Raw genomic sequence first — 72,089 nt, 5'->3', positions numbered from 1 at the left:
TTATTTCTGTATCCCTCTGGCTCTTCTAAAAATAGTGCTCTGTGTACTAATTTAAAAATTCCCTTCAATGCACACTTCTAACAACAACTATGAGATAAAAATAATCTGAAATTCCAACTGTTGCCTGATAAAATTCAAGGGAAACAGGAGATGATCATTCCAGTGTAAGAAGGTCTCAACTTGCCCACCGGATTATAAAGCCATCAAGGACTTTTGCTGTAGTGTTTACCTGATCGTGTAGACAGGGTGAGGAAAGTAGGCTGAACTTGAAGGCCACATACCTGAGGATTCAATACCTTTGGTGTGTCTTTCCACTTTTATAGGAGCAAAATACCACTTGCTGACTGTCCACGAGGGCCTCAGCCTCAAAAGTTAGGTAAACACACAAAATTGCTAATGAAATTGCATTGGGGGTTCACCTTTCTAGCTGCGATTTTACTTATGAGTCATTGAGAACGACCCTTGCTTATCTATGTTAATAGGTCTTCCAAATACTTTGCGTTTGAAAACTTGCTTCATTCTTTTTAGAGTTTATTGCAATTTCTAATGATTTTTTCTTTTTTGGGGTGTGTACGTCTGCATGTGTGCAACTGTGTGTGTTGCACATTGCAAGTGTGTGCATATGCATACGGTGACAAAAGGGCCACCTTAGGTGTTGTTCCTCAGTTACTGTCAACCTTGACTCTTTGAGACAGGGTCTCTCATTGGTTTGGAACTTGCCAAGTGGGCCAGACTGCCTTGCCTGCAAACTACAGTGGTCTGCCGGTCTCTCTGCCTCCACACTCCTGGGATTGCAAACGCTCCCAGCCTGCTCAGTTTTCTCATATTGGTTCTGGGAATTAGATTAAGGTCCACATCCTTGTGACTGAGATATCCTGAATTTTGAGATTTCTTAATTATTATTATTATTATTATGCTTATTCTGCTCAATGTTAAACAGACTCTTTCATCCGAAGGCTCACGTAGCCTTGCTTGCAATTTTAAATTGCTCCCATGAGTTTCTTCCTGTGTGTGTGATTTTAGAAAGATTCATTTGTTGTTGGTTTTTAAACGTGTATGAGTGTTTTCCTTGCACATCTCTATGTGCACCACCCACAGAGGCCAGGAGAGGGCACTGACTCTCCTGGAACCAAACTTACCAACTGTTGTGAGCCTTCATATAGAGCAGTGACCTGAACTCGATACTCCCCAAGAGCATCGACAGCCTTAGCCAGTGCCCTTTCTCCCATTCTTAAACACATAGTTAGCTATCTGCGCCATGAATCAATCCTCTATGTTTCTCCTGCACTTCTTTAATTTTCAGAGCTATTTAAGAGATCACTTTAACTATCTTTTCCAAACTTTTCAAAAATCAGCTACATTTCTTCACTTTCCAAGAACTCATTTGTCTGGACATTTAATTTATGCAAGAGAAGTGTGTTGGGCAGTGTAGTCTTTGGGTGGCTTGGCATTTCTGTTTCTGCACATGAGAGTTTTGGTCCATTCAGGATGCTACATGAGACCTTTAACCAGGTAGTTTACAAACAACAGAATTAATTGCTCACAATTATGGAGGCTAGGAAGTCCAAGCTCAAGATGCTTGTTGGTTTGGTATTTAGTGAGAGCCCTTTCCTTATAGAGTAACTTTTTTCCCCTGCAGCTTCAAGTAGCAAAAGAGAAACTCAACCTTCCCCTCCAGTAGGGGGAGCCCTCTTAGCATAATGACCTCCCCAGGTCCCTACCTCTTCAATAACACCCACATAAAAAAGTTGGGTATGGTGACATGTACCTCTAATTGTAGCCCTAAGCTGGGCAGAGATGGGAACATTCTTTTTTTTTTTTTTTTTTTTTTTTTTTTTTACAAGACAGTGTTTCTCTGTATTGTTTTGGAGGCTGTCGGTCCAGCCTGGCCTCAAACTCACAGAGATCCGCCTGCCTCTGCCTCCCGAGTGCTGGGATTAAAGGCGTGCGCCACCACTGCCCGGCTTGGGAACATTCTTTAAGCTCTCTTGAAAAATCGGTGAGCTCCACTTTCAGTAAGAGACCCTGCTTCAAAAACTAGAGTAGAGAGTGAGTGAAGATACCTAGTATCAGTCTTTGGCCTCCACATGCACAATATGGTACATACACAAATGCATGTGCACACACATAGAAATGTACACACACACACACACATGCACACATGCACGCACACGTACATAGAACAAAATAATAAAAGTACAAGCTATGTACTTCATACTTTCTTAGCATAGGTCTGGATTTAGTTTCTTACAAGTACATGTTACTTCCAATGGGAACTTTTGAAAAAGGTAATTCAAGCAAATGTATTCAGTCCTGTACCTGGAATAAAAAATGCTTTGAATTCATTCTGAATAGTATAGCTAGTACCTACGTACCTAACTTCTCTTAGTCTATGACCAAGAAAATGAAAAACAGGCCAAATGAAGACTTTAAAGAAAGGGGAATTCTTTTTTTAAATTTTTAAAAATTTAAATTAAAAGCAATCTTATTTTATATACCAATCCCAGCTCCCTCTCCCTCCTGCCCTCCCCCCCCCGCCATCTCCCCATCCCAGCGCCCCCATCCACTTCTTAGAGAGGATGAGGCCTCCAATGGAGGAATCACCAAAGTCTGTCACATCATTTGGGGCAGGAACCTTGCATCTAGGCTGAGAAACTATCTCTGTATAGGGAATGGACTCCAAAAAGACAGTTCTTGCACTAGGGATAAATGCTGGTGGCCCCATAGACTGCCGAAACCCCCCAACTGACACCCATGTTCAGGGGGCCTGGTTCGGTCCTATGCTGGTTCCCCAGCTGTCAGACTGGGTCCCTGAACTCCCACTTGCTCAGGTCAGCTGTTTCTGTGGGTTTCCCCAGCGTGGTCTTGACTACTTTGCTCATCACTCCTCCCTCTCTACAACCAGATTCCACGAGTTCAGCTCAGTGCTTAGATGTGAATCTCTGCTTCTGTTTCCATCAGCTACTGGATGAAGGCTTTATGGTGGTATTTAAGGTAGTCATCAATCTCATTATAGGGGAAGGTTTAAGGTAGCCTCTCCACTGAGATTCTTAGTTGGGATCATCCTTGAGGATTCCTGGGAATTTCCCTAGTGCCAGATTTCTGGTTAAGCCCACAATGACTCCCTCTGTCAAGTTATCTCTTTTCTTGCTCTCCTTCTCTGTCCTTGCCCGACTCAACCTTTCTGGTCTCTCATGTTCTCCTGCCTCCTCCTCTTCTCCTCTGCTGTTTCTCCTCCTTCCCTCCCCCCTTCCCTTACACTCCCAATTTACTCAGGAGATCTTGTAGAAAGGGACATTCTTAGGACACTTCTTTTCAAAGTAAGTGTAATTCTAGCCCCCCCCATGTCAATGGGAGTAGGGGCACGTTCCATAAAGGTCTTTTGCTTGTATTTCCCTACCCATATTGTGGGATAGTGATGCTGTCTCCCTCCAGTGGTGGTGAGGACTCAAGGAACACCTAGTGCCTGGCACAAAGTGACTCCCCAACAGCTGTTCACTCTGCATCTTCCCCATGGGAATACGCAGCGATTTTGTTGAAGACATCCAGGGTCGTCCAAAATGAAGCATGTCTGCCTCTTCTGATGCTCTTTCATGCCACCCCCCGAATCGGAAGAGCGTTATAACTGTTGATGGACAGCTGCTTAAACAGGGCCGTGGCTAGAAGGGGCTGAGAAGGTTGTTCAACGCAGACCCCCTTTCCCCCCTGTGAACCCTGTGGCCCAAGGGCTAAGAGAGCACACTGTATAGGATGACAGAGCTCTGATCTGTATCAAGCTCTCCCAGTTCTCCGTGGAAAGGGGCAAGAGCTGTCCAGGGCTTGCCAGGTATTGATCGTGTGCTCCCATTTAATCCCCTCAACAGAAATGGAAGAGAAAGCTCAGATAGGTTGATAGAAGCTTTGAATGTGGGCTGGGTCCTAGAGCCAGTGAAACTCCACAGTCATCTACACGAACATTCCTTAATGGAGTTTCTACTCCAGAGACCACCGGCTGACTGTCCACAAATCCTATTGACATATTTTCTTTCTTGCACTGGAACAAACAGTTATTTCTTGAGCTGTGTATCAGACTTACAGTCAACAGGGCATGAAATAGAAAACCCCGGGATCTGGGACAGTCACTCTCCAGGTCAAATGGGTCAAATGGAGGGCAGCATCCTCCCCCTAGATTAAAGGTTCCTCTTCCCAGGTTACAAGTCCTTGGAGTTGAATCTGTGAAGTCCAACTGACTAGGATGCAAATCCCCAGTGTTCTAGGAACACTGAACCCCACTGCTGGTAGGAGTGGAGGGTGAGTACTGCCTATGACTTTCTTCAAACTCTCTCCATGGGCTCCTTCTACTGTCCAACAAGAATCTCTACCTTTAGGTGATCATATCTGGCTGGCTTAGCTCAGTTTGCCATGCAGCACAGGAGATGTGTGCTTTCTGGTATAAATCTCCAGGTGTTTTATGAACCAATAATTTCCAGGGTATACATGGACTCTTGCAGCTGGGTAATTACCACTGACCTTCTTCCTGGACCCTTCTCCATAAAGAGTCACCTCTCCAGGCATCTCTGGCATCTCCTTTTTTTCCAAGGCTGGACTTGGAACTACCAGGCTCCTAATTATCCACCCTGCTCAGGGAATCTCTGTGTGGGGTTTTCAGGTCAGCCTTTGATGGAGGGGTAGTGGGGTGAGTCACTGGCTTTGATTAAAGAGCTGTGATGAATCAAGATAAAATGGACATCTCATTTCTTTCACAGTAAACTAATCTCCTGGACCAAACTTAAAGGCGAATTGTCTTTTTTTTCTTTGTGGGAAATGGGTCAATTTGACCAAAATTTACTATAATTTCTGCCTCAAATCACTGTTGTTTAATCAAATAAGGACTCACGTGATGCTTCAGTGGCGATTTTTTCCCCCAACCAAATCTGAGCAATTGCTCTGGAATCCAAAACGACATTAAGTCCATTTACTTACGCCCTCAGCTGGTGAACCCCACCCAAGAGGACCTGACCACTCTCTGCAAGCATCATTTACTGCTCTGCACACCTCACACCCGAGACAGGAGAAAGTGATCCTTGGTACTTAAAAAGAAAGGGGAAAACCTGCTAGCTGCACACTCTTTGCTTCTCAAACTACCACAAAACGTGTGATTTTTTTCTTTAATTAAACTCACACCTCTCTAGGGGAAAAAAAAGAAAAGGAAAGCCAGGAAAGAGGAAATGCTTCGAGTGATAATTGTCTTTTCTTTGATTGTCAAAGTGAAATAAATAATAGGAAAACAGAAACCCACCTAGTCGATAAACTAGACTATTGTTAATTACCCTTGGAACACATACAAGTATTGATCTGAAAATCTTCGATTGGAGTGATTGACAGCTGTGAATCCCTGTGGTTCAGTCCCAGTGGACAAGGGACAAGGCTTGCAGGAAGCCTGGGGCTGACTTGCAAGGCTCCTGAAGAAGTAGCAGGCTTCCATCAGTAGGTGGGAGTAAAGCACTATGGATGGAAACAGCTGATCCTGAATTCGTTCCCTAACTAGGGACCATGTGCAGAGGTTGTGACTTTCAAATCCACTTCCCAACTGGCACAGGGACTCTCAGAAAAACCCAGAGGATGGTTTTCATCATGCTTTACATCCTGTTTTGTATTTCTTTCATTTGGTTAGGGAGGGATAACGCTATGTTTAGATTTATTCTTCACAAACTCCTCTATTGCTCCTCTTGTCTCGTTTTCTTTCTTTTGCTTGTCACGATTCCTTTTATAGCTCTCATATCTGTGTTTGGAATAGGGTAAAGTATAGTTCTCCCCCCCCATCTCTCGATCTCTGTGTGTGTGTGTGGTTTCAACTTGCAATTGTTCTTTTGTGAGGTGTAATGATGACAAGAAAGAAATTCTCAGACTTTTTTGAAAGCTTGTCTGTTTTGTTTCAAAGGCACTCAGTGTAGCTGATTGTATTGATTTGGTTGTTAAAATGCATCCTAGCACAGATACTGCACAGTAGAAACAATATAGAATACGAAGGATATATCTAATGCATGATACATAATGAAATCAGGTGTGAGGCTTGCTCATGCCCTCAGCTCGTGGAGGATTTGTCAGCATCAGACTGTTGAGATTCGCCATTCATCCACTCATTTCATTTACGTTTATTTTCTTATCTCCATTTCCCACTTCCATCCCTCACCCCCCCGCCCTGCATCTTTACAGGCATCTTTACAGGGATGGTGTTTACATTTCATTACACTGCTGGGTTTTGCAGCAGGCTCTTTTGCAGAATACACATCTTTGTGGGCTTTCTCATTTGACTGTTGACTTTGTTCCGTTCTTTATCCTTTTCCCACTGACTACTGAGCTTTAGAGTTGGGTTCATGTTAGTGTGCATATACCTTCAAGCCTCTTAACGCTGGTTATTGCAGAGAATTCTACCTGGCATATGATGCTATACAGTGCCCCCTAGAGGTAAACTGCTAAACTGCCCAGGGTTCTCCAGATACCCAGTGATGTCTGCCTTAGGTTCGTCTCTGTAGAACTGGTTTAAGGATCGGGGGGGGCATAAGTACTTTTAAAAATCTGACTGCTTTACCAAATGGCTACACTCCTGTTCCCACCAACAGTTCCCCATCCTATATCTCCATGTCACCGCATCAGTACTGTCTAGAGAACAAAATTTTCCCATCGTATTGAGATTTTCTTTCACACCCATCAGATTCCAACAACATCCCTTATGTTTTACAAGTTGAAATGTTTTGTGTTCTATGATTTCTAAGTGCTCTATAAAGTTTTAAAGCTACGGTGAAATTTTCTTAAACGATCTTTCCTCGCTGTTCATTACTTGTGTAGAAAACCTTATTATTTCTTTGTAAGTGGTTTCCTGTTTAGGAAGTGCCTGAGTGATGTTGTTGATTGTAAATGTTCATCTCTTGACCCTGCTGGTTTTATTGGTAAGGAATATGCTCCCTGCAAACAGTGACCATCTGCTTCTTTATCTCGACACTTCTTATTTGTGTATCGTTTCTTAAAACATGGGACATTTTAAACATATTAGAAATAACAGTAATTTTTTCTTCTGCATCCAGTCAAAGAAGATGTTTAATTTTCTCATTAATTACAATGTTTACTATAAGATTTTGGTACACAAGTTTTATCAACTTAAGGAAGATGCTTTCCTTCCCTCTTCTAATGTGTGGAGGAGCTAATGTGTCTACTGAGATGATTGTGTGAGTTTTCTCTTATAACCGATTAGTATGGTATACTGAGTCGATACATTAGCCATATATGGGTTCATTTTTACATTTCTAGAAGAAACATCATTTTGGTGATGGAAAAGTGAAAATTTCCAGAAGAAGTGCCTAGAATTAACTTTTCTTACGTATATTTTGTAAATTACACATGTACATATATTTTCATTTATGTTCTAAAAGAGTCAATATCTTTCTATCTTAAGCCCTACACTAGATACTGGGGCCATATTTTCCACTTTATCAGTAGTGTGTCTTCTCAATGCAAACGCTGAGCAACAGTGGTTTCACTTGCAGGCAAGCAACTGCGTGTCAAGGCCAGTACATGAGATTCAGGGAAGCAACAGGACCTCTGTTAACTTGGTCTCTGTTGTAGGCAGTCAGCTCTCAGGCTGACACCTGGGTGTTGCTGGATAAACATGTGGTCAGAGCTGCACAAACTACTGTACATACGAACTGGGCTTCCGTCAAATTGGACAACTGATAACATGCAGCTCTGTTTGACTCATTAAGGAGATCTGAAAAATGCTGATATCACTTGGTAATGGCTCAGATACCTTGTCCATATTAGCATAATTGTAAACCAATTAGAACATTTTTTTATTTGGCAAAATAAATATTTCAAAACTCTGCCTGGCCATTATTGAAATAATGACAGCATACTTCTTTTTATGACATTTTTCCCCCAGAGAAAATATCTAAATTTAGTACAGTTACATACTTGCAGGAAGAGAGGACACACTCTGAAGAAGAATCCAACCTGGAACTCAAGTAAGGAGTTTCAGACTCAAATTATACAAGAATTAGGAACACAGAGAGAATACTGGATTGCTTCTATCGTCAAGGTGGTTTTTAACCTGCAAATAAGTCTGGGAAGAAATAACAACTTTGGATACCTGAGACGAAGTAATTGGATTTTCCGATTTCTCCTCTCACCTAATTGGATGTGCAAATGATCTGTCTGCACAATGAACTTGTGCCCATGGCTCTTCTTTCCTGCATTTGCATGGTGGAAATGTGTTCATGTGCATGAATTTGCACCAAATCACGTGGGATTTTCTTTCCTGCAGGGAGATCTCAGGAGCCCTCCGAACACACACATACACAAACGGCCCCTTAATTGGACTGGTTCTTGTAACATTCTCATGTCCTTTTCTGGTACTTTATTTGACCCAGTATGAAAGCAGGGGACAGAGGTAAGGTGGTGCCTATTAAACAGATGGTATCCCAGGAGCATTAAGTATGTATTGGCGTAGGTGTGCGGCCAGCAGAGGCAGAGTTATTGTGTGCAACTATAATAGTTGCCTGTGTGTGTTTCTAAAACCTAGGCCTTTTTAGATGTTGATATCATCTCAGCGACTCCCCCAGTGAGACTGTTAAGGGTGGGCTGGACTCTGATCCTGTGGGGAAATCTGTCTGTGGCCCAGAATCCTTTTCAGAGATTTGCATCTCAATGAATATCACTCCAGATTTCCCTATGAGCTGAGCTAAACTACTGGCTAAATCTGAGTTAATGGTCTGTGCTCACTCTTCTCTTTCTCGCATTAAATGACAGCAGCGATGGGAAGGTCCAACATAGCCAGCAAGGTTCTGGGAGTCCAGAGGGCTTTTCCAGGGAGAGAGATCAGATCTCTATAGGAGGCTTAGAAGAGGGTACAGTCCTGGCTGAGAGAAGAGGGGATAAGGAGGCTGCAGGCCAAGGGGGAAGGCAAGGTAAGAATGTTAAGTATGTGAGTGCAGGAGGCATGCTGGGAAAGAGCAGCATAGCAGGGGGAAGGACGGGAGACAGAGGAGCAAGGGAAATCTGCAGCAGGCAGACCATGACTTTATTTAGCATGCAGCCTCATTGCCACTGCTTCAAGCTCTACTTCTGGGTGACTGTTTGCCCCTGATCTCTGTTGATCAGCGGATCTACCTAGTTGGCTGCTTTCCTCATAGCAAGTTAGTGGATGGTCAGCCCCTCCAGAAATGAATTCATCTAGACCCAGGGTGTGTTTTTGGACAATAGGGTAGATTCTTTCCTCCCTTTATCCCATATTCTTCGGAACTTTATCACGATAGGAGTTTTCTAGGAAACTAATAAAGAAATAAATGCCCCTGTGACCCTAGGTGTAATGGTTTGCTGAAGATGGAGGCCTCTGAGAGTCTCATGCTGGTAGTTTTCATGTGTATTCCTGACAGGACATTCAATGGTAAAAGTGTCACACCACTAGCTGGTCTAGGCTTGTGTCTTAGGGAAAAAGGTAGCAGGTTTTTCATTTGGAATTTATATTAGTTTATTTTTCCTACTCAGTGACTAAGAATATGTATGCTTTAGACTCATGATGGTTAAGACTATTTGTGAGCTTTGGCTTGCCTGGCACTTTGTGGAACATGGAATGTGTAATATATAATATAGGGAACCTGGGTTTATAAAAGCCATGGAGTTCTTGGGACAGAGGGAATGCATAAAAGGAATGTGCATCTGCTGAACTCTTCCTGTATCCTCAGTGCTGTAAAGAGACTTCCTGTCCACAGACTCATTTGATGTTTACTGTGATCAGGTGCAGACTGTCATTTCTTCCCTTGTGTCTGTCTATGGAAATTGACAGCTAAGGTGCTTGCTTCAATGATAAAGGGGAAATAGTCTTTCCTTCTTATGTGCACCGTGTCACAGTAAACTGGGTGACAGTGAAGTGCATTTCTGCCCTCAGTTATCCCATATGAATTTCGAACTATACAGAGTAAAGCCACATGCTCATTGAGGGCAGGAAGTTGTCTTATGTACCTTTGACTATCTAAATCCTAACTTGGAGCCTGTCATACCATGGTTGAAAACGTTTGATGGATATCTGAGAGGAAGCATGGGGGAGGGAGAGGGGAAGACTTGAAAAGAGAGGAGCAGGAGTAGAATGGAGGAGAAGAGTAGGAAAGGGAGAGAGTAAAAGATGAAAGTGAGCATGATTGACCTCAAACAGCAGGCTAGGGGATGACTAGTGTCAAGGAGCATGAGGCTGGGTGAAGTCCTTGCTGGCTGGTGAGACGACAGCCAGGTTCTTTCCTGCATTCATAAGTCAAGGAGAGGATAACCACATTTCTGCCCCTAGGTTAGGTAACATGGATCACACTTACCCTCCTCCTGGAAACAACTAAAACCAAGCAAACAACAAACAAATGAAACCCAGCCAGATTAAAGTATATGGATTTCAGAATTAAATAAAAGGCTTTCCTTTTATTTTCTAGTTTTGGAGCAAGAACACAGGGCTTTGGATTTGCTAGGCAAGCATCCCACTACTGAGCTCTATATCCTTAGTGAGAGTATAATGTTTTCAAGACATCAGATGTCATGAAGGGAAGGACACTGGACTTGAAGGGAGGAGAACAAACTAGATGAATCACGTAATTACTTCAGCCAATTTCCCACAGGATTTCCAGGGATGTGGAGAGAGAGAGAGAGAGAGAGAGACAGAGAGAGAGAGAAAGAGAGAGAGAGACAGAGAGAGAGAGAGACAGAGAGACAGAGAGACAGAGTGAGAGACACAGACAGAGACAGAGACACGGAGAGACAGAGAGAATGCACACATGTTTTGTGGACCTGTAGTATGTAACCCTCTAGCCTTCAGTTGTGGTTTAATCAGCATTTTTATATGAGCAAAGGTGTTGGCCTCAGAGCAATCCCAATACTCCCATAGGGCCAAGGAAAGTTTGTGTTACTCCCAGCTAGAGAGGAAGGCTTCAAAATTCAAAGGTCATAATGCATGCTATTCAATATCATTTTGTATTAATGGTAGGACTAGGACAGTGTTTAAGAATATTAATTTAAAGGCCTAAACATGGGCTAGCAAGATGAATGTATTGGCTGCTTTTCTGAAATACCTAGGTTCAACTCTCAGAACCCATAAAGTAGCTCACAACAGCTTATAACTTCAGTCCAGAGGGATCTGATACTCTCTTCTGGCTTCCAAAGACACAAGGCATGCAAATTATGCACACATATACATGCAGAGAAATATATATATATACATATATATATAAAATAAATGAGATACCCCCCAAATATAAGTACCATTCAACACAGCAAAGTTTGTAATGTTTGGAATACTTTAAAAATAGCAGCAATGAAAATAAAATGAAAAATATGATTCATTAATAAGAGTCAGATATTATCCAAACTGAATGAAGAAATACCACAAGTACTAGACAAAGTTATTTAAAAATTATTATCATTATATAGATATGCAATAATCTGGAAGAAAGAATAGTTGTGGTAAATTAGGAAATAAATACATAAAAAATAGAACATGTGAGATAAAAAATACACTGGGTATAATATCCACAAAGTAAATACCAGAGAAGACTCTGGAAATTAAAGATACAACTAGAGTAACTGAAGATACAGTTGTAGTAATCATAAAGATACAGTGTGGTAGCATTAACCATGAAGGTACAGCTATAACCATGAAGATACAGTAACAGTAACCATGAAGATACAGCTATAGTAACAACCATGAGGATGCAGCTGTAGTAACTTTGAAGCTAGAGCTATAATAACAACCATGAGGGTACAGCTATAATAGCTGTGAAGATACAGCTGCAGTAACAACCATGAGGGTACTGCTATAATAACTGTGAAGATATAGATGTAGTAACAACCATGAGGGCACAGCTATAATAACTGTGAAGATACAGCTGCAGTAACAACCATGAGGGTATTGCTATAATAACTGTGAAGATATAGATATAGTAACAACCATGAGGGTACTGCTATAATAACTGTGAAGATATAGATGTAGTAGCCATGATACAGCTACAGCGACCATGAAGATACAGTTACAGTAAGTTTCCCAAATGAACACACAGAGAAAAATTAAGATTAATTAAATCAGGACAACTTCAATGGGCACAAAACTCATCTGATTAGAGAGAAGAAACAAAGGAAGACAAAGATGCTGCAAAAAATGCCGTCAACTCTTCTCAAATTATACAAAACCATAGGTATCAAACTGTGAGAAGCTATAGGTAAAGATGAAAATCTAAAAGCAACTGTGGAAAAAATTTCATGTTAGGTATAGAGAAATGAAAATGAAAATGAGTAGATTTCCCTTAGCTATACTGCAAATCAGAATCTAGTGGAAGACATTTTTGTTTATTTTTTGGGGATTGTATTTTAATTACAAATTTTTCTTCCTTCCCTTTCCTTCCTCCAAACCCTCATATACACCTCTCCCTTCTCTCCTTTAAATTCATGGCTTCTTCTTTTTCCAGTGATTTTTATTGCATGTGTATGTATATTTGTGTATACATATATATTCCTAAATATAATCTGTTAGTCCATATAATGTTACTTGTATGTATGTTTTCAGGGCTGACTGGCACTAGACAGACAATTGGTGTGCTCTTCCCTGGGGAGGACCACCTCTCCTGCTCCCAGCTTTACTGAGTTGCCTATAGTTCTTTGTGTAGGGCTAAGGCCTGTGGATTTCCCCCATCTAGTTTGGCATGTTTGCTGATGTCCTTCTTGTTTAGTTCACATTTTGGTCAGTTATTTTGGTGGCTTTTTAGGTAAAGCTTCTGATGTCACAAGGAGATACAATCTCAGAAAATTCTAATTTTCTGTCTCTTATACAGTGTTTTCATCCCTCTTTCTGCAGTATTCCTTGAGCCTCAGGTAAGGGAGTGCTGTATAGATGTATCCATTGGGACTGGGCTTCACAACTCTGCATTTTGATTGGTTGTGATTTTCTGTATTAGTCTCTATCTATTTAAAGGAGAAGTTTCCTTGATAAGCAGTAAAGACTACTACACTTATCTCTGTGTATAGGAGCAAATGTTTTTATATTTTGTTATTAGGGATTATGCTAGTTAAGTAAATTAGTGACTTTAGATTCTGTTCAAATAACCATGATTCCATCACCACTGAGTAGTTAGCTAGGATTCTCATAGCAGGTGTGGTATCTCTCTTACTGAGTAGGTCTTAAGTCCAATTACAGAGCAGTTGGTTACTACCAAGGTTTAGGTTGTTCTAGACTCAAGATGGTCCAAACCATGTTCAATCTGACAAGGCCTTGATGTAGAACATGAAAATCACCTATGAACCCAAGTGCCCAGGCAGTAGTTACACAGGCCACCACATGGAGAAGGGATAGGGACTGACTAACATGGTCCATTACAAGCGATAATAGAATTAGAACAGACCTTGACAAGGCATACCTCAGCTCCAATCACCCAGCCTTGAACTGGTACTGGCTTGACATCTGAGGGGCCTCAGTTTCACTCAAGTCCACAGTCAAGCAGATGGCAGTCTTGGAAATAAGATCTCCTTGCCTTTGAGAAACAGGGAGGACAATATCTCTGCCTGCTTGTAGATGTTCATTTTCATGAGCTTCGAGGCAATACTGGGGCAAACAGGTGCTGAGCAGAACTTCCCAAACTCTTTTTCTTTTATTAAAAAGCTTTCATACAATGTATTTTGATCATATGTCTTTCCCCTACTCCAGCTCCTCCCAGAGCCCCTCTACTTCCCTATTCACTCAACTTTACATTCCCTCTAAACAAAACAAACAAAACAAAACCCCAAACTCTACAAGACCCAGAATGAAAATCAAACCAACCAAACCAAAAAAAATCAGTAAAACAAATAACAACAACAAACCCAACCCAACCGAACTCGAAGGCCAGCCCCTGAGAAAAACTCCATGGAGTTAGTTTTGTTTTGTCCAACTACTACTGGGAGTGGGGCCTGCCCTGGAGTGTGGTTGCTATACTCAGTAAGACACCATTGGAGAAACTCATTTTCCCTTTTGCTGCAGCTATCAATTGCAAATAGTTTCTTGGTTAGTGTTGATATCCCTATGGTCACTTGCCTCTCTCAGCTCTGGGACCTCCTCTGGCTTAAATTTGTGTGTGCTGTCATAGTCTATGTGAGTTCATGTGTGTGTCAGTCCTATTGTGTCTGGAAGACAATTTTCTTAGAGCCAGTCATCACCTCTGGCACGTGGATAGCTTTGAACTCTTCTGCAAGAAATAAGCCACACATGTGATGATTTTAATAAAATGATAATAAAAAACCTTGCCCCAATCAAAACAACTCTGAGATACCATCTCACTCCTGTCAGAATGACTAAAATCAAAAACACCAATGACAGTTTATGCTGGAGAGGATGGGGAGAAAGGGGAACACTCCTTCACTGCTGGTGGGAGTGCCAACTCGTACAGCCACTTTGGAAATCAGTATGGAGATTCCTCAGGAAAATGGGAATCAGTCTACCACAAGACCCAGCAACTCCACTCTTAGGCATATACCCAAAAGATGCACATTCATACGACAAGGGCGTCTGTTCCATTATGTTCATAGCAGTATTATTTGTAATAGCAAGAACCTGGAAGCAACCTAGATGCCCCTCAACTTAAGAGTGGATAGAGAAAATGTGGTAATTTACAAAATGGAGTACTATTCAGCGGAAAAAACCAATGGAATCTTGAAATTTGCAGGCAAATGGAAGGCACTAGAAGAAACCATCCTGAGTGAGGTAACCCAGTCACAAAAGAGAAACATGGTATATACTCACTCATTTATGGATTTTAGACACGATTCAGGGGAGTGCCAGCATACAGTCCCACTGCCAGAACCTTCATCCAGAGACTGTCAGAAGCAGAGGCAGACACCCACAGCTAAACACTGAACTGAGCTCCTGGAATCCACTGACATAAAGGGAGAACTGATGAGCAAAGGGGTAAGAGTGGGCTGGTTTAACCCACAGAAACAGTTGACCTGAACAAGGGGTAGCTCTTGGACCCCAGACTGATCGCTGGGAGGCCAGCATGGGACTGATGAAGACCCCCTGAATGTGGGTGTTAGTGAGGAGGCCTAGGCAATCTGTGGGACCTTGGGCAGTAGATCAGTATTTATCCCTGGCATACAAATGGACTTTGGGGACCCATCCAACAATGAAAGATGCACTCTCAGCCTGGACTGTTGGGGGGAGGGTCTAGGCCCTGACCTGGATGAAATGACAGACTCTGGACACCCCCATGGAAGGCCTCACCCTCCCTGGGGAAAGGAGGGAGTATTGGGGAGGTTGGTGGGAGGGGGCATGGGAGGAGGGGAGGTGAAGGGAGAGGGACCTGGGATTGACATGTGAAGCAACCTCGTTTCTAATTTACATTTAAATTTTTAAAAAGTATTTTCATAAGACAGATGCAGAGACCCATAGTCACACACTAGGCTGACCTCATGGGATCCTTTGGAAGAGGGGGAAGAAGGATTGTAGGTGCCAGAGGGCTGAAGAGAGCACAAGAAAACTCACAGAGTCAGCTAACCTGGGCTCATGCAGACTGAACCGACAACCAGAGCCTGCATGGGACTGACCCAGGCCCTCTCTCTGCATGTGTCTGACAGTTGTGTAGCTCGGTGTTCTTACGAGACTGCTAACAGTGGGAGCTGGGGTTATCGCTGACTCTTCTGCTGGCTTTGGGGACCCTTACCTTCATAAGAGGGTTGCCTTGTCCAGCCTTCAACTCAATATGCCATGTTTGGTTGCTATCCATGGGAGGCCTGCCCTCCTCTGAATAGAAACAAGGGGAGGAGTGGATGGTGTCTGAGACAGGGGACGTGGAGGGAGGAGGACCTGGGAGGAGAGGAAAGAGGGGAAAACATCAGTCGAGTTGTCAAATAAATAAATAAATAAAGTGAAAGTAAAAAAACCCAAAAAACAAAAATCTTGCCCCATCCCAGTTGTATAATACTGTCCGATTTAATATTGATGAAGTGACCATTTGTGGTTCGATTTTATTTTTGTTGTTGTTTCTCAAGACAGGGTTTCTCTGGTAACAGTCCTGGCCGTCTTGGAGCTCACTTTGAAGACCAGGCTGGCCTCAAACTCACAGAGATCTGCCTGCCTCTGCCTCCCGAGTGCTGGAATCAAAGGTGCGTGTCACCGCCGTCTGTGTTGTGGTTCTATTTTTATGGGATGACCTCTTTGCCACATCTACCTCATTATCACACAATACACACTCGGATTCACTAGTTTTTTGGAACCTCTCAGAGAATGTATCTCATGTTTCATTTTTCCACTAAGGTTGATTTCCCTAAAAGGTTGTATTTATGCTTCTGAGCTTGTTGAGAGAAGAGCCCATTTATTCATATTTTTTAAAATTCCTATGGGGCCAGTGTGATACTGCTTAGAGAAATGAGACAAGGAAGCTGCTGCCTGGATGTTGGTGTCCCAAACCTTCCCTCCATATCTGCATGGCTGCATAGGTACCACTGTCCCTGAAGCCCTAATATATTGCCTCCTCTTACTCAAGGGGTATGGTCCAAGACACCCCTACCTGGGAATGTCTAAAACCAGAGCATTCAGTTCTGCATATAACATCTGTACTATACTACAACTACATATAACAACATGTACTGCATGGTGATGTTTTGGCCAACAATGGCCCACATACATGTCAGCAGTCCTGTGTGATTACATGATTTGGTGATGTCATAGCCAAAAGCACACTTTAATTCTAGGAGGTGTGTAATGACAAGTCATCTAAAGACACATCTCAAAACATGTTGCCATTAAGTAATACATGACTTCATTGCATTATTTTATATAAATAATATATATATGTATTTTAATATATACACACATGTGATCATGTTTAACTTACTAGTTCAGTCCCCTAAAAGATTAGCAATAGTGAATAACAAAATAGAACATTGCTTTTTTCTTCATTCTAACGCTCTCCCAACTGAGCTATTTCGGCGCTGTGAACAATTGCTTTTTTAATACATAGTTTTGTTTTTGCTTGAGGTGGAATTACATCCTTTCTCCCTTCACTTTCATCGTCAACCCCTTCTGTGTACCCTGCCTTTGTTCCCTCTCTAATTCATGGCCTCATCTTCTTAATTGATGTTGTTGAATATATGCTTAGGCACATAAACATATAAAACTAACTAACCAAGTCCCTTTCAGTGCTGCCTGTTTGTGAATGATGTCAGGTCCAACCCTAACCCTATGAAATTGGACAACCAATTAGAGGGCTTATTCCTGGGTATGACCAATCCTCTCTCCTGAGTGGTTCTCACTTGTCTGTAGCTCTTTATCTAATGGTGGAACCCTGAGAGATTTCCCTCTACACAGATATTTCTCTGATCTCTTTCAATTTGTGTCACATTTCTACCAACTGATGTCAATCTTAACTTTCCATCTCTCATATCTCAGGTACAACCTTTCCTACACATAGGCAGAGCAGATAGATTTGGGGAGTGATGGGTCATTTCTGCCTTTTAAAAATATTTCTTAAATTTTTTGAGATTATAATATGATTACATCATTCTTTTTTTCCCTCCCAAACTCTCCCATGTACCCTTCCTTTCTCTCCCTCAAATTCATGGCCTTTTTCTTCATTATTTTTTGCTATATACATGTGTGCATTTGTATATATTTCTACAATATCAATAAACACTGATCAGTCTGTTACTGTGTGTATGTTTTCAGGACTGACCATTTGGTATCAGATAGCCAATCAGTGTGCTTTTCTCTGGGGAAGACTACTCCTCTCACTCTCAGAATTCCTTAGTTGCCTGCAGTTCTTTGTATAGAGCTGAGGCCAGCTGGGCAGAACAATTTGTCAACAGTGTGCTGCATCAAAAGTTGTTTAAAACATACACATTATTCTCTAATTTTCTGTTTAATATCTTTGGGTTGAGGTTGAATAACTGGACAATTGATAGTCTAGAAAGTGGTTTCACCTAAAGTGCTGCATTGTACCCACAGTGACAAAGACCTACCTGGTCACTGTATTCTGCTTCATCCCTAGGTGGGCCCGTCATCTCACAGTGGAAGAGGGACGCACAAGGGGTTTAGTCAAAGCATCAGAATGATAGCTGCTGGGGTCTAAACCCTGTCGATAAGTTATGAGAATCCTCCTCAGTCCAGTCAGTTGTGTCATTTTGATTTACTTACAGACAAAGTCTGTGACTCTGGTGACCTTACAATGTCTTCTCTGTGCTAGGCACCTTAGAAAAACTCTCAGTTCTGAGCCGCCTCACTTCCCTAGGGGAGGTAAGTTACTTTAGCTATTTTAAAAATAGAAGTGGCAGGCCTGGGACACAAAATAAAGATTCTCAACCTTAACCAAAATCCTCCCTTTTGGTTACTTAGTTTTAGCATCACAAATGGACATGCAATGACATCAATTTCATTTTTCCCCATAGGAGTGTGATGTGGCCTCCATACTCAGGGAGCATCCTAAGGCTATGCTAGAGTGGTCATGTGACTTGTTGAAAGTGCTGGATTGTCTAGAACTATAACTTCCATGTTTTCGAGCCTAGTGTCTCTACTTGCTGTACTGTGGCACACTAACCTGGAGTAAACCCCATGGGTCAAGCACAGTCTTTAATGAAAGCATGTGTGACTTTCCCCGTGGGACTTGGCTTTGGAACATAGAGATGCCTCAGTTCTGGCTACCAGTAGCCCTAAGTGCCATGGGAAAGGGGCAGAGGAGACCCTGAGGCTGCCCAGCTCTTTCCCTGAGACATAGCTCTATGTCCGCCTCCGATGCATGGAAACAGCTGGAGGAAGTCCTGTGCCTCATTGCTGCCCATTTTCTGTCTACAAATAAGCCCAGGACCATACGCTGGGTGGGGTTGAAGGGTCTCAACCTTGAACTGCTTAGAGACGTGCCACATTTTGTTGGTATCCCTACCAATGTCATAAGTTGTCTCGGCATGTCAAATAGGCATTCTTTTTTCTGTACTATCCAGTTTCTTCTTGTGGTCCTGATTGTGGGAGCTCAATATGGGCTATTTCTTTAAGAGCCGCCGTCCCATTCTCTGAGTGTGACACAATTTCCGTGAGTCCCAATGATGAGAGATTTATATTTTAAGCCAATCACCCATACAATTAGAAAAAAACCCACTAAGGTGTCAGGTATCCCCATATAATACCCTGACAAGTCAGATTATATGTCCAGAAGTGCTTCAAAAAATTGTTCCCATGTCACCAAGAAGCAGAGCATTTACAAAGCACGAGCTGACACCGGGCATATTTGAACACCATGAGATATGGTATCACCAGGGACAGAGTGTGAGTTTAGTTAATAATGAATGACACAGCCCATAAAATACCATTACACAGTGTTCAGGGCCCAAGAATGATGACATAATTATTAGGAGACTGGGAGATTAAGATACGATTTTTAAAAACATGACAGGGGAGGGTGTAATTGGGGAGACAAAATACACAGGAAGTTTGTAATTTACGTGTCAAAATACCTTTTTCATGTTTTGATTGGATTAGACGCTGCCTTTCCACTCCATTTATCCTGACTTCAATTAGAGGCAGCCGAAATGACATCTCACGTTCATATTCTTGACACCCACTGCTCACGGGCACTTTCTAATTCTAAGCGACAGAAAGGGGGAAAGGGAAAACCCAGTTTTGCCTCTGCCATGCACTTTTTACTTAACCCCTAATTTACTTCTAAATGAGCCTGTCACTGAGGTTTGCAGGGCTGTGCACCCAGGCTGCCACGCCTGGTCTGGGTGGAAGCTTCAGCCATAACACTGCTGCAGGCTGATAGGAGACCTAGGGACTCCTGAGCAGGGGACGTGCGGGCTTTTTCAGAAACAGCATGGGAGAGACACTTGCTGAAAAGCCAGTGTCAGCACCCTGCATTCATGGCATCCCGCTTTCTTGCAGAAACTCCTCAAAGCTGAGGATGTGGGGTAGCAAACACATTCTCTGGCTGTTTGTTTTAATGTATCAAAGTGACTGGATGCCAGGTGTCTGTTGAAGCACCATGGGCATAAGCCCATGAGCATGTTACAATTCAGTAGATAGTAGAGAATATCCACTTTCACCAATGTGGTAGGCAGCACCTGATGTCTTAAGGGGCCACGTAGGCAAAAAGAAAAAGCACAGGCAGGTGAACCCATACCTCCTGTTTGAGTTGGGACATCCATTTCCTCTGGACCTCAGGCATGGATTGCAGTTCCTAGTTCAAAGACCTTAGAGCTTTGACTGACTTTTGTCATTGGTTCAGCTCGTCTCTAACTTGCATGTGATCCATGGTGGCATATCACATCTTCTTAACCAGGTAGCCAGTTCCCACGTCTCTCTCTATACGCACTACTGGACTACTGGGTATATATCTCATTGGATCTGTCTCTCTGAGAAAACTTAATACACTCTTTTATTTTCCTGGGCTCCTTTCCTACTGGCTTCTACCTGGAGGCAGGCTGAATGTGTTTGGTGGTGGTAAGTCCTACGTTTTTTACTTTGCCTTGGGTTTCTCCTACCTCCCTCTCCCTTAGACCCAGTAGTCTGAGGCCTGTCTGCAAACCATTGAGGGTTAAGTGAAGCCTTGTTTTTCACAACAGTAACTGTATACCTGATAAATGGGAAGCAGGTACATACTTACCAATTGCTCGAAACACACATGGTCTTCATAGGAGATTCATTGCCAATATGTATTTAGTAATGTGCCCAGTCTTAGCATTGAAATATTCAGGGTTTTTTTGTGTGTGTATGTGCTGTTATGAGTCCTACATCTAATAACTTGAAGTCACTAAGTACCCAGCTGGCAATGATCATTACATGCAAGGCATAAAGATGTTATTATAGTCTCATCTGCTTGATGGAAGAGCCTCTCCTATGCTTTCTATCATCTTGATATTTTTCTTTGTATCAGACGCAATGAGGCTGCTAAGACTAGGCTCATTTCTGAATATGTATTGGCAATGAGTCTCCTACGAAGACCATGTGTGCTTTGAGGGACTGGATAGTATGTACCTGCTTCCCATTTGTCAGGTGTACAGTTAACAGTTGTGAAAAGCAAGGCTTCACTTAACCCTCAAGCCAAGTAAGTGCCTCTTGGGAGAAGTGGCGGGCACTCCATCCCATGTGTTAGCATGGTTTCTCTTGGGAGAAGTGGCGGGCTCTCCATCCCCTGTGTTAGCATGGTTTCTCTTGGGAAAAGTGGTGGGCTCTCCATCCCATGTGTTAGCATGGTTTCTCTTGGGAGAAGTGGCGGGCTCTCCATCCCATGTGTTAGCATGGTTTCTCTTGCCAGTCTTGCGTACTGGCCATTGATCAGCAGCTTTAAGCTGAAGGCTATTTATTTGGCAAGCTGACTGGCTAATTTAGTAAAGTTTTTAAGAGGACAACCTAAGCAGGTTTTAATAAGAGAAACTATTCAGTATTCTATAAAGACAATGGAGTGAGGAAGCTGGATATCCCAGTTTTTGGTCCCCATTTGCCATTTACTAATTGTGTTACTTTGAACTTGACACATCCCTTTAAGAGCCTCAGCTTCCTCATCTGGGATTGGGGCAATAGCAAGTGTGCAAGTTGTGGAACATAGCATGCTAAATGCTACCTACTGTCACGCCAGCACTGGGAGCATAGTTGTTATACCATATTGTTCAGGGAACGGTGACAAGAAAAAAAATCTATGCAGGCCCAACTTTCTGCTTGTGTTAATTTTCAACAGAGTTCATTTAGTCTTTGGAAGTGGAGCCAACATAAGTTGATACTGAGGCCCAAATGTCCCTGGCAAAAGTTAAATGTCATTTATTATTTCATTTTCAGCCCCATTTTCTGGCCATTCATACTGGTCATTGTTTTCATACCTAGTCACAGAGGATCACCTCCAGCAGATGGAACATGTTAATGAGAAACTTCCTTGTGTGCCACAATTTCAACTATTTTATGGACTCTAATCACTGTAGGAGGACAGCCTCCAATCAAGTTCACATGAATATTAAGGACACAGGATCATAACCAATTGTCTCTGCTCCCCAACTTCCAGCATAAACCTTTCTACCTCAGATATGCCAGGGTTGATGTGTTGAAATTCCAGAGTGAGGCAGACCAAAGGAAAATGCTAGACAGTGTTCTCTAGAGGGACAGAACAAAAGATATATCGCCTAGCCATCCATCCATCCATCCATCCATCCATCAATGCATCCATACATACATACATACATCCACAGAGATACACAGTTTTATTTTATGGAATTCATTCAGTCAAGGCAGCAGGAAGTTTACATAGAGTAGGTGATCTTGCACTGATTCTAAAATCTACAGTCTGGAAACTCAGGCAGAGTTGCTATGATTTTTTCAAAGCACAATTATTCTTCAGGAAATTTCGTTCTTCACCCTCAAGGCATTTAAGGTTGGATGTGACCCATCCATACTATGGTGGCAATCTCCTTTACCCAAGATCTACCAAAGATTTTAAATATTAATCACATCTGGAAAAAAATCCCTTAGCAGCAACATGTACACTTGTATTTGATGAAACAATGAGGCATCATGGCCTATCCAAGTTGATACTTAGAATTGACCACCACAGAAGATCCCCAAATTGACCTCTGAGGAACCTTAATGATATTTCTTCTACCAACTATTTTCCCCTGACTTGGCAGAGGGGAAAATGGAAAGAAAAGATAAAGTAAGGGAATGGTGGCTAATGAGGATGAAAATTGTCCTTCAATTTGAAGCTCAGTGGCTAGAGAAATACATCATTGACTACTGGCAGCTTCCTTCTCAAATGCTGCCCAAATCTCATTGGTACTGCTCAAATAGATAGACAACATGAAATTGAATCAGCACATGTAATGCATATGGGCAACATTTTCAGAGGGCCCACATTCCTATCAATGATTTCCTAGGTGCTCGCTTCCAGTCTGGCTCAAAACTTTGACAGCAGCAAGTGCTGTACAGTGGGATAGAGTTGGGTGTCTCTCTCTGATAGGAGATGACTCCAGGCTGCCAGTCTTGGGGAATTCCATGCTGAAATGAACTCTAACTTATTTTAAATGTTATTAACACAAGTTATGTTTAACAGTCAATATTGAAATATACATTAAACTCACTTCCACCTTAAATTTGGGTTTTGTTTTGCTCTACTCGGTGAAAATGAAGTGGCTATTGTGCAATCTCCAACTTTGCATTTAAAGCATCTCTTCTCTCCCTACAAGATATTGTACCCTTGTTCAAACATATCCGTGCCATTGAGCATGTCTGCCTCCATCTATTTCTCAACTGGACATCTCCATGTTGTCTGCCATCAGAGCTGTAATAGATAAAAGAACCCCAAAAGAACTGTTTTCTCCTCTGTACCACCTGTCTCTCAGCTGTCTTCTTAATCTGGAAAACCATCCTTCCGTCATTTTAAAAACTATGTTTTTAATTGAAATAGAATTATATTACTTTCCCGCCTCATTTTCTTTCTTCCAGCCCCTCCAAGCTACTGTTGTAGAAGCTTTTCCCTGTCCCCTCAACTCTCAAGTTGATAGCCTTTTTCTTTGATTATTATCATTATACACACATGCATATATGTATGTACAAATATGGATACAACTTGCTGAATCCATTTTAGTTGTGTGTATGTGGCTTTGGGGCTGACCACATGGCTCATCCATGGTGTAGTCTGGTCCTTACCCTAATAACTCATGACTTGCCTGCAGTTCTCTGTCTAGAGAAGAGAACCTGCACAATCCACCCTTTCATGTTAAATAGTCACTGATAATGCCGTTGTTCTAATCTTGTTCATGCAGCCATTTTTAGAAGAGACTGTTTCATGGAGGACTTCCTGGTGTCCTGGCCCTCACAGTCGTTCTGCCCCCTCTCCCCTGATGTTCCCTGAGGTATAGGCACAGAAACTGTGATATAGACGTATTTCTTGTGGTTCTGCTCCCCACAATCTATTTATCTTTTCTTTGTATCTTGTTATGGTTTTCTCTGATGGTCTCCATTTGCTATAAAAAGAGGCTTCTTTGATGAGAGGTATTAGCTACACTTATCTGTGGACGTAGGATAAGATTTACCATGTAGTAAGGAATTATGCTGATCTAACAAAGTGGTGATAGTGTGTCCTTCAATAGACATTGGATGATGAAAATGTGATACACACAGGTAATGGATTTTCTTTTCAGCTGTAAATAAAACTGAAACCATTAACTTTACATGTAAATGGATGGACCTAGAAAACACTATATTGAGTGAGGGAACCTAGACCCAGGAAGACAAAGTTTACATGCACTCTCTCTTCTGTGACTCTAGCCAGCTTCTAAGTGCTAGTGAGGACACACATCTTTGTATTCAGTTACAAACCCAAATGGGAGTGAAAAGAAGGTAAGAGCCCGAGGAGTGCTGTGCTGTCTGTCTTCAGGACATGCTATGCCTGATGAGCACAGAAACTCACAGCAGCTGTAGTCACCTGCACAAGTTCAAACCTGCTGGAATCTACCACCCTCACTGAGGAACCATTGAGAATTGATGATTTCTGGGGGACAGGGAATCATTTCTCTTTGAGAGTGTGGCTGCTGGTAGGTTTCCCAGCTCGAGTAGATGAGTCTACATGCATGCATCCACATACGGTTAACGGTTAGCACTAATTGGATGCAATAGGATAAAATTAATTATAGAAGGGTGACATAAGTAGGAAGGGAGATGAGATGGAGAGTCCTTGGAAGAAAATGGATGATGGGTAGATGCGATCAAGATACATTGTGTGCATGTATGAAAATTTCAAAGAATAAAACAAATTCACCAGCAGTGGTGGTGCACGCCTTTAATCCCAGCACTTGGGAGGCAGAGGCAGGTGGCTTTCTGTGAGTTCAAGTCCAGCCTGGTCTACAAAGTGAGTTCCAGGGCAGCCAAGACTACACAGAGAAACCATGTCTCAAAACAAATGAACAAACAAACAAACACTAAACTCCCTGATTTTGGGTGGAGAGATGGCTCAGTCATTAAGAGAACTAGCTTCTCTTCCAGAGGACCCAGGTTCAATTCCCAGTACCCACATGACAGCTCACAACTCTCTAAAACTCCAATTCTAGAGTATCTGGCATCCTTACACAGACATACACACAGGCAAAACACCAATGCACATAATCTTCAGAAAGAATCCAACTGCTTTATTCTTCTCATTACTTCTGTTATACCAATTCATCCATCAGCAAGTTCTATTTCCTGGACTTCTGATCACTTCCTTTGGCTCCTGTATAGTTTGAAGCAACACTAGAGATGGCCTTTTTCTGTTCATATGAGCTAATCTTCTTTTCTATAACCTCCACCCCACATAACAATGTGGGCCCGGGAGCACCATAGAAGAATCAGACCATGCCAGCCCTTGGTGAACATCTTCCAACTCTAGACAACATGCTATCAGGCCTCCAGGAGCAGCATTGCTGAACTCATTTTCAACCATTCCCTTGCCTCTGGTCATTTTGTTTCTTTTCACCTTACTATTTAAACCCCAAATTCAAAAGTATTGGAAGAAAACGGTTTTCCCCCAACTGTCACATTTTTTCTTTTTTTTTTAAATAAATCATGGAGCCCACTTAGTGCTTCCTGTATGTGACTGAGCATGGGGTCGTTCACTAGAATATAACTCTATGCTATTTTCGTTGGTTTGTTACTATTCTAAAACAACATAGTAAGTATTAATAATAAACTTTTGGCCCAAAATGACACTTTCTTTGATTTATATATGTTTGTTTTATATAAGCAAAGTACGTACAGGCATTTGTTATGTGTATAACAGGCATCATCCATGTGTATATACATATATGTACATGGATGAGTACGTGAGACTGAAGTTACTAAAATTTGTTGTTCTTAAGTTAAAAGCATCATGCTATTTATGGTTTCTGAATGTTCTAGTTCAGTAAGTAGTTAATAATAAACTTGTTGGCCATGGGAGTACAAGAGATTCCTCAAGCCATTTGCTTAGGTTGCTTCCAGAAATTTAAACGTAAAGCGCTTTTGCTGATGACACCACATACTTTGGACACAGAACTTGGAACAGTTGAGATGGAGCTGACCTAGAAGCCTCTTCCCCAAGTACTAGCTCTAATAGTTTCAGAAGGTTCAATGCAAGTGGCCAAGGGAGAAAAACAAACAAGAGTCCTATCAAGCAGAGCATTAACCAGCCTGACAAAAAAGCCTCAGTCATGTAATAATGACTATATCTCGGACCCAGTAGCTATCTAATTGGACATAAGGTCTGCTTAGTATTAGGAATTCATGTCTGAAACATAGCCAATTACTCATGGGTACAGAGGTCTTGGACCCTAGAAGAAACCCATTATGTCCATTTTTCAAAACAAAAATAATTTCTAACTGTATTTTAAATATTTATCCTTAACTTACAGATAAATGTAGCTCCCAATCCTCTTTAGAAAGCTTCTTCTTTTGGTAGCAGATGAAGGATAGGGTAAGGGACTTGAAGTAAGGTTGGGACTGCCTAGGAAGACGGAATAGAACAGTAGTTTTTAACCCATGGGTCATGACCCCTTTGATAAACCTCTACATTTACATTCCAATTCATAACAGTACCAAAACTACAGTTTTGAAGTAGCAACAAAAATAATTTTATGGTTGGAGATCACCACTACATAAGGAACTATATTAAAGGGTCACAGCAGTAGGAAGGTTGAGAACCATTGGAATAGACAGTCAAATGAGGATTATTTGAGGAGTTGTATAGAAAGCTAATACAGTAGACACTTCCTAAAATATATACATATATGAAGGTGATCTAGATGGAATTGCCAAATAATGAGGGAGACAGCCTTAACTGGACAGCTCTCATCACCAATTGAAGCCTCCAGTTCTGGGAACTGGTCACATCTAATGGCCAAACAACACAGGCCATTTCCGGCAAGGGTCTGCTCTCTACAAAATGATGGTAAGTTCCCATTATTGAAGACAACACCTATACAACTCATTGAACACAGAGAAGTTTAGCTGGTGCCCACATAGAACTCTCATCTCTACTGACTGGTGTTCATGGTACTGGAAGGTACTCTGCACATGCTAAAGGAAATGGGTGAATGCCAACCTAGCTAAAACTCTTCAATCTACAATGGTGACATGCCTGCAAGATGTGCTGATGTAATAGTGGCACAGAGCTTGCCAGAGTAACCAACCAGTGCCTAATTGGATTTAAGGCCCACTCCATGACTTAGGTGACCAAGCAATGGTACTAGACAGGCCAGAGACATAGGGGAAATGCAAATATTGCTATTTTGCTAAAGGAATATATCAATAAATGACTCCTAATGACATTCTTCTATACTCATAGATCAGTGTCTTGCTCAGTCGTCATCAGAAAAGCTTCCTCCTGCAGCAGATAGGAAAAAATACAGAGACTCACAGTTGAACAATGTGCAGAGAGTGAAAGCCCTCACAATACTCAACCCCAAGTGAGATGTCTCCATCAAATCCTTCCCCCTCAGGATTCAGGGAACCCTGCAGAAGAGGAGGCAGTAAGATTGTAAGAGCCAGAGGGAATGGAGGGCAGCAAGGAAGGTTTTCTAAATGTAGCAGGACTGATGGACATATGAACAGAGACTAAGGCATAATGCACAGGGCAAGTTCAGGTCTGGGCCAGATGGGGTCCCTGCTCTGAGAGGATTAGTGGACCCAAGGTTCTTATCCCTAACCCAGAAGCTATCTCTGGTTGCTAACCACTTGCAAGAGAAATAAGTTTTCTCCAGTGTGGTCTCACTAGATGTACAAACTACTCTTAAGGCCAGGTTCCATGCCCAGCAGAGGATGGCCAATATAAAACAAACTCAGTGGCATTTTTGACAGTTCTTTGTCTCCTAATGCTGTATCAGGGCTTTGTTGTTTGTTTTTTACCTTACAGGTCTGTCTTAGTTAGGGTTTCTATTGCTGTGAAGAGACTCCATGACTACAGCAATTCATATAAAGGAAAACATTTAATTGTGGTGTTCAGTTAAAATTCAGAGGTTTAGTTCATTATCATCATGTCAGGAAGCAAAGCAGCATGCAGACAGACATGGTGCTAGAGCTGACAATCCTTATTTCTTCACCCAAAACCAACAGTAAGTGAATTGTCTTACCAGGCATGACTTGAGCATATATTAGACCTCAAAGCCCACCTCCACAGTCATATACTTCCTCCAACAAGACCACACCTACTCCAACAAGGCCACACCTCCTAATAGAGCCACTCCCTTTTGGGGGCCATTTTCTTTCAAACCACCACAAGGTCCTTTGTGTTTATGTTATGGCTTTTAGTTTTGTGTTTTAATGGGATTCCTGTGTGTTAACATGTGTATCTCTGTATCCACATGTGTTTCTTGTGATTTTTCTTTGGTTCCCTTTTGCTTTGTCTTATTCTGTTTTAAAATTTTTATTTTTATTAAAAATTTTAGATGTTGTTTTAATTCTAGACAAAGAAAGGGTTTGGGTTTGGATGGTTAGGGAGGATCTTGGAGAAGTTGGGGAGGGAAACTGTGATGATAATAATATATTGTATGAACAATCTATTTTTAAATAAAGAAAAAAGATTTTACAACCATGTTCAATAAGGAGAGAAATCTAAACCTGTATAGTTTATTCTCTTCACTATAACTTTCAGCTGGCCAGGGCTATCAATCCATTTACATGCTTCCAAACATCTCTGGAAGAATGTGCTTGCTATTAGATGTATGAAATGTGAAATGAGCAACTGACTTAGTTTTGCATTTCCAAACTGATAATTTTTAAAGTAAGTAAAAACTGAGCAAGTATCTTCAGTTTTTATAATGGCAGTCCTGAAAATTCATAGCCAGGGTGCTCTTATAAGTTGGTGGCTTTCATATACTGGTAGCCTGAGGCACAGGGGAATAGTTAAGAATTGAGCATCCATGTCACTTGCAAAACAGCTTCCCACATAATAGTTTCTGCATTAGTATTCTGAATGTGTCTTTATCGCTGTCTTGCCATTCTCTACTCTCTATGTATATTTGACTTCATGTGTCTTTCTCACTCATCTATCTATCCATCTACCTATCTATCCATCCATCCATCCATCCATCTATCTATCTATCTATCTATCTATCTATCTATCTATCTATCTATCTATCTATCTATCTATCTATCCATTTCTATCCATATCTATCTATCTATCTATCTATCTATCTATCTATCTATCTATCTATCTATCATCTATCTTCTATTTTCTATCATCTATAACCATATATTTAGCTATTATCATCTATCTACCTACCATATATCCATCTACTACCTATTTTCTATCCATTATCTATGTGTCTATTTTCTAAGCATGAATGTATGTATCTATCTATCTACCTATCATGTATCTGTTTTCTACCAACTACCTACTTATTATCATCTATTTGTCATCTATCTATCTATCTATCATCTATCTTTTTGTTTCTTTCAAGAACACATGTCTAGATATTCTGTGGTCAATTCAAATTGAGACCTGACAATTTCTAAAGGAAAAAATACAGATACAGATCTTTGGGCATATAGTTCAAGTTACTAGCAATAGTGAAAAATTTATATATTTTAACTAATCTGATTTATCTTTGCAATAATGGTGAATGAAGCCAGATGTTTGCATGCTGTGAAAGTGCTTTATCACTGAATTAGAGACACAGCTACATGTTTAATTTACTATATGCTACTGACCATGTAGTATAGTATAGTGAGTATAATGACTGCTCTGGGAAGAAGAGCTGAGAACATCTGCATTTTTGATATCACTTTTTTTATAAGAGGATGCTGCTAATGACTCACTTGCCAGTGGAAGAGTATTTTCATTCCATTCTAAGCATGAAAACAAAATGTTTGGGCCTTCTTCCTTCTTCATTCACCCCACCAAAAAGTTTTCTGAAAGTTCTATTCAACATCATTTGCTTTCTCCTCATTTTTAGAATGATTTCCAATCCATCTCTCTGACCCCTTTCATGTGCTTCTGTTATGTGCAGCAATGATGGGTGTCTAGTTGTACCTTTTTGCTTCCCTAAACACCAAACTCAGCTCCTTCCCTAGTGACTGACTTTCCCATTAAGAGATATGTCCAAAGTCTTAGGAAGACATAAAGGAATAGTTTTGAGTATGCAAATAAAAGATGCTGAGAGGATCAGAGCCATTGATTCAGTGCAACATTAAAAGACTGGAGAAAGGGCTTCTTTGGAAGGATGCTTGAAGCTTTCTTATGATCATCAGCTCCTTCCCTGGACTGGACCACATATCTCAGGGTGGCATATGATGTTTCCTAGCTGTGCTCTGAGTTATTTATCATGAGACTGTACTTGTCATACACCACTGTCCATAAGAGTGTGGTTGCTATGAAGAAAGCTCTTCAGATAAGATGGCTATTAATCTGCATTCTGGTGATAAGTTCCTGCTCTGAGAATAAGAATCCTTCAACTGAATTAGTATATCAACTTTGGAGATCTCTGCAATTCATATGCCCTCTAGATCATGCTTTTCTTAGTTACGGTTTCTATTTCTGTGATAAAACACCATGGCCAATAACAACTTGGGAGGAAAGAGTTTATTTACTTACATTTCTATGTTATAGTTCACCATTCTAGGAAGTTAAGCCTGGAAACAGGGCAGGAATCCGGAGGCAGGAACTGTAGCAGAAGCCACAGAGGAATGCTGCTTACTGACTTGCTTCTCCCTGGCTTGCTCAGCTTGCTTTATTATAGCATTCTAGGATTAACTGCCCAGGGATGCTACCACCCACAATGGTCTGGGTCCCCCCACATCAATTATGAGTTAACAAAATGTCTCACTGACGTGTCTGCACGCCAAGCTTATGGAGTCATTTCTCAACTGACAGCTTCTCTTCCTAAATGACTCTAGCTTGTGTCACATTGACATAAATCTAGACAGGAAGATGCTGCTTTCCCAGGAGTCATTGGGAGGATGTGTCATATTGCAGACCTGAGATCTGATTCACGCTTTGCACTGCCTAACATGTGTCTAAGCTGAAGTTCCTTAATGGTTCCAAGTCTCATTGAGAAGTAACCAGGGATTTTGTCACATTTTTTGCCAGGCATAGACTATGTCCTGGCACACATGGGAGATATTATTTAAGAAATACTGATTTACAGCTACAAAATAACTCCCAAACCTATGGCTCAGGGAACATTGCAGAAGAAGGGGTAGGAGGATTGTAAGAGCCAGGGGACCAGGGATTTGTTGTGAAAATGTGTCTCCTATCAGTGTCACAAGCTACATCCAGAAAGTGTCACCAAGATGACTGCTTAAATGTAAGCTGAACAAGGACAACAGCAATAGATATGCCAAAGTGGATGAGGGAAAGACCATAGCACCTCAACCACACACAAAGAACTACAGGCAACTAAGGAGTGCTCAGAGTAGGAGAAATAGTCTTCCCCAGGGGAGAGAACACCAATTGGTGATCCACTACCAAATGCTCAGCCCTGGAAACTTTCACAGAGTACCATCATGTACACCGAGCAAGCTGTATTTATGGATATATATGTATATAAGTGAAACAAACAATGGAAAAGGAAAGGACAAAAATTTGAAAGAAAGCAAGGAAGCATATATGAGAGGGTTGGTAAGGAGGAAAGAGAAGGGGCAAATAATTTATCTTATAATAAATAATTTATATTATAATCTCAAAAAAGAAAAGAAGTAGTATACAAAAAGAAAGTCTGCTGAGGCTGTATTTGATGGGATGTAAATGAAAAAGAGAAACAATGACTGAGTTTAAAGATGGATGAATCTATCAGATATAATTCTTAGTTCAATTAAGAGTAGCTAATAGATAGTTTATAACAATCCTCTGCTCCATCCTTGAGAAGGACATAACTCACAATAATGCTATCACTGAAGTCAATATCTGTGCTGTGATATGCAATGTTTTCACTGTGCTGTTTGCACTAACTCACTTAATTCTCACTCACAATTTTGTGAAACTCCAGCTGTAACTGTCTCCCCCTTTATGGATGATAGCTGAGTTATAGAGAGAACCAATTCATTGTTGGGGTAGGGAAGTAGACTCAGTAGAATCAGGACTTAATAAGGCATGGTTGTACCACCTGGAATCTTTTAATACTAAGGAGGGTGTGCCATTCCTATCAAATATCCAACATATGAACCCTATTTCTATTTTGGAGAATTTCTACTGTATTGGGAGGCAGGGGCCACATGCTACAATAAAACAAAGTTCTGGCCCTTCACATCCCCTGGATTCTTTGTGGCCATGACTCCACCAATCAGACCCACTCATGTTATATTTTAGTGGAGCTGGTGAAGAAAGGAAGTAGGGACTTGTTGGAATTCACACTAATAAGCATGGGCAGTGGCCATACAGGCTTTCGAGGCCACAGTGGAGCAGGCTCAGATATAACAGCACAATATGTTCCGTGTCTGTGCATGAGTAGTTCACAGCAACAACCTGACTAGTAGTGGAAGAGGATATGACAGACAGGGCTAGGCATTGCTGTCTGAATGGGAACAAAGGGACAAGAGGAATAGGTTGCATAGCATGCTATTTCTGGCACAGTTATTCATCCCACTCTACCTCAAGTCTTTGTGGAGAGTGCCGTGTTGAGTAGGAGGAAAGAAGAATCCAAGCTTGGAATGGTGATGTCCTCACACAATACAGTAGAACTAGTTGAAGCAGAGGGTGAGAGCTTAACAGCACCCTTTAATGAGAGCCCTGAATGAAAGGAAGGAAAAGAAAATTTTCCAGTGGTAAGAAATGCGTTATCTTAGTGCTCACCTGTTAGGATGAGAGAGAGCTTGCATTAAAAGTCTTCATCAGTTAGTGAGCTTGGTTAGATGCTCAGGATCCAAGTAGAACTGTGACTGAAGGACTAGAGGCATAAACAGTGGTCCTCGGAGAGGGGACTCAGATATGGCAACATTTGCATCCACATGAATTCACTTAATGCCTTCTCTATTACAGAAAGAATACATCATTTAGGAGGGTACAAGAACTCTCCTACATGTAGTAGATGTAAATCAGTCTTTTCCAGCCAAGCCAAAGTTTGCTCGGTGATTGCCTGACGTCACTATGGTAGACAAGGCAGAGACTAGACCTGGATTCAACAACACAGCTTTCCTTTCTTGTCAGATTGCTTGGTTATTGTCAGCATTGCTCCGCATACAGTTGGAAGAAACAACTAAGCCCTGATCTTCATCAGATTCTACACAGGGGAAGAATGAGTTGGCTACTTGCTGATAACTGCATTAAGCTCAGTTTATACCCGGAGACCCAGGACTGGGAGCAGAAGTGGCATGTCTCACCGGGAAACTCATTGTATAATGGTTGTTTTCTGCTCTGCAAGCTGTGGAACCTGCTGGTCTCGGCACCTGGGATGGTTAGTGTTAGTTATCAAGTTGACAGACTCTAGAATTGCCTGAGAGACAGGTCTCTGGGCTTGCCTGTTGGGAATTATCTTGATTTCCTTAATCAAGTGGGAAGACTTATGCAGTGTGGGTAGTGCCATCATTCCATGCTTGGGATTCTAGACTCTAAGTGGAGGAAGGGAGCTGAGCCTTCACCTCTCTCTGTTTCCTGATTGTAGATGGCCGTGTGATCATCTGCCTCAAGCTCCTGCCACAGGGACTGCCCACCATGATGGACTGTTCCCTTGAACAGTGAGCTAAAATAATAGTTTCTGCCTGAAGTTTCTTTTAGCAGGGTCCTTTATCAAAGCAACAGGTAAAGAAGTTAAGATAACATCCAAGGGAGCTGTGCCTCCACCAGTGAGCACAATGGACGTTAATTGGGAGATTAACTTCAGTCCTCTGAAGAAACAGGCAGAGGAAGGAGCCACAGTGTTTTCTGGTGGTGTGGGGGGTTGACCCCTTGGTTCCTCTAATTGTTCCAATGGAATATTTATTCTTACATCATGTGTTCGGATTTTCTACAGTTCCCCAATTTACCACCAGTTGAGTTTCCAACAATTCAATGATAGAGACCCCAGATGTGGTCTCAGTCTTTCCCATCTGAGTATCCCTACCAGTCAGTCACACACTCCAGGTTTAGGTTCAAAGGTTCTCAAACCTCCTCTGAGTTTCTGTACTTCTGAATATTTCATAGAGCCCAGGTTCTGCTCTCAGATTTGGGTTTAATCTTGGGGAAGTAGCTTTGAACTTAGGACTTTCAAGTTTGGTAAGAAGAGTATGACTTGAGGGAGGGGCACTGGTGCCTAACTCCAGGAAACAAATGTTAGAATTTCCATCCACCCAACAGCTGCGTGTCCTTTCCATGCTTTGTGATTCAAGATGAGAGGCAACAAACCATCCAACTACAGAAACTGAAGGTAGCTTCCAAGTATGTCTTTCCAGAACAGTGACCACTGGTGCCTGACCCTAGATCTACCCATCTGATCTGGAGTGGAAGAGACTCAAGAATGAGGCCTGTAAGAAAGAAGGGGACTTTTCAGAATTGAACTTAGTGAGTACAGTGACTGCTGCAGTAGTTAAAACAGCTTCCACAAGCAACAACCCCACATTCACCTCTGAAGCGTCCTCATCAGAGGCTGGGTATCCAGTTCTGAGAGAGATCTGCTGGATGCTTCTACATCACTCCTTGCTGTGTAGACCCTTACAATGGCTCCTGAGCCACTTACAGTCTTTTGTTAGATTTTCTTACATTTTGCTTGAAGCAGAACTTGATCTTTGATTTTCATGCCCCAGAACTTCTTCACTCCCCAAAGTCCACTGGTTGTCTGACAACAATGCATCCTTTCTTTGGGAACACTTGGACCTCAGCTTTCTTGATGTCTTCTACACAGGAAACACTAGCTGTCTGTGTTGGGCAGGAAGCCAGGCTGGTTGGCCTTTACTTGGACCAGAGGAACAGCTCCTGGTTTACCAGCTCTTTCTTTTCCAGACCCCAGAGGTTGGATGGGTCCAATCAACAGCCTGAGCTGAGCCTGTGAACTCAGTTCACGATCATCTCCAATGTGTTTGTCCATGGGTAGAAATATTTAACATAAGAGCATGAGTGGGCATTTCTAGCATCTTAGCAGTGTCAGAAAATTCTGAGCTCACTCTGACAGCCTTCCTATGGGGTTCTGAAAAAAAAGAACTTAAAGGATGAAGGCCCCCAAGAAAGAGCAAGTATGCCCGAGATATTTCATCAGGTGATTGCTTCAAGAAGAAGGTCTAGGGGAAATATTCCCAGAAGTCCAAATGGGCAGCACAGTATTTTGGCCATTGGTGACAGAGACATTATTTCTCTTTATTTCCATCTTTACATTGTTGACAACTCCCTTCATTGTCTTAACTATGGATTGCCAGAGTCAATTAAATATGTGAAGGGAACAGTGCACATTTTGGAGGAAAGTAATGATTGTTACACCTTAGAGTAGCTTAATGAATACATTAATAAATGATCCTTTGCTATGGTTTTCTCTTAATAGCCATCAAAATCTTTATAAACCTATGGCATAATACATAACATCTCGTTATGAGATTTGCTATTTTTTAAAAAATCAATGCATACCTAAGTTATTTGTGTCAAAACTCATTTATTTCCACAATAACATGGACTGTCAAACCTGACATCCTGCTAATAACATCCAGTGCATTTGCATATTATTCAAATATTTCCTTTTATGAAACAGGGGATTTCACTCACACCGCTCTGCTTGCCCGTGCAGTATGCATCTGCACATTAGCTCAGTTCACACCGCCAGAGAAGGGTTACCTGTGGCAACTAATTATGCCATCTTTTATGCATATTAATGAGCCTTGTGAGCAGCCATTCTCTGTTCTGCAGTGAGGAAAAACAATTCTGGCCTAAATGGGAAACCGATTACTAGGAATGCCAGAGTTGGAGAGCAATTTTTGATAATTTCCCATTTTTTAACATCCCTAGGTGTATCCATTTTTCTATTGCTTCTCTAACAAATTACTTCACACTTAGTGGCTTAAAAGAACAGACGTATTATTGTACTGTTCTGGAGGCCAAAAGTCCCCAGCTGAGTCTCCCTGGGTTAAAAGGAAGGTGTAGGCTGTAGGCTGAGATGTGCTTCTTTCTCAAAGCTCAAAAGTAGATTCTTCTTCTTCTTCTTCTTCTTCTTCTTCTTCTTCTTCTTCTTCTTCTTCTTCTTCTTCTTCTTCTTCTTCTTCTTCTTCTTCTTCTCCTCCTCCTCCTCCTCCTCCTCCTCCTCCTCCTCCTTCTTCTCCTTCTTTTGGTCTAGAAATTAGCTTCCCTTAGTCTCCACCCCTCCAAGCCAGGGAGGGACAATGATGCCTTCTCAGAATGCCAGGATTCACAGGTTACAGACTACAGCAGAGTGCACTTTTAGGGAAATGGAATTAGAACAGACTCCAGATAATTAAACAGAATTATCTGGATAATTCTAACACCTTCTTCACTTTTAGCCCCTTGGCTTTAACCACATCTGCAATGTTGATTTTGACAGCTCAAGTTCCCAGGGTTTAGGAATAGATATCATAGGAGGGTCATTATCTGACTGTCACACATTTTTATCACACATTTCCTCCTTCATTCTCTCTGCTCTCCACTCATGTCCTCTATTCTGATTTCTTTCTCTCCTTTTAGTTTTCCTTTTTCTTTCCCTTTGTAATGTGAACACGCACACACAGAGGTCAGAGAACAACCCCGGATGCTATCCTCATCTCACACCTTATTGGAGGCAGTTTCTTTGCTGGTTTGCTGATGTCAGTGCTCGACTAGCTGACCTGTGAGAGTTCCGTATCTTAGTAGGGCTCTTCAACTACAGAGATTTGAGCTACAAATCTGGCTTTATGTTGATGCTGGAGATTCAAACTTAGGTCCAAAGGCTTCGACATTTTTATCGACCCAGCCATCTCCTCAGACCCTTTTTAGTTTTTTCTTATTCTCTCACAATAACAACGACAATGATAACGGTAACAACAATACCTTATTTGAACAATATCCTTTCCTGGGTGGCCACTTTGTCTCAATTTTGCTACGTGTTACTGATATCTCATTTATGTTTTTCTTAGTACTATTAATAGCCTAGTTTTATTTCAGCCTAGCTATTCTGATTGTCTGTATTTGTTGCAACAAAGGTAAAGCAAGAGGACCACAAAGAAACCGGGCAGATGCTTGAATGTCATGCTCATGTGCCTATGAAACACCCCAGTCATCTGCAGAACCTCCCATAGAGTTCAGGATAGCTTTGTGCACTGATTAACTGAGTATCTCTGAGTTTGATGGAGGAGAAGGAATAGTTGTCAGTCATGAATGTGCTAGGGGTAACTTGTAGCCTACAAGGGACAAAAGTTTGTGAATGACTTACTGATGCCAATTTCCCCACAGCTCATTGAGAAACAGTGCAGGCATCCATCTACCCTGACTCTTACTGGAAGAGCAGTTGCCTGCTGTGGTAATTTTACTCTTCTAGATTCCATTTTCCACTCCTCAGATCTTTCATAGAGTCTCTAGGCTAGGATGTTGAGAGAGTGTTTGCTCCTTCTCTCAGTGTCTAGATAACCATGGTTAATTTCGTGTGCCAACTTGCCTGACTTGGGATGCTCACACAGCTGGAAAACATTATTTCTGGATGTGCCTGCGAGAATGTTTCTGGGAAAGATTAGCAGTATCAGAAGCAGACCAGGGAAAATCTAGCCCGTAGGGGTTGGGGAGATGGCTTGGCGGATAAAGGCCTGATGTGCATGCACAGAACCCGAGTTCAGATCCCTAGCACCTGTGGAAAAGCCCAGTGCCGTAATGTGCATCTATAATTGCCCAGGGGTAGAGACAGGCAGATCTCAGGGCTTCACTGGTCAGACAGCCTAGTCAAAACACTGAGGCTCAGGTCCCAAGGAGAGACCTGTCTCAAAAACAAACTGAAGAATGATAGGAAATGATAGCAGCCGGCAACCTCCAGCTTCTACACACAGAGGGATAGATCTGCAACTCATGGGCATACACCCTCCCTAAATCATATAAAGAAGAACAAAAAGGAGGAAAATAAGTAAATAAATAAAAATCCACCCTCTGTAATGTTGGGGCTAGGCATTCACCTTGACTTTCTTCAGACTCTGGCCTTGGATTAAATTACACATATGACTTTATTATGTCTCCAGCTTGCAGATGGGTTTGTAGCTCCTCTTGCTCTCTGCAATTACATGATTTAGTTCTCCATGAATCTTCCCCATGCTCTTTTCTATCCTGCTGGTGAACCAGAGTGAAAGTCTGCACTGGAGAGAGCACCAAATCCAGAAGAAGCCCTCATTCCTGTGCAGGAAAGGTCCATGAACAAGAGGATGGGGTGGTGTGCACAACATTGCAGGGCCTGGTCAGGGGAAGGCTCTAATCAAAAGTGCTCTTTCCTGGCTCTTCAACCCCTTTCCTTTGTTATGTTATTATAGATTGCATTTTCAAATTACTTGTGTAGAAATGGCTGTCCTGCCTGGCAAAAACCAGAAGCCTATGCTTCATACCTCAAGTGATAGAAAGAGAGAGAATCGGTGAGGAGGGTCGGACGGTAACTGGCCCAATTCTCATAGCACAAGAGAAAGATGGCCTGGCAGGGAGGACTCTGCCTATGGACTGGCAGGGAGGACTCTGCCTATGGACTGGCAGGGAGGACCCTGCCTATGGCCTGGCAGGGAGGACTCTGCCTATGGACTGGCAGGGAGGACTCTGCCTATGGCCTGGCAGGGAGGACTCTGCCTATGGACTGGCAGGGAGGACCCTGCCTATGGACTGGCAGGGAGGACCCTGCCTATGGACTGGCAGGGAGGACTCTGCCTATGGACTGGCAGGGAGGACTCTGCCTGTTGACTGGAACATGAGGGACAAGTATCCAAGGTCAAAACTCTTTACCCACACATCTGCAGCATTCAGCCCATTTTCTCTTGGGGCTGGTTCTCGTGGCCTTGCCCCAGGTGCAGATTTTATCCATGACACTGACTCCCTGATCCAGAGGAAGAAATCAAGACTTCTTTCTTGTCATCCCCTGGGGATGCATTCCCGAGCTCTGTTGTGCAAGCCCAAGAGACAAATGCTTACACGAGGGAGACTTTACTGCAGGAAACCACAGCTGTCTGTGAAGTTATCATCACCACAGCAAATTGGAAAGCTAATCTGATTTCCAAAGTATGGCTAAATATCTGCTGAAACATTTCTCAAGCTTGTCAGGGACTGGAGTCTACAATTACTTCAAACCAAGGAAAGAATAAATACCTGTTTTCTATACTCATGGGGCCATAGAAGTGGCCATCTTGTTTTAAGGAAAAACATAGATAGGTCACTGCGTGGAGCTGAAGCTTAGAGGAAGAGATGAAAAAAAATCAACCCATTCAAGTAGACCTGAAACCTGTTCAGCCCACTGCTGTCTGTCTGAATTCTCTATTGGTTTCTGGGTCCAGACAAAAGCTAGGCAGTGTCTTTAAATAGCCAGAGGAAGGAAGATTAGAGCAGGTATTCTCCATGGTGGTGGTGGTGAGTGGGAGCTCATATGTGGGAATACAGGGTGGAAAATAAGTTCAGAATTAGGTTATTTGAACCACCAATGCAAATTTGAGTGTCTCAGCTGGTGGGCTATGTAGGCCACTTCAGACTCTTGGGCTTGGGGTCCTGAGATTTGATGCGTATTAAAAGGAACAAGGATTTAAGAAAGAGATTGTAGACACCTTTGGGGATGGAAAAAAAGGGAAGGTCATTATGTTGTTAACCGAGTTCCAAAGTTAGAAACCAGAAGTGAGTGGAAGGGAGGTGCTTTTAGGAAAAGCAGACAGTCCTGAAAGACTCAGCGTCGGAGAAAGTCCCACCACCTGCTTGCCCACTCCTGAGAACTTGGGATAAGAGCTGCTTAGGGCTAGGCTACAGATGGAGTTTGGAGGCTATTTCACTCGTAAGTATTTACTCATAAGTATTCATTCATTCGTTCATTCATTCATTCACCCACTCACTCACCCACTCACTCCATAGAGGCGAATCTAGTAACTCAGACATTGTGCCTGGCCTGGGGACTATGCTGATCACCCGTTACACTGCCAGGAGAAACACAGTGCTCTTGGGAATCATAAAGCAAGACAAGGTGGCAGGTAAAGGGAAGCCTGGTAGAGAGTGTAAAGTGAGGGCTTTCAGACCAAGCGAAGATCTGTGAAAGGTTCAGGCAAGAAGGAACGAGGAGCGCTGAGAGATCACAGTGTGACTTTGGCTCAGGACGAGGACAGTGGCAGGAAGTGGGCGAAGACATAAGCAGAGCCTTGTATTAAAAGCAAGTGTGTTCCTTAAGGCAGCTGGGGCCCAGGAGGCAGAGAAGCGGTGTGCTAACCATGGCTAGCACATGCTGAGTCCTTGCTACCTGCCAAGTCCTTTGCACTGCACCACCGGTGTTAATGTCTGACCCGTCCTTAAAGCTACATAGTTGGAGCAGTGACCCTGCTTTGGAAGACAGAAGATTCATTTTCCTTAGGTTGTAGCAGTTATTATTTGTGCTTTACAGATAGTGAAACTGGACTGAAAGCTGTCATGTGATTTGCTCACACACACATAGGGGCAAAACTTGGTCACACTTCCATTTGTCTTGCTGAGAAAACTCTCATTTCTGCTCTCCCTGGGCCATCTTCTTCTTTAAAAGGATCACCTTGCAGAGAAATGGGACAAATTGTAAGCAAAGAGAGCCAGTGAGGGTTTCCACACACACACACACACACACACACACACACACACACACACACACACACACACAAGCAATGGCCAACCAGATCAGCAGGCCAGGAAGGAATGTCTCCTGGAATTGGAAAGAATGAGAACATGAAGTATTTGGGAAATGTTGGTGCTTTTCTTTCACAGTATATTTTTTATGTTTATTTATGAATTTGTAATGTTATATCTTACAGATATACCCATATGCATACATACTGTTCTGCTGATGGGCAGCTAGCTTGTTTTGGTAACTTATTTTTGGTTGTGAACCTAACATTTAATAGCGGAGCCATCTCTTCAGTCCTTGCTTTGGTATTTTAAAATATGCTCTACGGATAACAAAAATATTCTTCATTTCATCATGGAATTATGCTCAATTATATAGATTTAATGTCTACAGAGGAGTAGGGGCTATTTGTCACCAATCTTATAAGTTACTCTGTTTTGAGATTTGCTAATTGTTAAGTATCTTTTCTTATGGAACCACTTCTCCATTGGTAAAACTGAGTTTTTACCCCCATTGAAGTCTCCATTTGTGATTACAAGAATGGATAGATGATGGAAACATGAGGTCAAAACTATTTTTAATAATTCATTGAAGAAAAGGTATGAAATCTGGATTTGTGGAAAAGCCCAGGAAAAGGAAACAGACTAACAAAAACCTCATTGAAAGACAAGGGATAGATACTCCCCCCTTTAAATTTTTGGTTACGCCTTCCAAAGGACTCCCCATGCCAAACAATGCAGGTGATTGCAATTGTTCTTTGTCACACTTGTAGAGGTCAACTTGGTACCAATAAGAAAGCCTACTCTGTGAGCACTGGCTCTTATAGCATATAAATTACACAAACTGCCAAAGGGAAACAGGTTATTAGCAGTCCTCCCCCACTGTGAAGCCCATGAACCGCAAGGATGACCAACCCAGCTAATATCTCCGATGCAATAGTGGTTATCATGGGGTTAGCCAGCAGCTGTATAACTGGACTTAAGACCAACTTAGTAGGAGGGAACTCATGCCTGGCACTGTAGAGCCAGCCAAGCACCTGTGGCTAGAGAAGACACACATCCAAGAAGAGGACCAATTACTACCATTTCATTAAATCATGTAGCTTCCAATTGCCTTCTGAATATATGTCCTTATACCCATAGATAAGTGTAGCTCTCATCCTTCATCAAAGGAATTTCCTTTTGCAGCAGAAGGAGAGTATTACAGAGATCCATGACTAGTGAAAGTGTACAGAATAACTGACCATAGGGTTCTCAGCTCCAAATGGGGCATCTATGATGCCACCTCTACACCCAATGCTCAGGGAACATCATGAAAGAAGGGGTAGAAAGATTTATAAGATCCAGAAAACTGGGACAACTCTTGCAAATTAGTGTCCTCTGGACTTGTGCTCTTGAAATCTCAACAATATGGCTGCCTGCATAATACCTGCACAAAACCACACTAGTACCATGGTAACACAGATGGGGGGGGGAGTTCACAAGGCCCTACCCCTAGATGAAGAGCTACAGGAAGTCAATGGCTGATCAGGGAGATTTTCTTCAGAAAGTTTTCCCAATCTGAAGTTGTCAGTACTAAACACATGTACTAATTGCACTCAGTAGGTTTACATACACACATACATACATACATACGTGGTGTGAGTGTGTGTTTAAAATTACAGAAGATAATATGATTCTAAAAGAAACTTTGGGAGACACGGGAGGAGTTGCAAGGGCAATACAGGGTATTCATATATGACATTCTAAACAAGTATAATTTAAAAATTGCCAATGCTGTGTTCTAGAACCTACATTCTTTTATTCAAATAATTTTTGGCGTCTCTGTACCTGAGCACTGCATTTTAATTGCTTTTGATTCTGTGTCTCTCTTTCCTCAAACCCTCCTAAGGACTCCACCTCCAAAATCATGACCTCGTCTTTATTATTGTTTTACACACACACACACACACACACACACACACACACACACACACACACACACCAATTTGGACATATGGATATATAACAACTGAGTCCATTTAGCTTTGTTTTACATATACATGTCTTGGGAATGGGTGACCTATGTGGGAACTTATTCGTGGAGGAGACTGATGCTTTTCTTGTGCTGGTTAGTTTTATGTAAACTTGACCCCAGCAGGAGTTATATGGAAGGAGGAACTTCGATTGAAAAAAATACCTCCATAAGATCCAGCTGTAAGCCGGGCAGTGGTGGCGCATGCCTTTAATCCCAGCACTCGGGAGGCAGAGGCAGGCGGATCCCTGTGAGTTCGAGGCCTGGCTGGACCGACAGCCTCCAAAACAATACAGAGAAACCCTGTCTCGTAAAAAAACCAAAAAAAAAAAAAGATCCAGCTGTAAGATATTTTTCTTAATTGGTTATTGATTGGGGAGTACCCAGCCAGTTGTGAGTGGTGCCATTCCTGGACTGGTGGTCATGGGCTCTATAAGAACGCAGGTTTAGCAAGCCATGGGGAGCAATGAAGCATTTATCTAATTATTCTTTAATCAATAAAAACTCGGGAGTCAGATAATGGGGTAACAATCTGAATGATTGAAGTAGTGGAGAAGCAACCAGTGACTTCCTCTTTCTCATTCCTCAATCCAAAAGGGTCAAGACCATCATCTCTCCACCCCTCCCTACTACTTCCTTTGTCTGTCTGTTCTCAGTCCTCCAAAACCTTTATGGTTAATTTTGGCCAGGTAGTAGTTTGCTCTGCCTTCTGATTCAAAACAAACTCTATTGTCAGTCTCAGGAGCATCAGAATGTGATCAAAATATCACATAGCAAAGCAATCCCCTAAGCACTGCATCTTCAAGGTCTCTGCATCACCTTCTGCCTCCATAGTCCTTCCCTGTTTGAGTTCCTGCCCTGGGCTTTCTTCAGTGGTAGACTACAGTGTGGAAGTGTAAGCCCAACAAACCCTTTCCTCCCCAACTTGCTTTTTGGTCATGGTGTTTCATCTCTCCAATAGAGACCCCAACTAAGACACTCTCTACAGGAACTGACTACTTGTCACTCTTCGTCTAGGGGTGGGACCATGTAAAATTTCCCCTGTCCACAGTGGCATGCCCACTGTGATTATGCCGATCTTGTTCAGGCAACATTATTGCTGAGAGTTCCTGGGGACAGCTTCCCTGACATGTATAGAACTATCTCACAACGGATGTCTGTGGGGAGCCGCCCCCACATTCTCCGTTACAAGATGGCGCCGACATCCGTTGTCAGTTGGAGTAAACAACCTTGGTGCGCACGTGCCTGCTACTTTTCTATCCCTTACTCTCTGCCTCTCCCGTGGCGTCATATGGGCTGACGAGGAGGAGCCAGTCAGGAGATGACACGTCCGAGGCGGGGACTGCTGAGCTATATAAGGGTTGGGCTTTTCGCTCCCCGGGTCTCCACTCTGTAAGCTTATGCTCTCCCTCTCAAGACGCATTAAAGCTGTTCTGCAGAAGGATCCTAAGTGTGCCACGTCGTTCTTGCTGGCGAGACGGTAGCGCGGGACAGATGTCCTGCTCTTCTGACTCCTGAAGTCTTTCTTCTCCACCTCCCATGATGTTCCCTGAGTTTTAAGTGTAGGATTGCATTGAAGACGTATTGGTTGGATTCTTGTACTCCACAGACAGTTATTTTCTGCATTTTGATCAGTTGTCAATCTCGATAATAGTCCCCATCTATTAAAAAAAAAAGCTTCTTGGGTGAGGGATGAGAGCTGCACTTATCTGTGGTATAACAATACGTATTTAGAGTTCAGCTAGAAATTGTATTTGCTTAGGAGATGGCAGTAGTGGGTTCTCCTTTTGGATCTATGACATCAACAAACATGTGCAGCTGGTTAGATTTGCAGTACCAGGCATGGCTCCTCCCCTACTGAGCAGGCAGTAAGTTCAATTAGATAGCTGTTGGTTGCCTCTAAGACAGAAGTGCCACAACTGCATTCTTGTTGATCCGGTCATTGCTGTGGCTCAGAGCTTTGTAGCTACGTAGATTGTGGATTTATTGCTTATCTCTCTTGGAAGCTTGCACAGCATCTTCTGATACTAAAAAAATGCAGACAGTAAAAGATGTCTGAGTCTACAACGACCAAAAATGGATTCAGTCCCAACACATAGTATCCAACGGTGAGTCCAGTCATGCTTGCCTGTGTTGTACCTGCACTGTCACTGCAGCCTGGGTTCTGAAAAGACAACATGTGCTAAACTGTGAATGTCATCACACCATGCAACACCAACAAACAAACAAACAAACAAGCAAGCAAACAGAAAACCCACCTGAAACACTTTAGCTTAGACTCAAGACTACTGTGTGTTATGAATGACAATGCTTTTATTATATGTATGAAGTTTGTTGTTTCCTTATAGAAACATTATGGTTTCATTATGGAAAACAAAAACTTTTAATGTTGCCCTGCAGTTGCTCCTCTGCATGTATCAAATTAGTACATCTGATTGTGCTGTGTTAGACAAACAAGCGTATCCATCTCATTAGTATGTCAATTTCTTTAATAGTCTATGGATAGCAAATGTTTATGGTTTATTATCAGTAAATACTCACTTTGTATATCTATTTTATATAGCTCTAGTCTTAATAATGAATAAAAATTTTCAGGTCAAAAGGATGAGTGGGAAACATTTAAGAAAGGCTTTTTAAGAGCCCTGTGATTTCCAGTTGTCTCATTTTTTTCTTAGAAACAGAGGCTTTTACTAGTTTTTGGTCGACACAAGGTACTTCACATTACCTGGCAGCGCAGGGGCGCTGTGGGTCACTCGCAGCCCTTTTGGAGGTGGGCCGGGCTCAAGGCAGCTAATCAGGCCTGCTCGGGAGGAGGTGGGAGGTGGGTACCCGAAGGAATGAGGGAGGGCGCCAGGTGTGGGTTTCGCGGCCCTCGGTCCCAGGCCTCAGTTTCCCCGCTGGGCACAGGAGGGTGAGGTCCGAGGGTCTTGGGAAATCAAGCACACACCCATCTATACCTTTGCTCCCCAAGTTTTCTTTCATTGAAACTGCCTGCAATCTCCATGGGTTCACAAACCACAAACTGAAAAGATGAAGAAATGGGAAACTCTTTGGGGACAGCCTCTCCCACAGCCTGCTAGGAAATCCACAGCCTGGCTACCCCATCAAGGACCCCAGTGTTCCCCGTGGGTCAGTCCTCGGGAGGAAGCAAGGCCTGATGGGTAAGGAGGGAGCATAGCTAGCAAAGGCTTGTCCTCCCAGTCCTCAGGAAGCTGAGGCAGGAGGTTGCTTGTAGTGAGTTCCAGGCCAGAGAGGGCTACAAAGTGAGGCCCAATTTCAAGAAACAAAACAACACAGTGAAAACACAGAAGAAGAAACAAAACCCCAAGCCTACACAGGGATGCTGATGTGGGGAGCCAGCACCGTTGGGTGCTCAGTAGCTTACCTCCTCCTGGCAGTAGGCCAGGTACTCAGGGCCCTCACCATGACCGTCACCCCCGACTGGCACCCCATCAACTGCTGGACCCAGTGGGCAATACTTGGCCACTCTGGTTGGCGCCCTGCATGTATCCCATCTGTAGGGACATGGAAGAGTTGTCACACTTGTCAGTACCCAGCTTGGTATCGTAGATGTGCCTTCGGGTCCCTGAAGCTGTCATGCCCACTTGGCTGGCACACTTGTTGGTACCCATCTGGAGGCTGATGGTACAGTGGTGCATGGGAGGCAGGATGTGGTTCTTAGGGTCATAGAGGTGCCGTCTGGTACTGTAAGCCGTCATGCCAGATTGGCTGGCACATTTGTTGGTGCCCGTCTGCAGCCCAATGACGCACTGGCCAGCCTTCATGGTGGCGTCATCAAAGTTCCTTTCTTGTTTCTCTGAGTATTTGACTCCGATGTCCACGCCGCTCTGCAGCCCCTTGGTTTTGGCCTTTCCCGCCAGCACAAGCAGGGACACCTGCACCTGGGTCATGTTCCCACTCTCAAATAGGTCATTGGCCTCAAACAGGTCCACGGGGTTCATGCCATAGCTGACCATGGCCTTGATGAAGTTGGATTTCTAGCTGATGCCAGTTCTGTATAGAGCGGCTGATCTTGGGGACGGATGCAGCTTGTTCATGAGTGTGCATAGGATGACCCCATCTTTCAGACCCTTCTGGAAGTCCGGGTCGGTGGAGAGGCCTGTGAGTACCTCAGTCTAGCTTCGGAGTTCAGCTTCCTTCTGGGGGTCGTATTTGGACAGGAGCCGGTTCCTGACCTCGGCCGGGAGCCCGTTGGACAGTCCCTTGTTGAACTGCGTGGAGCTCATGGCGGGGACCAAGGGACCCGGCGCGGGACAGGCAGACCGAGGGGCCTCATTTTCTTGTGTGGCATGTCCAGCTACTGATGTATGATGTCTAAGTTTATTACCTAAGAGAGGACTACAACATAGTGCTGTTCTAACTTGGTAACTTCTTTGACAGTTTTTAATTGGATTTCTTTGACTGGTTACTTAGTTGTTAGGTACAAAAGTAGGATAAATACCTAATTCTTTCTTTGCATCTATTTTAAGATCATGAAGATCTTCAGAGACTGAAGTCACTGTAACTCATGGATATATATAGTTTGTTTACCTCTGTCTCTGTCACCAACTGTGCATGCATATGTGGAGGCCAGAGGACACCCTTGGGTGTTTCTTTCTTCCTGCACTTGGTAACCCCAGTCTTCCATTTAATCACTTGGTGATGTGACTGGTAAGTTCTTATAATTTCAATTGTACTTCATTGATTATTCATGAGGTTCAGTACATTTTTATTTGTTTATTGTCGAGTTGGGGGTGTCTGTTGTTGTACCTATTGGTTTTGTTATCTCTCTTTAGTTAGATTGGTTTGTTGTATACTGTGGACACAGGTTCTCTGAATTGTAAATTTCTTTCTTTGCTTTTTATCCTCACTGTGTAATGGTGTCCCTTCACTGAAAAGAAGTTCTTGATTTTTATGCAGGTGAATAATAGCCTTAGCCTTAATGACTAGTGCCTTTTATGTATTTAAGAAACATTTGTCTATCAAGAAGTCATTAACATTAATTACTGTGCTGTTTTGCACATTTAAATCCATATTACATTTAGAGTATTTTGTTTATGTGGTAAAGTAGGGGTCAAATTACTTCCCCCTACCCATTAATATCCAATTTTCTACTTCTTAATCTAAAGAAAATTAGTAAATACTTTCTTGCTTACCTCCTTGGATCCAGGGACAAAAAAGTAATTTAGGTGTTGATCCACTTGTCTGGGTTTCTATTTTGTCCCATTCCTCACTACCTTGGTAGCTGTCTGTGTCTTCAAGGAGACATCTTGTATTTATGTATTTTTCAGATTTTTCTGTTTCTTTCCAGAGACAAAACAGATAAAAGTTCCATAGTCCATCACCATTAAAAGATCAAAGGTTAGTGGTTTACCCTCTTCTCACTTCTCCCTGTTGTTGACAATGATGATGTCTACAGTAAAATGATAACCCTCTGGATCATTCCATTGAGGCAAACATTTCAGACTCTGCACAACATAGTGGACATTCTTTGCCCTTTTATGTGGTTGTTGTGAAAAAATAAGTGTCTGGATCAGATGTCTTTCTTTCCGAGGTTCAGAACAGTGTCATATGTACTGAAGAGAGAGGGGGAGACCATGAAAATGTTCATATTTAATTGGATCATCATAATAACTCATTGAGAGATTTGACTCCATTGTCTCCAAAATTGGGTGACCTAGGAGGAATACTTGCCTCAATGAATAATTTCAAATTGTAGCTTTTTCCCAAGGCCATTTTTCTTTGACTTTTACTCCTTTATCAGTCCTGATGACTGGAGTCTTGACAGCCTGTCACTTTGAACCTTGCCGCTGTTGAGAATCATACGTTTTGTGATGTTCCTTCAAATATCTTGCATGGCAGAATCTTAGCATCTTGGACCTGAACATTTGGAGCCAAATCATCCCCCAGCTTTAGCAACAAAAGATCAAAAACAAACAAACAAAAAAACCCAAAACATACTCCACATTTCACGAACCTACATGACCACCCAGAGACAGGCAAAGCTTAAGAAAGCAATAGTACAGAAGGCTAGCTTGTTCCTGTGGCTCTTCATAGGTAATAACCAGTGGGATCATGAGAAAGCATCAGTAGGGAAAACAAGGGCTCCACAGAGGCCATCCAACTGTAAACCTCTGCATGTGAAATACAAAAGCTGAGTATGAGGATGTGGGGGCCAACTCAGTGTGAGCCTTTAATCTAGGAAAGGGAGGCTTAAAGTCTTCCTATCATCAATGAAAAAAATCAGGAAAGACTATGCCAGTGAAATGTCAAGAGCTACAGAGATAGATGGAGTAGTTAAGGACTAATGGGTCACTGGAGAGGAGAGGTAGGAAAGCTAGGGAGTTAGGACTGTCACCCTGGGAAAAGACATGGGTTGTGAAATCAGAAGCAATGATGCATTAAAGAAGGGTACATGCGTTTTTAAGATACTGAGAAGGTAAGATTGTAGGGTACAAGCTGATCTAAAGTCAAAAGAATATTCTGTATGTCTTTAGTTTTGGTCGAAAGTTGTTTAATTATGAGGAGAGTTCAGAAAGAAAAAAACATAGGTACTCATAGTATGAACCCTGGACACGTACCAAGAGGTGAGTGCCAGTCATATGCAGACAGATGCATAGCGTGCACTATGATCCCTTTGAGGCTTTTCTTCCTTATATGTCACAAAAGCAAGGTCCCTCACAACAACTGAATCCTCCCCACAGTGGACTCATCCATGACTGGCTGGGGGTCCTGCAAAGGTAAGTCTAGATAGAGCATTCTTCCTTGGTTGGCAATTCTCCTGTCTAGGTCTATAGGCCGAGAAGGCCATTGCCCAATGCCTTTAATAAACAATATGTCTTTGTCAGCAGGGGGACTGATGTCACAGTCAGTAACTGACTTTTAGCAGTGAGGGGGAGGGGAGAGACCAGTTTTCTGGGCAGCTGACTGGAAATGCAAGTGTGGCCATGAGAAATACAGGCAGGAAGGAAGAGCAAATGGAGGAGCGGTCTCTTGAATTGTTGATGTGCCCCTGGGACATTCAAGTGTATCATAGGGCTGCCCTGTGGAGGCCATCACCAGCTGGGCAGCAGCTGAAGTCATTTTCTAAGTATGAGAGAAAGAAAGAGGGATCCAACTCACTCTAGGATGTGGGAGAATAGCAATAAAGGCCAAGAGAGACAAAAGGGAAACTTGAAAGTAGTATAATGTCCCAGACCCATATGTGACCACAGGGAAGGTTAGTTCTGTTAGCAGCCCCCAATATGGCAATACTCAAGGATTACTATCTTCCAATACTGAGCTTTTTGTTTGTGTGTATCCTATGAGTTATTGTGCATAGGCTGCTAATAAGACACCGTTTCCCCTCCAGTATCTCTGCAATTATTTCCCTGCTGCAGGAATCCCTAGGAGTTTTGAATGTCTTCAAGAAGTCAGTGCCATTGTTTTAGCTTATAAGCGCCTGTGGGAAGCTTTGCAATGATCTCTAGTCATTCACTCATATGAAGAGCATATGTTGCAATAAAATATTTAAAAATGAAAATTTAAACTCCCTGAAAGGCCAGTCCCTTGTGAGTCCCACCAGGGACCCCCCTGATGTGTCTTAGGCTCAGTCATTTTTGTTTTGTTATGGAACTCTATTTTCCTTGTTTTTAGTTTGTGCTTTCTTCAATGCACATTCAAGGAAGTTGGGCAGCCTTGCTTAGCTTCTGCTGTGTTTCTGGTATCTGCTGTAGTACTTAGAGCACTGTATGTACTTCCAGGCCTTGTAGAGTATACAGGGGAGCTAAAGGCTTTTTCTGTTTTTTTTTTTTCTGGTCTCTCCAACAAGCTCTGCTCTTTCTTGTGTTATAAGAACAAAATGATGGTTACCCACAATTTTCCTATTGAAGTAAAAAAATGGCAAGGGTGGGTGTCTAAATATCCATTAGCAGGGGAGAAGACTTGAAACCAGAGAGTTGTTCATGAGCTCAAACATTTCATCTGTAAATGACACAAGTCCTGGCTGGAGTAGGATATTTATGAGGACTGGTAAGCCTAAAATATACAGCCTGGAGACTTAGGGAAGAGTTGATGTTACAACCCATTTGCCAATTCCTCCTGCTTAGGAGCGGTTTGTCCATTGTGTAACACCCATTCATACTTTGGCTATACTCATAGTTCATCTATTTGAGCATTAATCTCATCTAAAACCCACACAGAAACACAGATTAATGTTTGAACAAATGCTGGAGAAACTAGAAAAACTAACAAAATGAACTATCACATTATCCAATAGTGTGGTACTTAAAGTCATAGATGACACCAGTTTTTGTGGGTACTCTGGTCCTCCCTCTCTCCCTCTGATGCCTCCACAGTTATCACCACTCATCCTGGGTCAGACAGATGACCCCATTCTTTTTGGTTTTTTGAGACAGTGTTTCTCTGTGTAGCTTTGGAGCCTATCCTGGCACTCTCTCTGTAACCCTGGCTGGCCTCAAACTCACAGAAATCCACCTGCCTCTGCCTCCCCAGTGCTGGGATTAAATTGTGCGCCACCAATGCCCGGCCAGATGACCCCATTTTTTTATTTTTATTTTTAAATTTAAATTAGTAACAAGGTTGCTTCACATGTCAATCCCAGGTCCCTCTCCTTTTCCCTCCCCTCCTCCCACACCCTCCCACTAACCCCCCAACACCCCTTCCTTTCCCCAGGGAGAGTGATGCCCTCCATGGGGGTGTCCACAGTCTGTTAAATGACCTCATTTTTTTAAAACAGGAACAGTGTTTAAAACTGGGTGGAGATCCTGGTGAGCCTCACTTGAACTCAGCAGCCCAGGAGACAGTCAGGAGTTACTCTTTTAGCTCTGGAATTCTTACTAAGAGTCTAAGGAGCCTTATCAGCTACCGTTAGCATTTCTTAAGTTACCTTCCTCTTGCTTCAGCAGGAGTGTAACATGTGAAAGTCTGGGGTAAGTTTTTATTATGGGTCCCTACCCATCCTGTGCTAAACCCTAGGGCCTTTTCTGAGGGCCATATGAAATAAGCCACTGCAGTAACAAAGATACAGTCCTTGGTCCATTTGTATTTAAGGAAATGGATGTTCCAAAAAGGATGAGGATTTTCCCAGTGTTCCTTGGCCTGCTTATCCACTGCAGCAAAATTCATACCCAAAGCTTAGCTATGAATGACACCTGCTGTTTTGTCAGTTCAGGAGTTTGTGAGTCAAGAATTCAGGGAGTCTCTGTGCCACAATGAGTTCTAGTGGTTCAAATGACTAGTGGTTGCTGAGACCACTTGTGTAGTAGCTTGGTGCTGGCTATCTTTTGGATACCTTGGATGGTCTTCAAATCATGTTTCCTTGGACAGGATTTTTTTTATTACTGATGTTTTTATAGGTATTCTTTTTTTGGTTTTCTTTTTCCTTCCTTTTTAAAATTTAAGTTAGAAACAAGCTTGCTTCACATGTCAATCCCAGCTCCATCTCCTCCTCCCCTCTTCCCCCCAGGGCCCCAGTCCACCACCCAATCTCCACTCCGATCCTCAGGGAGGGTGAGGCCCTCCATAGGGAATCTCCAGAGTCTGTCATTTCATCCAGAGAAAGGGCATGGGCCCTTCCTCCAAGAGTCCAGGCTGAGAGAGCCTCCCATATTGTGGAATGGGCAGCCAAAGTCCATTTGTATGTCAGGGATAAATACTACCCAAGGTCCCATAGATTACCTAGGCCTGCTCACTGTCACCCACATTCAGGGATCTGGGTCAGTCCCATGCTGTCCACCCAGCCATTAGTCTGGGGTCCAAGAGCTACCAATTGTTCAGGTCAACTGTTTCTGTGGGTTAAACCAGCCCACTCTTAACCCCTATGCACATCATTTCTCCCTTTCTGTCACTGGATTCCAGGAGCTCAGTTTAGTGTTTAGCTGTGGGTGTCTGCCTGTTTCTGTCAGTCTCTGGATGAAGGTTCTGGCAGTGGGATTGTATGCTGGTACTCCCCTGAGTCATGTCTAAAATCCATAAATGAGTGAGTACATACCATGTTTCTCTTTTTGTGACTGGGTTACCTCACTCAGAATGGTTTCTTCTAGTGCCATCCATTTGCCTGCAAATTTCAAGATTCCATTTTTTTCCCACTGAATAGTACTCCATTGTGTAAATGTTCCACATTTTCTCTATCCACTCTTAAGTTGAGGGGCATCTAGGTTGCTTCCAGGTTCTGGCTATTACAAATAATGCTGCTATGAACATAGTGGAACAGACATCCTTGTTGTATGAATGTGCATCTTTTGGGTATATGCCTAAGAGTGGAATTGCTGGGTCTTGTGGTAGACTGATTCCCATTTTCCTGAGGAATCTCCATACTGATTTCCAAAGTGGCTGTATGAGTTGGCACTCCCACCAGCAGTGGAGGAGAGTTCCCCTTTGTCTACATCCTCTCCAGCATAAAATGTCATTGGTGTTTTTGATTTTAGCCATTCTGACAGGAGTAAGATGGTATCTCAGAGTTGTTTTGATTTGCATTTCCCTAAAGGTTGGGGATGTTGAGCACTTTCTTAAGTGTCTCTCCGACGTTTTAGACTTGCTTCTTGAGTTTTTTTTGTAAATTTTGGAGATCAGCCCTCTGTCAGATGTGGGGTTAGTAAATATCTTTTCCCAATCTGTGGGGTGCCCATTTGTCTTGCTGACTGTGTCCTTTGCCTTACAGAAGTTTCTCAGTTTCAGGAGGTTCCATTTATTAATTGTCGATCTTAGTGTGTGTGCTACTGGAGTTATGGTCAGGAAGCAGTTCACTGTACCAATTTGTTCAAGGGTACCTCCCACTTTCTCTTCTGAGAGGTTCAGTGTGTCTGGATTTATGTTGAGGTCTTTGATCCATTTGGACTTAAGTTTTATGCATGGCAATAGACATGAATCTATAGGCAGTCTTCTACATGTCAGCCTCCAGTTATGCCAGCACCATTTGTTGAAGATGCTTTCTTTTTTTCCATTGTATAATTTTAGCTTCCTTGTCAAAAATCAGGTGTTCATATTTTAATGATGGGGTGTTCAATCCGATTCCATTGGTCTACCTGTCTATTTTTGTGCCAGTACCAAGCTGTTTTCAGGACTATAGCTCTGTAATACAGCTTGAAGTCAGGGATGGTGATGCCTCCAGACGTTGCCTTGCTGAACAGTGTTGTTTTGGCTATCTTGGGTCTTTTGTTTTTCCATATAAAGTTGAGAATTTTTCTTTCAAGGTCTGTGAAGAATTGTTCTAGGATTTTAATAGGAATTGTCTTAAAACTGTATATTGTTTTTGGTAAGATTGCCAATTTTACTATGTTGATCCTACCTATTCTTAGACAGAATTTCTAAGTTCAGTTTTTGCACCTGTACTTGGTTGGACCTGACCTCCTCTTTCCTATTGCTTGTGCTTCTCTGACTGTATGGTGATGGGGAAATGTTCTTTGTGTATATGTTTCTCTTATTGGTTAATGAATAAAACATTGATTGGCCAGTCAGGAAGTGACGTAGCTGGCCAGAATCAGGATATAAGCAGGGACAAACAGGAAATTGCTCTTTTCTCTGTGGAGATGCTTAGCAGTCGCCATGTAGCAGAGGAAGGAGTTAGAGGTCCGGATGCTTCTCCAGTCAGATAAGACCACATGGAAATACTTAGATTAATAAAAATGGGTTAATAATTAAGAAAGAGCCAGCCAATAAGAAACCCTAGTCATAGGCCAACATAATATAAATCTGAGTGTTCATTTGGAACAAAGCAACTTCTGGGCCAGGCTGGTGGGAAAGAATGCATGCAACACTATTGAAGTCCAGGGTAATAGGACTTCTTCATGGAGCTGGCCTCCCCTGGGTTAGAGATGACCAAAATCGACAAGACCTCTATGATTTGTCTTCCCGCATCATCATGGCACAATCTGTTTGTCAAGCAAATCATTTAAGCCAGCCTACTTTTAGAGGGAGAGAATTGGTTCCGTTTCTACAAAAGAGAGATAGCAAAAGCTCTCAACTGTCTTTAATATGTAGGAATCAAAACTGTTCCATGGGGCTCAGCCTTTCGCTTACCTTCAAAAGTCTTGCCTTTCCTCTCTGTTACTTTGTCTCTGCCGGCACCTGTATTTGGTGGCCACAGGGTCCCTCATTATGAGTGGGACCCTGGATCACAATGTAAGCAGATAGCCAGCTGTAAGAGGGCCATGGCTTGGCAGCCTGTGACATGTCAGGGCGGGGCAATGAGAAGGGCCAGCACCAATCTCCCTCTTGGGGAAAAGGGACACCAATGCCATCCCTCACAGTGCAGGTGGCCTAGGGCTTGAGATAACAACACTGTTTCAGCAATGAAGGGGAAATGCCAGTGACCAGCACTAATGAGGGACAGCAACGGGGGAGGGAGGGAGTTCATTACCACAGAACGGAGGAACAAAGCGGATGGGCAAGAAGTGGGGAGGCCCAGCCTTCCACTGTATCCTCCTCCCAGAAGGAAGCCGACCTACTGCCCTCCAAACACGGAAAGCAAGAACCTCATTCTCGGGAGCCTTTTCTTTGCCAGTCAGACTAGCAGAAGTCAGCGAAGCCTCGGGGGAATTGAGCAGGCCTACAGCAAGGATTGTATAGAAAGAGTGAACTTGGGAACACTGCCTTCTCTCTGGGAGCAGTATTGTGGCACTGAGAAAAATGGAGACCAAATTTGTGGTAATCTGTCTCAAAACCCTCCTCCTCACCTACTCCTTTTTCTTTTGGATCACGGGAATGATCCTGTTGGTTATTGGAGTCTGGGGAAAACTTAATCTGGGCATCTATTTATCTCTTATTGCCCGGCACTACACAGATATTCCCTCTCTGCTTATTGGAACAGGCGCCATGATTGTCAGTTTTGGTCTATTTGGATGCGTTGCTGCATGCCGAGGTAACCCGTGCATGTTGAAGCTGTATTCTCTGTTTCTGTCGCTGGTGTTCCTGGCTGAGCTTCTTGTTAGCGTTTCAGGACTTCTGTTTCACAGTGGGATCAAGGCCAGCTTCCTGCAGATTTACACCAATGCGGTGCAGAATTATAATGGCAATGATGAACAGAGCCAGGCAGTGGACCAGGTGCAGTATAGCCTGGTATGCTGTGGTGTGAAGAACTACAGCAACTGGGAAACCAGCCCCTACTTCCTGGATCATGGGATCCCCCGAAGCTGCTGTAAGGAGGAAAGCGATTGCGACTCCCAGGATCTACACAACTTGACTGTAGCTGCCACCAAGGTTAAGCAGAGGGGCTGCTATGATCTGATGATGAATTTCTTGGAGGCAAACATGGTGACCATCATTGAAGTGCTCTTTGTGGTCACATTCTCTCAGTTGATTGGCACCAGACTGTCCTGTTGTCTGTCCCAGTATATCGTGGCCCATCAACATGAGATGGTATGAAATGTTTTTTAAGGGCAATACAGAGAAGAAGCCCATTTCAAAGAACTGCTCCATCCTCTTGCAAAGAACTTGCAAAGAACTTTAGCACACAGAAATTCTCTACCATGCTCTTGCTGCCCTCCTCCTCAGGTCCTCCAGCACATAAGTTGCTGACACTCCTACCTGATCTCTGCTCCAACTTTTGGAGCACCTGAAGTGTGCTGTTTTCCTCTTGTGAAGCCCTGTTATGTTACACAGTGTATCTGCCTGCAGCTAGTCATAGTGAACCCCACCATATGGCCCTATGTGTGCAAGCTCTTCCTCATATAGTGGGTCCAGATGAAGCTTATTGTGGGATACTGCTTATTACATCATTACTGCCCTCCTGTGGCCTGAATTCAGTATGGGAGGCTGTCAGTCCTCCATTGTCATTCATAAATGTCACGCACCTTTATAGAGATAACCAGATGGCAGCCATCAGCTCTTGGGGTTTAATCTTGTTTGCTCTGATTTTCGTTTTACTGGGGATTTCCTTACCTTCTCTAGGGTGCCTCGGAGATGTGAAGAAATACAACCGTATTCACGAGGAGATGATATCATGTGTCATGGAGGAAACTGTTGAGGGTGCAAGTTCCACACCTGGGTATGTAGAGACAGCTTAGTGCTTGTTGGCCGTTCAGTAGAAACCTGCACAACTCATTCCAAGGCTGTGTTGTTTCTTCTCTTGAAGTTATGATGCCAACACTGGTTTTCCCCACCAACTAATTGCTGCTGTTATTTTCTTTTCCATTCTCTGTATTTTTTTTGATTGACATTATAAGCTGTGAGGGCCTCTGATCAACTTAAAAATGGGTGTGAAGGGGGAACAGAAGTCAAAGGTTTTGAAAAGATCTTTAAAGACAACGCCCCTGGAGCTTCAGGGTTGACTCAGTTGGAAATGTTAGCTATGGAAACATCAGGACCTTGCCTGGAGCTTCAGAACCTAAGTAAAAGCTGGACAGAATGTTCTTCACTTATTCTTCCAGTGCTAGGGAGGTAGACACAGACAGATCTCTCATGCTTCCTAGCCGTCCCACACAGCCTAGTTTGCAAACCACAGGTCAATGAGAAACCTAGCCTCAGCAAATGAGAGGGATGGCATCTAGAGAATAGCAGCCTAGCTTGCCCTCTGGCCTATACACCCCCATATGTGTGCATCCCCATGTACACAGAAACTCCCTCAGAATAGCCTTCTCTGTCTAGCATGCCGACACAATACATTGATGTTGTAAGCATTTGTGATGTGTGCATTAAGAAATAGAGCAATTATGAGTAGTCAAAACGAAGAAACAAACACCAGAGGTGACTTGAGAGCTACTGTGTAGACTCTGTGCCCTTCTACTTCTCTGTCTCATTCGCTATCACTGGAAGTTACAGTCACTGCAAGTTACTGGAGATTTGAGAATTATGTTTTAGGATATTGACAAAGGCTCTCAGTTAATGACCCTTCTTTGGGCTGCTCTTTGTGATCTGTTAGATCCTCCAACAGGGCACTTAAAGGAATGCTTCTTTTCCAGCAGTAGGTTTTCATGCAGTTAGTTGCTTTGTATTTGGAATGTGGCCTTTGCTTCCCATGTCGAATTTTCTCTGAACATTATGATAGCCTAGAGGGGGGAGAATGGAGTTAACTGAGCCTTGCCCTTTGTTTACTGCCTCTAATCAGCCAATCATTCTTAATAAGAGACGCACATGAGTCATTGTGCCAAAGTCTGGGCATGAGTCACGGTCACTCCAGTACTTACAATGGTGCCACATTCTTGTCTAGAGATGGGGTGGAGGGGAACGTGATAATTCCCAGTAATAGCCAAGATCATGAAAACTCAGTGAGACTCTGGGAAGACATCTTCTAAACAAACTACAACAAAAGATAGTTTCATTTTCCTGTCTCTTTTGAGCAACATGTACTCTAGTACAATGTATTGAAGCCATGTTGTAAACCACGAGAAAGGAAAAACAAACAAACAAACATACAAACAAAACCCCACAACCATACTAAACCAAATCAAACACCCCAGGTACTAGGATTTACAAGTCAGAACTGCTGCAGCTTGTCTTCTGTGCTTTACGTCATTCTCTGATTTTATATTTGATTGGGTTGCAGTCACCCAGTACCTGAAGCCTGATCTGCATTTCCAATGAGAATGTGGCTTGGAACCTCTTGAATTTCTCTTGGAGATATCAGATACCCAAATCCTCAGCTCAGAACTCCATTTCTGGTTTATTTGAAACACGGAGGAGGGGTGCAGAGAGAGATGGATAGATGGATGGAGACAGAGAGACAGAGAGACAGAGACAGAGACAGAGAGACATGCAGGAACTGTAATATAGAGGTGATACTAGAGAAGAGTCAGATTTCTAGTGTTTTCTTTTCAACTCTATGCGCAGAACCTAGACTTGTAAATCTGACATAGCCATCAAAGTACCTGCGTTAAGCCAAACCCTCCTTGAAGAGGCATCTACTATATCATAGTTTCCCCCCATGAACTAACTATATTTGGACTATGGGATTCTATAGCTTTAGTGGTGTACAGAAGGGACAGATTATGATAATGTCATATCTTATATTATAATGATACTCTTTTACTCTGTTGGAAAAGCGATGTGCAGGTTATTGCCAGGTTAGCATGGACACAGTATCAATGGTCTAATTGTTCTGAGAGGATGTCCCTTCACAGTCCAGATACCCCTGGAGTGACAGTGCATAGATGGCACCAGCAGAAATAAACCTGCATTTGAATTTCATGGTACTCCCAAAGCCAGACAGCCACGGAATGAGAAAAGAGAGAGGAGGGTGAAACAAGAGAATCATAGATGCCATGTGTCTCCCAAGCATGGCTGGCCACTTAACCAGAGGGGCAAGACTGAGCTTTGGACTGACTGACTCTTTGTCCCCACCCCTTCCTCCACAGACAAGAGTTTTAGGGCATTAATCCACTGTCTCAGAAATTTGAAATATCTGATTTGTGTCCATGCTCATGGATGTTTCAAAGAGACAGGCAGCAATGAAACTCCAGTATTGGGTGATAATTTTATGCTGGAAAACCTGGAAGTTTTGAGTGGTCAGCTTTAAAAGTACTGTTATACTATCCTCCCCATTTCCTAACTATGGTGTCCTTAGATTTATATTCCCCTAACTGTGAATGTGGGTCACCATCTTTTATAGTGCGTACCAGGTTCAGTAGAGGGCCCTGGAAATGCCTGAAACTGCAGGGTCATCTCTTTCTGGGTCTATCATCACATTCATACTAGTTTTTTTTTGCTCCTGCATTATTAGAATTGTGAATGTGTGCTTGTGCATGTGCGCGTGTGTGTGCGTGCGTGCGCGCGTGTGCATGTGCGTGTGCGTGTGTGTGTGTGTGTGTGTGTGTGTGTATTTGGTGATTGGTGCCCCAGCCCTGTGTCCAAAGGGCCAGATACTATTGCAACTTGTCAGCCTTTCTTCCCAGACATGCCCACTTCCTATCAGGTGTCCTGGGGATCAAGATTCTCTAGACCCAATACAGGCTAAAAGGTTTATTCGGAGAGATAACAAAAAGATGCCCAGGTTCCAGCTCCAAGAATCCTCTCAGGTTGTTTCGTGACCTGGTCAGTTGCTAGAAAGAGAAAGCACCACCCCAGCACCAGCCTAAATCCTCCCCTCCTGTACGCACCTGTGACCACGCCCAAACGGGCGTGGTCAGCGCCAAAGGTGCCTCGTTAGATCTCTTGCTACAATCAGGCTTTGGGTAGCCTGCCCGTGAGGGTCCCAGACACTCTGACTCTTGTGTGCCCACCTGTTAACCTGCCTGCACCCTACAGCGATGCTCGTGTTTACGCAGTCTTTGTAGCTCAGCTCCAGCTTGGGCACCTGGATGAGTTTCTCAGCCATCCCGGCAGCTTCCACCACATTCTGAGTTTGGGCTTCAGCCCTTCTTTGGTTCCCCGTTGCACATTTGCAGTTGCCCATGTCATTGCCTCATAGTTCTTTCAAAAAGTCTTTTCCTCCTGTGCTGAAGTCACCCACCCTTTCACCATCTTCTGGCCTGTCCTGAAATTTCTGTCTCCTGATTGGAGTGATGGGTCGAGTTTCAGGGCTAAGTGGAATTAAGATTTGATAACTGTGTTGGTCATTTTTCTCATTTCTGTCACCAAATGGCAGATCAAAAGCAACCGAACGGAGAAAAGCTTTGCTTCAGCTTACAGTTTGAGGGATTCTGGTCCATCCATCATGGTGGGGAAGCCATGGCAGCAGGAGCATGGGACTACTGCACACACGCACCCACAGTCACGGGACTATGGCACACACGCACCCACAGTCAGGCAGCCCGGTGTGATGATTGTTTATGCTTGGCCCACTTGCTGCTTTTTATTGAGTTTTCAACCCCAGATCATGGGGTTATGATGAGCATTCCTCCTCAGCTAATACACTTAAGAAGCCCCATCATAGAAATGCCAGAGATTTGTCTCCTAGGTAATTCCAGATCTGGCCAGGTTGACAATATTAACCGTCACAGGTGATGAAACTGCCAGCATGATTAGTCATGTGACGGGGAAGTGAAGTCCCTCTAGAGTAGGCAGAGGACATCCACGAGCATGGGGCTGAGGTGGAGGAAGAGACAAGAGGAATGGCTGAAGGCATTACAGGCTGCTGCTTTGCCCAAGAGCCAATAAAGGGACTTCACAGGGTGCCACATATGGAGATCCCCATAATTCTCTTGGTCTTTCTATTCTGCTTCAAATCACAAATCTAAGGAGAACTACCAGAGAAAATGTGCCAGTAACACCCGGCTCTTAGGGACCACTAGTGCTATCCCAACACACAGGGCCAGGCGTGTCTAAGGCACCTGTGATTAGTGCTGATAGTGACTTGCCATTCCCCACAAAGTCTCCAAGTTCTTCCCTGTGAATGTCCTGCTTGGCCACTTTTATGACAGAGTGAAGACATGGTGAAGCCAGTGGCCTACAAGCTTCGGTGAAAGGATTGAGAAGAAACCAGCTTTACTGATGCCTCTGATACCTCGAACAACTGGATTTTGTACCTTGGCACCCCCAGAACTGTGAGACAGTAAAGTTTTGTGAACAAACCATCCAACCTGTGCTTCATTTCGGCAAACATAGATGGTGAATGCTGATTCGCCTCTAAATAAAATACCTGTGCTTGAATTGTTTTCTCCTGGCCTGCTAAAGTACAAATCAAACCAAGAAGACAGAGTTTCCATTTGTCCTCTTAACTTGTTGGAAGGGAAGGCTTTGCTGTCTTCTTAAACAGCCTAGAAGGATGAATCCCATGAAGGTAACTTGAGTTTGACTTTGTATCAGTAACCTCCCTTCTCCCGGCCGCACCCCTTCCTCCTGCTAGAAAGCCTGCAGGTGACTCTTGGGCTGTCTCATTTAACAATATTTTCTGCCTCCCCTGGCTCTTCAGCTGGAGGGTAACACTTTGGATGACTTAATAAGCAAGCAGGCCTCGGTGCTGCCTCTTAAAGAGTGGGTATGGACCATATCAGGGTCTCAGCTGGTTCCCAGGGATGTTTACGTAATGCCCCATTAAGGAAGGCAGTTGAGTAGAACTCATTTTAAATCCCACCATTTGTTCTTCCATTCCTGAGGGGAGGTCAGAGTCCTTAAGAGGGGGAGCAGAGTGTATGACAGGGAAGATCTGAAAAAGATGGGGAGAATAACGCTTGAGGAGAAGGAACCTGACCTCCCCAATTGGAAGGGTCTGTGGGTACGTTGATACCCTGTGGCAAGAGCTATAGTAGGCGGGTGAGGCCAGGAGGAACCGAAGCAGAAGGCAGAGGTTGTGGGATGCTGGGGGCCTGCTGAATACCCATGAGAAGCAGGGGAAGGAGCTCTTTGGGGAGCAGGCTTAGAATCCTGGCATGCTGATATCTCTGGCCGAGAAGATTTATCGTGGCTAAGTGGCTTGCGGTGCTTGGAGACAGATGCAGCCCTCCTTCAGCAGTGCAGCCAGATCATCTGTTTTGCTTTCCTCATAAATATGTCTCCCTGAATGTCGAGAGGGAGAGATCTGGAAATAAAACAAAAAGGCATTTTCTATGGGGCATGAGAACCCTTAATTCATCACCAGCTTTTTCCACCAAATGAAAACGATCTGCATTTTGTCTTCAAAGACTGTTGAACAAATGTTTCAAAACTGCAGTAGATTATTGCAATTAGTGTGCCCACTTTTTAAAACCTTACCCAGAGATAGACAGGAGTCCTGGAAATGTTTTCAGACATTTGTCTCGGCGAGGGGGGAAGGAAGATGAAGTTGCCTGGGAAGTGTTTCCTATGCAGCTGGTCTCATAAAGGTGTGGACTGTTCTCCAGCTGACTTAGTTGCCACGCTTGGGAGCTGGGCCTGGGGCAAGCTTCCTGGTGGGCTCTGAGAGGCTGCTGAGAAATGCACACAGTCACAGAACCATCAGTGTGATGGCGATGCTGTCGTCTTCTTCATGAAGCAAAACCTGTATTCTGTCAGGCTGAAGGGGGTACATGCATCCCCGACTTCACAAAGAGAAACACTTGGCTGGATACTACTGGGTATGGGGAGGGGAGAGAAGGGATGAGGAAGATAGGGAAGACAAAAATTGAGGGAGAGAGCAAGTGAGTGAAAGACAGACAGACACAGAAACAGAGTCAGAGAGACAGAGACACTTGTGAATTCCATAGCTCTTGATAAACATTACAATCCCTTCCTTTCTTTAAAAATCCAAGTCAAACTTGTGGCTTAAATGTTTGGTCTAAATGTGTTTTGGGCTATTTCCTCATCTCTCTGACTTTTGTTTCAAATGAAAGGTCTTATGATGTGCAATCATGTACAAATCCTTTGCCCAATATGCTGGAGCAGATGCTGTGATCTGTGGTCTGAATTTCTCCTCAAGGTCAAGGTGCTCATGGCCCGGGGTCCAGGGATGCTGCCCTCCGATCATTTCAGAATGTTACTCTGTCCTTGGGATTTTTGTGTCATTGAGCCTTAAGGGACTATCTCACCCTCCGCAGGCTTTACGTTCTCCCCAGTGGCAGTCTGCACACAGAGACTGTTGGATAGAGAGGTGCGAGAGCCTGGCAACCATGTCTTTAGGACAGTAGTTCCTAGGCTTCCTAAGGCTGTGACTCTTTAACACAGTCCCTCAGCCTGTTGTGACCCCAACCATAAAATTATTTTGTTGCTACTTCATAACTGTAATTTTGCTGCTGTTATGAATCATAATGTAAATACCTGATATGCAACCCCAAAGAGGTGGCCACCTACAGGCTGAGAACCACTGTTCTAGGCCATGCCATTCAGGACAGCCCAGCCTCTCAGATCCCTGTGAGGCGTCTTGAGAATTCTTACAACTCTTTTGTGACCTCTCAAAGCCTCTTTATTCTCTATGTCAAAGTCGTTTGTCTCGCCAAACTTGACCAATAGCCACTGATGCCAGCAGTGGGCTGCCAAAGCAGATTCTGAAACAGTAATTAAAAGGGGGAGGCCCACCAGTCAGCTGGCAGTCAAGCCCCCGCCTCATGGCAGATGGAGTTCTGATTGCCCCAGGCATGGACAAAAGCACCATTAAAAATGTTACAGATGGGAGCTGGACTAGCATTTCAGAGGAAGGGAATGCTTGGTGGACATAGTCTTCAAGGCACTTAAAAGTTTGGTAGAGTTTTAAAAATTACCCAGCTGTTGATGGTGATCCCAATACATTGAGAAGAAGACAATGAATGGTTGATGGTGATTAAACTCCAACTTAAAGCTGAGAGTAAAAACAACAGGGTGTCTCTGGCAGTTTGGAAGGGGAATTATCTGCTGCAGCCAAAAGGCAGAAAAATCCCAGGATTGCATTATGGCTTTAATTGTGACAGTAGGAGAGCACAGGATGCCCTGAACAGTTTTCAGGTTTGAGACCAGAACTCAAGAGATTCTGGGAGGAGTTGGGTTTCCAGGAAGAAACTCATTGTATATGGGGCTGATTATTTCCATAGTCCTCCACAGAAGGGCCCGTGACTGGTACACTCAAGATGAAGCATGCAGAGAAGGGAAACACCTGTCTCTTCACCTACGTGGCTAGGTTTTGTGTTGCAGTCTGAAAGACCTGAGACTGGGCAATGATGCATATTTTAAAAAAGCTTGGGCCGGGCGGTAGTGGCGCGTGCTTTAATCCCAGCACTCGGGAGGCAGAGGCAGGCAGATCTCTGTGAGTTCAAGGCCAGGCTGGACCGACAGCCTCCAAAACAATACAGAGAAACCCTGTCTCGTAAAACCAAAAAAAAGCTTGCGTAGTTTTTAGTTTTGGAGGCTCAATGTCCACGATTGGGTAGCCTCTTGTGTTCTGTCTCTGATGACAGTTCCCCAGCTGTGTCACACAATGTTGTGAACACAGTCATAGTGAAAGTACATGTGGGAGGGAGAGAGACTCACATAGTGAGAGGAAGCAAGAGACTCAGGAAAAGGACTTCTCTATTTTATAACATGTGACCGACCTGCCTGGGAACGAACTAATTCCTCTGGGAACTTTGGAGAGGGTCTAGGTAAGCTTTGAACAGTGTTCCAAAATCAACTTCCAAATGGCAGGGTTTCTTTCTGGGTAAAAATGCATCCCATGTAACATCTAAGACCAGGAATGTCGCAGCTTGATAGTCTGCAAAAGGGCAATGGTGTTGCTGTCCTGACTCATGCCTGGAGTAGCAGGCATGATGCCAGTACAAAGCAAGAACTCCTGTGGGAGAGAGATGGCAGGTGGGCAGACACCATGAACTGCTCTCGGGGGAGAGATGACACGGAGGAGGTACTATGAGCTGCTCTGGGAATGGACCAGAACTGTTTTGCAGGAAAGGCTTTCTCTCCTATTATCTGTTGCTTCCAAACTTGTTGACTCCAGTTTCCAAAGTCAACACTTCGTTAGTGTGATGGTAACATTCTTTAATGTGTAAAGATTGAATCGCTGAATTCTTATATCTTAAGCAGTCACATAAGTCTAAGAATGCATAGAAGCATCCTCGTGTTATCAGTTCCATACCTATTTCCATCATAGCTGTGGTGGCCATTATTGGTTGTCAACTTGGCTGTATCAGAGTTAACTAAAACTCAAGCGATGTGATAGAAGGAAGCTTTCTCTTTTTTGCCTGCTTGCCTTTTTCCCTCACTGGCCATGCCTTCACTGGGTTTGCAGTCTACTCCTTTGGGATTCAGGCATATACTGAAGAACTGAAGAACAGCCTCATGGACTGAAGAACTTTCCACTGGTAGGTAACCATTGTTGGATGAACTGGACCACAGCTTATAGGTCACGCTAATAAATCCCCCACAGTGTATAACATACATGTATGTGCATACATTTATATAGTGTGTATATACATTGACTCTCATGCATTTAGGATATAGGGAAAGATGGTCACATGTGAGCCTATCCTGCCTCTTCCTTACCTCCAGTTTCTCCAACTCACTGCAATACTTTTTCTTCTCACTCCCTGTTTCTACTTTCTCCAGAGCTCATAGCCTTTCATTTAGAAGCCTTCCTTCCTTAGCTCATGTCTGGCTCCCATACTGGGTCCCTGCCATCTATTGCGTTGTACACTGGCTGATGCAGCAGTCTTTAGTCTTGGAATCAAAGGAACACTATTGGAGATGGTTGCTCTGCTATGAGCTGAGTCATTTGACCTCTTTGAGCCCCAGGTGGAAGATGTGGGCTAAGCAGACTCTTGGAGATGCTCAGAATGAGTGTACATAACTATCCACATCTGCTTCTTCTTGGGGAAGACTCTAGTGCCTGAAGTCATGTGGCTTGGTTTCCCAGAAGCGTTAACACAGTCTCCACGAGGCTGGCCACATGCATGTGTTTACTATGACTTCAGTCCCCTTTTGTGCAGCTAAGAGTGAATGGTACTTTAAATGGACAGCATCTAGTGTTTTGAGAACTACTTTCTCAGTTTTTCTCCCGGCAATGTTGCTATGGCATATTGCTCTAGGGCTGCACTTTCTTCTCTGACTATGCCACCCAGGGCATGAAACTCAGCCGCAGATCACTCGGGTTGAGAGGCAAATCCCTGACTGCACTGTATGAGGGACTCCCGTGCCCTCCTAACTCACGATCAGTCTGCTTTTGTCTCTGGTCCCATGCCTGACTCCTACCTGACAATCCCACACTGTTCAGCTCACCTGAGTTGCACTTGACTGGACACACACCACTCATCTTACCAAACAAAATCCTTGAGGTAACCAACTTGTTTACATCGTAGTTTCAGAGGTCTCTTCCTCCAGTCAGTTGCTCCTGTTGCTTTGGGTCTATCTGGAGACAGCTCATCAATGTAGGCACAGATAGTGAGGTAATACTGTCTGCCCTGAGGCCAGAAAGTAAAGCCAAAAGAAGTAGGGAGTCATGATGGTACAAACCCTTCAAGGGTATATCGATGACTTAAAGGCCTCCCACTAACACCACGCTGGGGACGTTCTAGATCAGGCCAATAGCAAGGACCAGGACTCGTTTACCACTCTGTTCATTCACACATGCTTGGGTTAGAAGCTCATTCCTGTAGTTGACTCACAAAGGGTCTGATGTCTAATTTTAGCCCCTTCTTTCCCTTGTGTACCCCTCTGGGCCTATTCTAGAAGTTTTTTTGGGATTCAGGTATCCCTTTCTACTCTCTTTATCTAAAATTTTGGACTCTGTGACTCTCAGTGTAGCCCAGTGAAACCTAAAGCCACAGTAAGGCTACCATTTCCAGAGGCAAATGTCTACTTGATTTAAACTCTGGCTGGGTTAACATACCACCAACTGGATGCAAACGAAAAAATAAGCTCCAAGAGGCAGTGTTTCACAATGCCTACCCTTTAGATTCATTGGATGCAGCCGGCGTGTGGAGTGAGTCTTCCAGCTTCTGACCTTTCGTTCAGGCAGAAGTCATGGTTAGGTCCCTTGTGACCCTGTCTTCTCCAGTCTTTAATTCTCTACTCACATTTTCTCAGCCCCTCGTTCTCTGCCCTTTCATCATTTTTATTGCTTTGCTCTGGACCATCTCCAGGTCTTGACATCTTTCTTAGAATGTAGAGGCCATAGACTGGGTAAAGAATGCTAACAAGGAAAGAAACAATGTGGAGCCCATTAGGAGGATTGATTTCCAGCCCTTGCATGTGCTGCTAATTCATCCCAGCCTTTAAAGGCACAGCCAGGAGACTTCCTGGCACTGAGAGCATGGTCTTTGGTGACCCAGGGTGATTTCACCACTATGTTGCTTATGAGTCCATCACTCCTCAGTTTGGACCTCCTTGGTTTGGTTTTGCTTCTGGCCAGGCTGTCTTGTATTCATCTTGTCTGAGGAGGGCTTTTCTCTTAGCGAAGATACTCCCAGAATTTAGTCTCTTTTAATCTGCAAACTCTCTATTGTTTATATCAGGCTCAGCCATGGTGGTACTGTAGGGAGCTCTGTCTGAGAGCCACTGGAGGGGAGGAGGGACAGACCTGCCTTCTCGGTGCACTGTGTGGGGTATGTTGCTACTATGTGGATGACCCCGTGTTGCTCCAGCAAAAAGCTTCAATGGAAATGTTGCTGGAGGGCCTGATGTTCAATCCAGGCACCAGACCCCAGTGGTCTCCATGACGCAAGAGGCCAGCCAGCAGGGGAGTTGCCACTGAAAGGGGCAAGGGCCACAGTTGGCAATTTTACATTCTACTAGTCAGCAAAAGCAGAAGGTATGCTTCTAAAGTGTGATTTAGGGAGGGTGAGGCACAGGGGAGAGACTACTTTATTCAGTGTGGTACAGAGCTCTCAGCTAAGTGAACCTAAAAGTACAGTCAGAGAATGCAGACAATTGTTGAGGTAAAGGATTACCTGAGTGGTTGTCTATGGGTTGGGGAAACATTGGATTGAAGGCCAGTGTTACTCACTTCAGATTATGTAACATAAACATGGAGCATGAAGGACTGGGAGAAATTCTGGTCTTCACAAATCTCCCTGTTCTTATGCCGGCCTTGGGCCTTACGGCTTTTGTGTGAGCCAGCACAGGAGTCTGTCTGTGAATTTCTCAAAGCTGTTGTGAGACTCAATGATGCTAGTGGATGTTGTACAGCTTTATAATTAATAGAGTCCACTGGAGGCAAAACCCAAATACTGCTACAAATATGGTTTGGTAGCATGTAGGAAAGCCTCTCATATATATATGTGTGTGTGTGTGTGTGTGTGTAGAGGTCTGAGGACTGGGGGTTGAGGTAGATGCAGCAGGTCTGTGAAGGCATCAGCTTCTCAGGTTCCTTCCAGTGTTAGTGCGATTACCTTCATTTTCCTGACCCAAGATAGCTCCTAGGGTCCCCACTGTCATATCTGCATGCCCAGTGGCCCTAGGATGTAAAAGCAATCCAGGGCAGTGGGGTTCTATGCCTTGCTGCTGAGGTAACTTCTTAGAATTAGTATAAATCACTGTTTTCAATTTACTAACTAGGACTCAGTTACTAGGCACACCAGGTCCAGGGTGCCTGGAGCACAATGCATTTTGTTTCCCATAGTGTTGCATCCAACCTGTCATCCATGGCTAGTAGCTTGACAGAGAGAAGGGAGGGGGATGGACATTGTGAGGAAATGTAGTTGTGTCTCTTCACATTATTGCCTGTCAAGTAAAGTAAAAATCTAATTTGCTCCAGGTCTAGAACTTGTAGGGTGGTCTCGGCTCCATGGGTTAAGAGATGAGGCCCCCATGCTCACTGGGCTTTCTTAGCTCTAAGGCAACAGTGGGCTGCTTCACAAACATCCCGTCACCCTTCTTTGTTCGTGGTTCACCTCTTCATGTGGTCATCTCTGCCACTATGGTGCAAGTCCCTGTCTGTTGTCAAGGCTTGCAAGATACAAGCATGATTAATTGATGCTTCAACCCATTCTTTTCCAGCTGGAACTCCTGTCTAACATCTATTTACAGTAAAGATCTTGATGGTGAACTTATTGGGATTTAGAATTACCATGGAAATAAATCTTTGGACACCTGTGAGGGATTTTTCTAGTTTAGTGTAACTGAGGGAAAACTTACCCTCTATGTAGGCATTCCATGGGCTGCAACCAAATAGCAGTGAGACATGGGGCTGAGCAGCAGCCTTCGTCTCTCTCTTTCCTGACTGTGGGTGTGACAGGACCACTCAACTCAAGCTCCTGTCACCTGCCTGCCTTCATACAATGAATTGTGACCTTGAACTATGAGCTAAAATGAACATTTCCTTCCTTAAATTGCTTTTGTCACAACAGGTATTTTGTTGTATCACGAAACACCAGGGAGTATTATAACATCTATCACTGGAAAAGTGCTTATTTTTAAGTTAGTGAAATGTGTCCTTTAACAATTTCACACATGTATATGATGCATACTGACCATTCTCACCCCACCTCACCCGTCTTCCTCTTATCCCTGCAAATCTCTTTCTCATGTTCTTGTCTATTCACTTTGCTGAGTAACCCACTAAGTTTAACCAAGGATGGCCGTGTGACCATGGATTTGGAGCTTTGTGGGGTCAACAGTGGGCATACAACTAAAGACAATGAATCCAGCTCTCCCAGAATCCATCAGTACCCGATACTTTAGCATAAGGGATAGAGCTCTGTGGATCCTTTCCCCTCAGTCACTGATGGAAGAGAAACTCATGGACCCTGGTGGGTGATAAATAAGGGGAGTCATTGTCTTCAATTGTATACCCACCACTGAGCCAAACAGGTCCCAGTGGTCATGTGGACAGCCATGCTTAAAATCAGCCGGTCATAAAATAAAACAAAATGCCATGACATGGGGACAAGACTAGTAGGTAAGAACAGGACTTGTCTAGGGAAAGGGGGATGTAAGAAAAGCTTGGGTAGACAGTAGTCGGAATGTATTATATATTCTTATGAAATGGTCAAAGGTAAATTTAATTTAAAAGTCTATAATAAGATTCAACCAGGAGCTGAGAGGGAGAAGAGGGAGGCTTCTGAAGACAAGAAGACAACTTTTTCTTTTGTATTTTGTTTCATTGTTTTAAATATTATTATGAATCCTTTAAGAATTTCACACAATGTAGTTTGATAATACCCCCCCAATTAACTCTTCCATGGCCCACCTCCACCTTCCCAACTTCCCAAACTTTATGTCTCCCCTGTTTTTGTTAAATATCCCATTGACTCCAATTTCTAATGTTCTTATACTTCCTGGGAGTGGGGCTACCCACTGGAGCATGGCTGACCAACCAGGAGTCACACCCTCAGAGAAAACCGACTCTTCCTCCTCTTGAAGTCACTACATCTATTTAGCAGAATAATAGTAGGTGTGTTCACTCCTGGGCCCTGTGAGCACACTTAACCATGGCCAGCTGTAGAATAGCAGGTAAGTGTTTTCTCATGTGGGTGAAGCCTTAGTCCACGAGTGTACCCGTGGTCATGATTGTCTTTCACAGAGTTCAAAGCTGGGTAACACTGTTGATGACTCTTTTCCTCCAGCAGCCTGCTCCCTCGGGTTAAACATTTTTGTATCTGTTTTCATATAGCTTGTGATTTCCATTCCTTCCCTTGACTTTGACTCGACTTTGTGCTAAGGGGATGAAAATGATCTTATAGAATAAGTTACAGAAGGTTCTTTTCTTTGTTGATGTTGGTTCTTTAAATATTTGGTAAGACTGATGATCTGAATCACTTTGTCCTATACTTTCTTTGTAGAAAGTTGTCTGGCTAGGAATTCAGTCTAGAATCAATTTTCATTTTCTAAATTTTTCTTTTCATCTATGAATTAGATTATTATATTACTATAATTTTCAGGGCATTGTCTGTATTTCTGCAAAGTTGAAAGGGACATCTTTTTTTTCTCCACAGTTTATCTTTTCTGTCTCCTTTCTCGTTTCCCTGATCATTGGCCTAACTAATTTTTTGCCAATTTTTCAGATGATTAAAGAACTAACTTATGTTTTATTGATTTTTTATTGCTTCCTCCATTGTCTGTTTTAACTTCAGTATTTATTATTTCTCTTCTTCTTTCTTTGGATTTAATTTGCTTTTTAGTTATTTTTGTTTTGTTTGTAATGTGGCAGCTTAGACTGTGGATTTAGATGATGCATTCTTTTAATTAACGTCTCTGCCTTTACTTGAAGACTCTCTTTCCATTTGCACCTGGTGTGCAAGATTTACCCCTGCCATTTTATATCTGCATTTGATGTACCTTGTATCTTTTTGTTGTCAGGAAGGCTTCTTTTGTGTTAAGTAGATACTTTTTAGTGTTTTCCATTAATTCCCTTAGTGTTTCTTTTACTATATATATTTTTGAGATATTTTCCCAGTGATTGCCCTGGGGGTCCAATTAACCTATTAATTTACTGCAATCTAGTTTTCATTAATGTCAACTTAATTACAATATTATATAAAAACTTCCCACTGTGCTGTCCCACTCCCTCTTTCATATCTTGTTCTGTTATTATCATAGAAATTATGCTTTATGCCAGTCAACATACTTGTAATGATTTCCTAATTTGACTTACTTTTAAAAGACACAGAAACAAAGAGCTATGCATAAAATAACTTATAACCCATTTTTATTTACTTATGTGATTGTCTTTGCTGGTACGCTTTATTTCACCACCTGGATTTTCTTATTGATCTTTCATTTCTGTCTGAAGGAGTTATGGCAGGGACTGTCTAGCAACGGACTTGTTTTCTGTTTTTATCTTCAGTAAAATTGTAATATCTCCTTTATTTTTACATGTACTATCATTGGGTAGAATTTTTTTGTTATGCTATTGGATAGAGACTTCTTTGTTGACAATCATTTTCCTTTTACTGTTAGCCTTCTGAACATTTTCTATTTTGTAATGGTTTGTGATGAGAAATCTATTGTTGATCTTATTATTAGTCTATCTAGTAGTTGCTTGCCTCTGGGCTTTTGTGTTTTTCTTTGCCTTTAAAATGCTTGGTTATGATGCGTTTGCATGTATAGCTTTGAGATTAGGCTTTGCCGAGATTCTTGGATGCTCAGTTAACATTTTCCATCGCTTTTGAGATGCTTCCAGTCATCATTTCTTCTGACATTCTGTTTGTTTTCCTTCCTCGTCTCCCAGATCTTCTTGGTGCATGTTGCTTCCTTTGATGATCTCTCAAAGTTCTGATGGTCCC

The 72,089-nt window shown here is 43.0% G+C and overlaps 1 protein-coding gene, 2 long non-coding RNA genes and 1 pseudogene across 5 annotated transcripts; 2 read left to right on the top strand and 2 right to left on the bottom strand.

The window, feature by feature from the left end:
- Positions 1 to 46,015: 46,015 nt before the first annotated feature.
- LOC101824826 lies at positions 46,016 to 46,922 on the bottom strand (annotated as a pseudogene).
- A 285-nt stretch (positions 46,923 to 47,207) lies between these two features.
- LOC110343491 lies at positions 47,208 to 61,081 on the top strand. 3 transcript variants are annotated; one of them, XR_002385790.2, is made up of 4 exons: positions 47,208 to 47,313; positions 47,954 to 48,003; positions 56,530 to 56,626; positions 60,936 to 61,081. It is a non-coding gene; the product is annotated as an uncharacterized LOC110343491 (long non-coding RNA). The 3 variants fall into 3 exon arrangements; XR_005870540.1 differs by lacking the exons at positions 47,208 to 47,313; positions 47,954 to 48,003 and adding an exon at positions 49,336 to 49,382; XR_005870543.1 differs by lacking the exons at positions 47,208 to 47,313; positions 47,954 to 48,003 and adding an exon at positions 56,012 to 56,133.
- On the top strand, positions 54,817 to 56,004 carry LOC101823148 (tetraspanin-7-like). Its single transcript, XM_040730360.1, has one exon. The coding sequence runs from the start codon at positions 55,270 to 55,272 to the stop codon at positions 56,002 to 56,004; it is 735 nt and encodes a 244-aa protein (XP_040586294.1). The 5' UTR covers positions 54,817 to 55,269.
- Positions 61,082 to 61,197: 116 nt separating the features above from the next.
- LOC121133622 lies at positions 61,198 to 63,311 on the bottom strand. Its single transcript, XR_005870544.1, has 3 exons — positions 63,226 to 63,311; positions 62,206 to 62,399; positions 61,198 to 62,032 (listed from the first exon to the last, which is right to left on the bottom strand). It is a non-coding gene; the product is annotated as an uncharacterized LOC121133622 (long non-coding RNA).
- Positions 63,312 to 72,089: the final 8,778 nt, after the last annotated feature.

The sequence above is a fragment of the Mesocricetus auratus genome, unplaced genomic scaffold (genome assembly GCF_017639785.1).
Source record: "Mesocricetus auratus isolate SY011 unplaced genomic scaffold, BCM_Maur_2.0 Super-Scaffold_4256, whole genome shotgun sequence".
Taxonomy (NCBI): Eukaryota; Metazoa; Chordata; class Mammalia; order Rodentia; family Cricetidae; genus Mesocricetus; species Mesocricetus auratus.
The sequence above is the reverse complement of the archived record's forward strand: the minus strand, read 5'-3'. Positions and strand labels throughout refer to the sequence as shown.

Bases quoted from the DNA above. Each gene is read 5' to 3' on its own strand.
- LOC101823148 (XM_040730360.1), top strand. From the start codon at position 55,270: ATGGAGACCAAATTTGTGGTAATCTGTCTCAAAACCCTCCTCCTCACC.